This window comes from Camellia sinensis, chromosome 7 (assembly GCF_055761805.1).
Source record: "Camellia sinensis isolate YWXY chromosome 7, ASM5576180v1, whole genome shotgun sequence".
Classification (NCBI taxonomy): domain Eukaryota; kingdom Viridiplantae; phylum Streptophyta; class Magnoliopsida; order Ericales; family Theaceae; genus Camellia; species Camellia sinensis.
This window is the reverse complement of record NC_138967.1, coordinates 33,812,264-33,884,352: the sequence shown is the minus strand read 5'-3', so window position 1 is coordinate 33,884,352 and position 72,089 is coordinate 33,812,264. Positions and strand designations below refer to the sequence as shown.

At 40.8% G+C, this 72,089-nt stretch overlaps 2 protein-coding genes across 2 annotated transcripts; both read right to left on the bottom strand.

Moving 5' to 3' along the window:
• Positions 1-24,526: 24,526 nt before the first annotated feature.
• LOC114302442 (CRIB domain-containing protein RIC6) lies at positions 24,527-44,601 on the bottom strand. The gene is made up of 4 exons (XM_082880596.1): positions 44,463-44,601; positions 28,274-28,374; positions 26,080-26,158; positions 24,527-25,023 (listed from the first exon to the last, which is right to left on the bottom strand). The coding sequence occupies exons 1-4, from the start codon at positions 44,599-44,601 to the stop codon at positions 24,527-24,529; spliced, it is 816 nt and encodes a 271-aa protein (XP_082736722.1).
• A 9,126-nt stretch (positions 44,602-53,727) lies between these two features.
• Positions 53,728-57,306, bottom strand: LOC114303493 (glycolipid transfer protein 1). The gene is made up of 6 exons (XM_028248615.2): positions 57,189-57,306; positions 56,217-56,272; positions 55,657-55,787; positions 55,331-55,466; positions 54,641-54,772; positions 53,728-53,989 (listed from the first exon to the last, which is right to left on the bottom strand). Exons 1-6 carry the CDS (start codon positions 57,304-57,306, stop codon positions 53,954-53,956), a joined length of 609 nt encoding a protein of 202 aa, XP_028104416.2. The 3' UTR covers positions 53,728-53,953.
• Positions 57,307-72,089: the final 14,783 nt, after the last annotated feature.

The window sequence follows — 72,089 nt, the reverse complement described above, 5'->3', positions numbered from 1 at the left end:
CCGGCCACCACAGATAGGTGTCCTTCCAGGTGTCCTCAACACAACCCTGTGGTTCAAAATTGGCAACTGTAAAACAGGAGAGAGAACAAGCCATTTTTAAGAGGGGTCAAAAGGGTCAGACAAGATTAGTGGCCGGCCACCAACTTTTAGGGTCCTCCCATGTGTTTACATCACAAATATGTGGTTAAAAGTTCAAGAAAATGGTCCAAGGGTGTTCAACATTGGCCTGGAAGTTAGAAAAACAGGCGTCGGAGGGCGCCGGAGGATCATAACTGGTTTGCTGAAACAATTTCTGGCCTCCTACCCTTCTATGGCCTTCCTGGTGATGAAACAAAGGTACCTGCCAAAAATGAACGAAAACCGATGCAAAACGAATGCTCGGGGACCAAAACACGTAGTTCGGGGTCCCGAAAATGGGCTGTTAAGCACCGAAAGTGGCATTTGACACCGAAGTGGGTTTTTCAGACCTCAGTGTCCCTCAAAAGGGATTAAATAAGAAGTATGCCAAAAATCAGAGCAAACGGAGATGGTTAAGCGGTCCCGAACTGAGGCACACGGCCAACGGTTCCGAAAAATCGGGAACCGGGCTCCGAAATGGGCAAAATGGCCTACGGCCACCAAATGTAGCCCACGGCCACTGAGAGATGGTCTACGGGACCTCTCCCTCCCCTCAGGAAGAGAAAACAGAGAAAACAAAGCCTGGTTCGCAAACCGAGGCAAAGCACAAAAGAGTCCAGAAGTCCGGAGGCAAGGCTCGCAGCCGAGACTCTAAAACTTCTGAACGAGCACAATATGCAATATCACCGAGCGCTCAATCGGTGACGTCTGAGTCTTAAGGTCGGTCAAAAATGGGGTGTCTACAGTTGCCCCTCTTTGACAGAACTCGAAAGTCATACATGTCGGGAGTGAATGTCAAAGCCTAGAGACGACCTATTTTTGACAAGGCCGAAGACTTAGACAAACAGGTAAGATAACAAAGATGTGCCCGCAGGCAGGGGGGCAAGATGCAAAATGATATGCAGGAAGATTTTGATAGTTGGACTTATACGTTACGCGAAGCCGGTTTGAAAATTGGACTTATACGCTACGCGAAGCCGGTTTGATAATTGGACTTATACGCTACGCGAAGCCGGTTTGATAATTGGACTTATACGCTACGCGAAGCCGGTTTGATAATTGGACTTATACGCTACGCGAAGCCGGTTTGATAATTGAGGATTCATGCAATGCACTGTAATGTAGTGGCTAAAATGCAATGTAATAGCTAAGAGGTAAAGGTACCTTACAGGGGCAATTGGCAATGACTTACCTCATGCTGCTGGGGATCTTTCGCTTCTTCTTGGTTGAACTGCAGGTACTACTTTTCTCCCTGACTATGGTCGTAGCTTTCCCTATTCTCCAACAGGGTGACAGACTAGGTTGGATCAGTATCCAGAATTGAGGTGCATACAGATGCTATCTCAATCTATGGGGCTGCCATACAAATTTCAAGCCGAGGATATACCCCTGGGTATTTAAACCAGACTTTAGTCTCGGAAATCCCGAACCTTTGCGTTCTAGGCATAAGCCATTCGAATTCTAGTTTCCACCGTCTCAGTTGGTCTCCTAGGAACTCACCGTAAACACAGGCAGGTGGCTATACCAGACCACTGGAAGTCATTCGGGCACGACAAACACCAAAGGAATTGCACCTTTAGAGGATTTAAGGTCTCCTAGACCGGACAGTAAAATAGATACGACGTAATAGATGTGGTGCAATAGATGCAAAGGGTGAACACACGCCAACCACGCCGGACTCGTGAGTGAAGGAAGAATAAAGAAGATTAATCAAGAGCGCGCTCTATGCATCCTAAGATAAATTCCAGACACGCTGAAAATCGTGTGAGGAAGGGGACAAAGAGAGAAACATAGGGACTTATCCCAGTGTTTCGGAATGGTATAAGCATTGGAACGTATTCCGAACGCTTTTAACCGAAGGGGGAGAAACATAGGGATGTATCCCGGTGTTTCAGAATGGTGTGAGCATTGGAACGTATTCCAAACACTTTTAACCGAAGAGGGAGAAACCTAGGGACGTATCCCGGTGTTTCGGAATGGTGTGAGCATTGGAACGTATTCCGAACACTTTTAACCGAAGAGGGATAAACATAGGGACGTATCCCGGTGTTTCAAAATGGGAGAGAAACATAGGGACGTATCCCGGTGTTTCTGAATGGTGTAAGTATTGGAATGTATTCCGAACACTTTTAACCGAGGAGGGAGAAACATAGGGACGTATCCCGGTGTTTCAGAATGGTGTAGAAACATAGGGACGTATCCCAGTGTTTCAGAATGGTGTAAGTATTGGAACGTATTCCGAACACTTTTAACCGAGGAGGGAGAAACATAGGGACGTATCCCGGTGTTTTAGAATGGTGTAGAAACACAGGGACGTATCCCGGTTTTTCAGAATGGTGTAAGTATTGGAACGTATTCCGAACACTTTTAACCGAGGAGGGAGAAACATAGGGACGTATCCCGGTGTTTCAGAATGGTGTAAGTATTGGAACGTATTCCGAACACTTTTAACCGAGGAGGGAGAAACATAGGGACGTATCCTGGTGTTTCAGAATGGTGTAAGTATTGGAACGTATTCTGAACACTTTTAACCGAAGAGGGAGAAACATAGGGACGTATCCCGGTGTTTCAGAATGGGAGAGAAACATAGGGACGTATCCTGGTGTTTCAGAATGGGAGAGAAACATAGGGACGTATCCCGGTGTTTCAGAAAAGGAGGTGTGAAACGTAGGGACGTATCCCGATGTTTCAAAAGAGAGAAACGTAGGGACGTATCCTGGTGTTTCAGAATGAGAGAGAAACGTAGGGACGTATCCCGGTGTTTCAAAATGGTGTAAGTATTGGAACGTATTCCGAACACTTTTAACCGAAGAGGGAGAAACATAGGGACGTATCCCGGTGTTTCAGAATGGTGTGAGTATTGAAATGTATTCCAAATGCTCTTAACCAGAGAAGGTCTAACTCATCGCACGCGCGAGGAGAAAGAATGATAATTGCAAGTGAAAAGGCGTATAACAATGCTAGTGAAGTGGGTACATAACAATGCAATGAATGAGCATAACAATGCTAGTGAAGTGGGTGCATAACAATGCAATTGGAACGTGCATCACAATGCAAGTGGAACGGGCGTGACAACGCAAATTTGGAACAAAATGCCGAATAAAGGAATACAAGCCTTAACAAGACCAATTCAAACACAACCTCCGATTCACCTCTCAGAAGGGTCACAATATATATTTCAAAAGGATATACTTCGTGCATGCCGACTGACGATGAGCTACGCATCGAAGACATGAATTGAAAATTCCGCAGAAACAATTTGAGCTGAAAGTGGGTTACTCTTGCTTATACTTCCAAAACACAGTTACTACCTTTCTTTCCTGGCAAGGACTGGTTTTCTGAGGGAGCACTTTGATTGCCATTCTGGCTTGAAGCAGACCTGATCTTGAGCTTGAGGTAGGGGCACACCCATACTTCGGAGTAGTGACAAGGCCTGAAGAGGTACATCCGGAGTACGATCACGGAATTTGCTGAAGGTGAAACACACTCAGATGCTTCGATTTTCCCTCTTTTCTTTTGCTTTACAGTCCGGAACCCATGTAGCTTCAGATAGGTCCTGGTTTTACTGTTCTCACATGACCTGGGTTGAACCCTGAGATTTTATGAAAGAATGAATCTTGTTTTGCACAAACATGAAGAATGGCACAGCACTCTAAGCACAAAACAATTTTATTTTTGAAATTAAGAAAAGAGTTCATAACCGGGTATTGAGCCTACGACTGAACACAGTGAAAAAGACTCAACAACGAAAAACAAAAGGTAAACAACCTAAACACATCGAGACACGCTCGGAACGACTCAGGACAAGAATCGAGACAAAACAAAAGACACGACACACAGACGTGCACAGGGAGCCTGTTTCACCGGGTATTGTTTCCCACCCTTTCTCATTTGTGGTTCTCACATCACTCGGCCCTCAAGCTCTGTTTTTTCTGAAAAAGCCATTTTCTCACTTTTCCTCTCATCGCACATCTCTCTATTCTTCGATCTCTCATTTTTCATCCCTCCCCTGGGTGGTTGATGGATAAACAGTAAATTGTGGGCTCCTACCCCTAGCATTCTGCTAGATTCTCTTTCTTCCGCTCACAGCTAGTGAATTCCTCCCACGGAAAGGTTGCGCTACAACTGGGTGTGTAGCAAATCTGCAGCTAACATCAGTTGATGATGCTTTGGTGGGGAGTTTGGACGTGATAAGATCTGTCCAGATGATGGATTGGAATATCCTGCCCCATTCTAGTTCGTGCTTCGCACTTTGCTTGATACTTCGTTGCTTGGAGGATGTGAGAGCTTTCTGCCCTTTGTTGTGCCCTTTTCTGGCGAATACGGTGCCCTTTCCGACAAGTAGAGTGCCCTTTCTGGCAAGTATTTTGATAAAGGGGAAAAGACAGAACGCCTGACTCAACTGTGCCCCTAGTTCATCATTTTGACCATTTTTTGTTTTTGACGTTCTGTTAAAACAATTTTGACCAACATGAGAGTTAGATTAACACACTTGTTCGATTTTTGATTTGAAATCATGCAAGTCAGGTTATGAGCACTTAAAATTTTCCTTTTTTGGGTCCAAGAAATGGTCTAGTTTGGGAAAATGAAATAATTTTCGAGAAATTAGTCAACCTCAGTAAAAATTTTCAAAAATTATTTTTGCAAACGGCCACTGCTGAACGAGCACGGAACCTACTCTTGAGATGCACAACCTCGGATCCATGGCAATGAAAAATTGCTCCTTGTCTGAAGGACACTGCATGGCAACGGAAAGTTGCCCCTTGTTTGAAATGACACTATGGCGTTTTGAATGGCAACAGAAAGTTGCCCCTTGTTTGGATAGCACTGCAACGCATTGTAGTCAGTCCTCAGAGCGACGGACACAACCAGACGCTCAGATGCAGAGAAGACAAAGATGACCAGAACCATCGCATGGACACAGTCGATTTGGAAGTGTTTATGGCTGGACTTCAGAATGAAGTTGCCTACGTATCCCAAACATGGGAATCAAGCCTTACGTAGTTCGGGGTTAAGGTATACTCGGGTATTAACCTCTCATTTTTAGGCTCTAACTTTTGCCAAGGCGCCCGTCGCGGGTTTTCGACCTTGCGAGCTTTGTTCTTCTTTCTTTTTCATTTTTTTTTCTCTTTTTTTTTCTTTTCTTCTTTTTTGCTTTTCTTCTTTTTTCTTTTTTCTTCTTTTTTTTTTTTTATTTTCTTTTTGCTTTTTGTATATAACTTTTCTTGCTCTAACTTTTGCCTGGGTCGCCCTTCCGGGTTTTCGGCCCAGCGAGCCTCTCAAAGGGTAAAAGTGTAACTTTGTCCATGTCAAATGGTTTTGAGATCCTGAAGTCATCTGAATCCAGGAGAATGGCTGCTGTTTTGCAAGAGGACTCATCTTCAGCTCTTCGAGCATGTCTGATATCTTTGCCCCTAGTTCGAGGGGTACTTCTGTTCTAGCTTTGCAAGCTTCTTCTGATCTTTTGATCTGACTTTCCTGGCCTCTTGTTCGAGGGTTGCTTCAAATCTGGCCACACAGGCCTCACATCATAGCTGACCGTTGAACCTTCTGAATTCAAGTTCAAGGTTTGGAAGCGAAGGGGTTGAGTCTCGAGGCTGAGAGCGATCCTAGGCTGCACAATCCCAGGAGCGATTCCACACAGGTTTTCGCAGGACCGCGCAAAACATTTTGTTTTTGAAAGTTTTTAAGAAAGCGACAAATCGCTCGCGCTGAAGATAGTGTGAAACCAGTCTGGATCAAGCCAGGGTCCTTCTCAGTACTCACGCTAACAAGCATGATTTCATTCATTAAGGGCTTGGCACGCCTCTCTTTCTCTCAAATGATCAAAGTTTTGCAAATCCCGAGGAATTCCTTCCTCTTCGTTTTCACCGCAGTGTTTAAAAAAAGTTTTGAACAATTTAGGTCGATACAATGATTTTGGGGTGCAGAAGAGTAGGCGAAAAGTACTGCCGTTTCACTCAAACTTTTTGGCACGACTGGCGCAAGGCAGAAGCAAACACAAGAGTGTGAAAATCATTGCTGTTTCATTCAAATCTTTTGGTGTCATTGGCTCCTCGGTAGAAACAGACTCACAAGGAAGCGAAAAGACAGACGAAAAACAAAAAAATGATATCCGAGGTAACACCCCCGGAATCACCCGACTTCTGTACAACAGGACTGACTCGATACAACAAGACAGACCCTACTGACTCAGTAAGGAAAGACTGACTCTGTACAAAACAACAAGACTGACCCAATACCGAAGTCAGACAGTACAAAAACCAGCATTCACAAATGCTCAAAACAGTGCATGCCATATACCATATCTGAAATAAACTGAACGCCGCCCGCAGGTGGTTCATCCCTCGATCACATCACATTATCCCCTACAAGTTCACTGATCAAGTGCCGATAGACTTTGCAGGACCTGGTGCGAGGATGACCCCATTGTCAAATAGATCCTGTACTTCATGGCGAAGACGGAAGCAGTCGTCAGTAGTATGGCCAGTTTGTTGATGGTACGCGCAGTACTGGGTAGCATCATGTGTAGCCGAAAGAGGGTTCGGGAGAGGCTGAGGCTCAAGGGGTTTGAGATGGCCTTGTCCAACAAGGATTTGGAAAGCTTTGGACAAAGGCATATAGAGGGCATAGAAGACCCTCCGACCTCGGGGTTGGTACTTCAAGGCTTGTGGATTTTTACTGGGCGCACCAGCAAAGGGATTGGCAGGTGCTGGCCTGGTTTGCCGATCTCTTCCGAGTGTAGGATTAGAGATAACAGGATCGTCTCTGGTATGACAGCCCTTCTCCCGATGTTCCCTTTGATTCAGACTGCCTCCAACTTGAGTAGCGAAAGTGTCATCCACAGCTTTTGCAACAACTGCGAGGACTTGCTCTTTGTTCAGTCTCTCGCCTTTCAAAGCCTTAACAGCGAACAGGAGATGTTCATGGGGATCCATGTCCGCCCCTATCTTGTTCCTTCCACTCGTCTCCACCTTGCCAAGGGATTGGCATTCCTTAAATACAGTCTGGTCCGAAATTGGGGAGCCTTTTGACATGAAGTTCCCGGTATGCGGTGTGGTCGATGATGGAACCAATGTCCCGGAGGCCAGATCTGTCACAGTTCTCTGAAGATCTTCGATCATTCTCTTCAGCTCAGAAGTAGTGGGCTCACGGGTTTGAGATGATTGAGGTTCGAGTGCATCCATCGTGCTTAAGCCCATGCTTTCCGGGATAAACATATCGGGTTTGAGTATATGGGTCGGGGTGTATATACTGGGGTTGTAGGTGGGTGACAATGTATGGCTGAGGTTAAGATGTGGATGAGGTACTTGGTCCTTGGGGTTTTGAGGTGGAACTATTGTCCGGTTGTCAATGAGATTCTGGATCTCATGACGACGGCGGTAGCAACCATCGGTGCCATGGCCGCGCTGTTGATGATATACACAGTATTGGCTGGGGTTATGTCTGGCAGGGAGTGGATTTGGCAAAGGTTGAGGATTAAGGGGTTTGAGATGCCCTCTTTCCATCAGAACTTTGAATGCGCTGGTTAGGCTCATATGGAGGGGGGTGAAAAATCTACCCTGAGCTCGGGCTGGGTTGGCTATTTGTAGGCTGGCCTTGGCAAAAGGGTCGGCTGTGGCGACTGTGTTGATTTTAGCAGGTTTGGAAATAGTGCTACCGCCAGCATTGGTACTCTCGACTGGGAGCCTTACAACAACCTCGGTGGACCAATCCTCAATGTCGTGAATGGAGTTAAGGTCCTGTGCCCTTTTGAATTGCTTCTCAAGGTTCACAATTTTCACTACAGTCGGATCGAGCTCATTAACATCGGAGAGACGAAGCCTCTCAGTAGGCTGCACTAGGGTTGTGGAAACTCGAGCTTGAGCTAACCCTTCTCGAGGATCTGGACCCTGCAAATCTTTAGCTGGCGAAAGTGAGTCAAAGTTTGGCTGGGGTCCCGAAGCTGGATGTGAGGCAGATGCCCCAGATGGGCGCTGCGTCTCAATACTGGTCTCTGCCTGCATGACAGTTCCCTGATTTAGCGCTGCTATCACGGCCACAAATTCTTCCAAACCCTGTGCCATCACGAGTCTACTGATGATGTGACTGGTGACTGTCGGATCAGATGAACCAATGAGCCCTGTCTGGCCTTTCTTTGCCTTGCCTCAGCGAAAGAACACTGGTTGCCCTTGAATTGAATCTCTGACCTAACAAAGTCTATCAGCACTAGTCCAATGTACCCGAGGGATATCGGAGCCTTCTGAAGCTATGGTTCCCAGACTACCTAGCAAAAGAGAGAACATGCAGCATCTCAGTCTGATTTCACCTGAACAGATATGAGCATAGTTGAATGAGTGTGCTCTCTACTGAATTCTGCCCAAAATTCTGCCAGTGAACTGATACCCTCAGGTAAAACTGATTCCCAAATACTGATGCCCGCAGGCCTAATGCCCAAACTTGTAGACTGATACATGCATTCCTATAGAGACGCACTCTAAAAGCACATAACAGATAAGTGAGAGCCAAAACACCCCTATGTTGGGGTAGGGTTTCCCTGTCCTATTTTGTCAGGAGCTAGGGTTTCACTACACACGTAGCGGTTTCAAACAACCTATAAACGGGTAAGCAACCTGTCCTAGTTTGGAATGGTCACTATGGATCCGAATATGCACTAGGTCGAATGGTCAAAAAGGGTGCCCCGGTAAAACCGGGGTTTGTGTTCCCATACTGGCAGAGCCCACAACCGGTCAGCCTTATGGTCATGCCTTGACAAGACAAGCCTCCGGCAAACCGTTCAGGAATAGCAGATGGCAAACACGGTGTCCTAGGCGCACCAATGCAAATGCAATGCAAAGAAACACACAAGTGTAGTCAAAACAAGATATCATGAGTTCGAGTCAAGTTCTCTAAATCCCCAGCAGAGTCGCCAGAAACTGTAACAAGCCCGCGGGGGACCTCGCTACAGCTCGGACTTGATTTGTGTCACGGTTCTTAATCTGAACCAAAGAGTCCAAATCCGGCAAATCGTTTTGAGAAAACAAATTTTTGAAAGAAGTGCCAAACATGGACTGCTTTGCCAGATACAGAGTCGCCACCTAAATATTTTATTTTGGGAAATTTAGGAAACCCTGACTCGTTGCCTAAGGCCACGTGTCCGTCATCACCAAAGTTGCCTCGGCTCGGGAACTTAGGTACGATTGGGGAAGGTCACTTCGTGAGCACCCTCGCTCGCCCGATCAAAGATCGGCCTCTACTAACCATGATATCTATTTTTGAAAACATTGTATGTTCTTATTCCGGTTATTAGCCTATGTTACTATGTGATGCGCACAGCATACAAGTATAGACTGAGTCGCCTAAATTGGAACAAAACATTTCATGTTTGTTTGTTTGAAAATGGTTTGATGGTGCTACCCGCAGGTAGGCTAAGACGTGGATTTGCCACCCTCGGGCGGGCTTAGAAAAACTGGTTTTGCCACTATCTAGTGGGCTTAAAACACACATTTGATGAATTGTTCCAATCCAAATAACCCAACCTTCACCCACAGGCATTCAGGCAGTTATATCACATAAGCACATAGCCTCGTAGTAAGCATGCTATTCATGGCAGTCACTCACACGCATGTGAAGATGCTAAAGCATAAAACTTACCGAGTACTCCAAGCTAAAACAGAAGCTACATTAGAAATCATGCATGATCCTAAGTATACAGAGATGCCTAATGCAACACATGCAAAAATGCAAACTATAGCAGGCTCGGCTATTCTAAACATGGTATATGGAATGCTACAGCTAACATGTATTCGATTTGGAATTGAAAATACAATGCAGTTAGTATGGTGCGCCGAGCCCGGTGCATGTAATACAGATGAATGAATGCAAACATGCTGTCATACTGTATGCTAATTGAAATATGCCCTAATCTAACCATCATAAGCGGATAAATAAAAGGGAGAAAGACGTGGGGTTGGAAGACATACAACACACACACGCACACTTATTACAGTTGTGCCCTCGCGCAGAGGGTCCGAATAAATATACAGTCCCCAAATAAAAGAATATTACAGTCCCAAATGAAAGAATGTTACAGTCCAAATATTACAGTCCAAATATTACAGATTCCTAATTAATGTACAGATTCCTAATTAATTAACAAATTAACTAAGAAAATAAATAAAACTGGCATGCAAGCCAGGGACTGCCTTGCTTCTGATGAATGATGTATATTCAGGCTGCCTTGCGCGGAAATCCACCGGGATGCCCCAATTAACCTCTATTTAGCAGTTATTCTTGGAAAGCGTGCCAAGCTCCGAAAAGTTGCCGCTTCTTTATTTTGCTGCAACAGAGAGCAGGAAAGGGGCATAGCAATGTATTTTCATAAATATACGCATGCCTTGATCCTCGTGCCACCAATCACGCATATCGAGGTATGATGGCCGAGGAGTCGAATTGCACAATTCAATATAGGATGAATGCACATGAAAACATAACTAAAACCTAACTCCATCATGGATAATCCGGAGTGTTGGTGACTTGGGAATTGAGACACGTTCCGTCACTCGGAGTACGAAACGCACCTCGTTTCCCGTGCCCGGGCTAACTCCTATCCCGAACACGATGCAATATGCATGATATGCATGAAATGCGACTAAGATACGATCCTAACAAACACAATGTTATGGAATGGCATACACGCTACACGAGGTAATATACAACCGAGCATACACAATGCTATGGATGAAATGGCATACGCAATGCAATAATGGGCTTACACCAACATGAGAGAGCCTCAGCCACACTCACATAAGAGGCCATCAGATGAAAACAAGATGACTCGAAATGCGTGCACGCGTGCACGCAAACCGAGGACCGACCCTCAGGCACCGAAATGCCACTCTAATGAGACATGGCAAAGACATGGAATATGATATGCAAACATGCAAAAATAAGTAGCAAAATGAGGGGGAAAACAGCCTCGAAACGAGGCGAAAAGACACTCGATGCATGAAATTCCTCCCGAAATGCAAAACTATGTACATGAAATGGCTTACAGCTATACAAAGCATGCATAATTGGCACATGGAATGAAAATACAGAAGCAAGGCAGCCCCAAAATAAGCACTTTTACAGTTCAAAGCATGGCCAAACAGCAAGCACAAGTAGGGCAAAACTAGCATGCAAAAATGGGAATTAAAAGAGAGATAAAGAAGCAACTCACAGTTTCTGTCCCCAAACAGATTAGGGCCCTTCAACAAAGTTTAAGAGGGGCCCAAAAAATGATCTTTTCCAGTTCTGAAAATAGCCCAAAAACAAACACAGGTATAGCTACACTCTTATGCAAGAAAAGGGCCAAAAGATGGCTAAAGAAGGGAGTGGTAGATGCAAAGCCTAAACAGAAAAAGACTCTTCTAAAATACTGAAGAGGGACAAAAAATAATTCATTTTACAGTTGATGGCCGGACCCAAAACAGTATGCATGCAAGCCAAAAATATCATGTAAAATATGGCCAAAAAGAGGGATATAACACAAAGTATATAAAACATTCATCAAACAGCCAAAGACCCTCAATTAAACATGACAAGGGGGTCAAAATAAGACTGTATTCAGTTCTGAAAATCGCCCAAAAACAGAAGCACAATAGGCTAATAAATCATGCAAAAATGGGAATTAAAAGAGGGATATAACACAAAGTATATGAAGGGTGCCTCAAACAGTGAAATACCCTCAATTAAACATGAAGAGGATGCCAAAATAAGACTATTTTCAGTTCTGAAAAACACCCAAAAACAGGCACAGGTATGGCTGCACTCTTATGCAAGAAATGGGGACCAAATAGGGGTATAATGACAAGTGGCACATGGAGGTCCAAAACAGTGATGAGCCCTTCTTCAATGTTGAAGAGGGGATCAAAATAATCCTACTTACAGTTTACATCATGCTCCAAAACAGATCACACATAAGCTAAAAATATCATGCAAGAAAATGACATTCAAGGAGGATATTGAAGCAAGTGCAAGATGGGGGGCTCAAACAGGGTTGAGCCCTTAAGAAAAAGTGAAAAAGAGCTCAAAAGAAGGCCACTTTCAGTTAGGGCCGGAGCTCAAAACAGTAAGCATATATGGCTAAGAAATGATACCAGAAATGGACCAAAAAGGGGGAAATGAAACTCACCCTTGAAGACAAGTCTTTAGCAACTCTTGGCTTGAGTTTGCAGCACCCTTAGGCCTTGGAGAACACCTTCAAACTTCTGGAATGGAGGATGGAAGGGTGGGGGTGTAGAAGAAATGGTGGTAGAAGACTTGGAGGTTTTTGCTTGAAAGAGAGTGATAGGGGGGGATTTGTGTATCAAGGCTTGAAGACCAATTTTTCTAACCCCTAAAACCAGTGCTGCCTGCTGGTTATATGGACCAAAGAGGGAGAGACAAGGAGGGGAAAAGGTGGGGGAGAAAAGACCAAGTTCTCCCCTAACAGTTGTCCCCCGGATTGAGATATTTTCTGGGGGAAACAGCTATACAGCTGTAAAGTGCATTTTGCAAGGATCATGGCCGGCTAGCTTTTGGAGCTCCAGGTGGCCGGCCGGCTACCTCCCATGGCCGGCCAGCCAAGGGTCAAAACGGTCAAGTTGAATTTCTGGTCGGCCACCAGAGATAGGTGTCCTCCCAGGTGTCCTCAACACAACTCTGTGGTTCAAAATTGGCAACTGTAAAATAGGAGAGAGAACAAGCCATTTTTAAGAGGGGGTCAAAAGGGTCAGACAACATTAGTGGCCGGCCACCAACTTTTAGGGTCCTTCCATGTGTTTACATCACAAATATGTGGTTAAAAGTTCAAGAAAATGGTCCAAGGGTGTTCAACATTGGCCCGGAAGTTAGAAAAACGGGCGTCGGAGGGCGCCGGAGGAACATAACTGGTTTGCTGAAACAATTGCTGGCCTCCCGCCCTTCTATAGCCTTCCTGGTGATGAAACAGAGGTACCTGCCAAAAATGAACGAAAATCGATGCAAAACGAATGCTCGGGGACCAAAACACGCAGTTTGGGGTCCCGAAAATGGGCTGTTAAGCACCGAAAGTGGCATTCGACACCAAAGTGGGTTTCTCAGACGTCAGTGTCCCTCAAAAGGGAGTAAATAAGAAGTATGCCAAAAATCAGAGCAAACGGAGATGGTTAAGCGGTCCCGAACCGAGGCACACGGCCAACGGTTCCGAAAAACCAGGAACCGGGCTCCGAAATGGGCAAAATGGCCTACGGCCACCAAATGTAGCCCACGGCCACTGAGAGATGGTCTACGGGACCTCTCCCTCCCCTCAGGAAGAGAAAATAGAGAAAACCAAGCCTGGTTCGCAAACCGAGGCAAATCACAAAAGAGTCCGGAAGTCCGGAGGCAAGGCTCGCAGCCGAGACTCTGAAACTTCTGAACGAGCACAATATGCAACATCACCAAGCGCTCAATCGGTGACGTCTGAGTTTTAAGGTCGGTCAAAAATAGGGTGTCTACAACTGCGAAATTTCCCTCACGTCGAACATGGGATAGCTTATGCTGACAAAAGTGGCTTAGTTCAAGCTATTTCTAAAATCAAGTGCCCATATGGTGATAAAGGAGCAGACCCCATATGCCAGCACAATGAGCATAAGGACTTCAAAATGAGGTTGATTTCTGGGCTAAACTGGTGCTCTCTGGTGTGCCCTGCATCAGATGCTGTCTGTTGCTATGCTGTGGTGATAGCATTGGTTAGTTGGCTGGTCTGCTATGCTTAGATGATAGCTGGGGTGTTGTTGCTGTTCTGCTGTGATGGTCTCTACCTGTGCTTGGTCTGCTGGTATGTGCTTCTGTTGTTGTGTTGGTTGTGTTGTGCTTATGTGCTAGATGAATGGTCTGCTCTAGATGAATGGCTGAATGCCTGCTGCTGTGATGAATTTGGCTGTTTTGATTGTTGCTGCTGTGATGTTATTTGGTATGGGTTAGGTGTTTTGTCTCTGGTATGTGTTAGTCTAATTTGTTGGTCTGTCTTGCTCAGCTCTGTTGACTGGTTCATCTAACAACAGAGTTGGTATGCTCAGCTCTATGGTGTTTTGGTCCTTTTTTTTCTTTTCTTGTTAGTTTCTCACCAACTCTGGGGTGCTAGCAAATGATAGAATGGGCTTCTTGGTGCCAACCTAGTTGGGATCATTTAGCTCATTGTGATGCTCTTGCATTTTCATTTTCTTTATTGGTGTAATATGTTTCGTACCTTGTACTTGATCCTTACATCAATAAAGTCCTTTTTTGCCGATCACAAAAAAAAAAAGGAGCAGACCCCAATTGTAGCGCCTTGATAATCAAACTGCAATCCCCTTCTAGTTGAAAAGCTGACCGACACAACTCCCTCACAAATTGCACTGCCGATAAAGCTGCATAAGCCTCCGCTACATCAGCATATACCCAGCTTGGAGCACGCTTCGAACAAGCAGTAATGACCTTCCCGCGGTCATCTCGGACGATCACGCCAACCCCGAGACATTGGAGCTATTGAAACCGCGCCCTATCGAAATTAACTTTGTACCATCCCAAACAAGGAGGCTGCCATAAACCTGCAGCAGGCCTCTGTCTAACACCACGAACCAAGCCCTGTGACGTCCCAAACTCTGCCACTAGCTCCGATAAAAAATCAACTGTATCCACTGCATTAGGAACTTTGTGGGCAAATAATGTTTGATTCCGGCATGTCCAGATACCCCAACATAGTGCAACAAACAAACAAAACGCTTCCTCATCACCATAAGCCCACGGCAGTTCGGACCCTTCAGCTGTTGGGGGGGTTTTGTGATATCAATTTCAACACATATTCGGAGCGCTTGACCCCAGGCCATTCCTCCCTCCTCAAAATCCATATCTACGAACTGTCCAAGTCTATTCCCCAGAAGTTGTCCAACCGCTCTCGTCATACTAATAAGCGGTAAATCATACACTTGCACCCAGAACGCCGCTGTTGAAAAAGTAATATGCGACGGTTGCCACGAATCCATAACTTCTTTGAGTAAAAGAAGATGCTTGTCAAAACTCCAAGGACCATTATGTAGCACCCTCCGTTTGTCAATAATATGATTAAATTGAAAAAGGAACAGGTTCTTATTAATAACCTTCGTCCTCATACCTTTCGACGGATTCCAGACCGATTCCATAGTAGCACGCAAAGCATTCGAGTTAAACGGTCTCATAGAAAGGACTTTTCCTACCAAACACAGCCAAGATTTCTCTTCGGCTAGTTTAAGATGATCATCTCCCACCACGACCGCCTCCTCCACCTCCTCCTCCACCTCCTCCTCCTCCTCAGTCAAAGCAATCTTGGTAAGTAGTGTTGGAGGTCACCCCATGTGAAAGGGGTGATCCTCATGTGAAAGCTGCAAGCTTGAAGTCAAGAAGTAGAAGGAAGGTGGGAAGATGGCTGTTGGTAGTTGGCAGCTCAATAACTTTGCTTCAATGACTTCATTTTCTTCTTTTTCTGTATAAATAGAGATGAGAAGGAAGGGAAACCAATAGACACAAAATAGAGGCAAGTAGTGAGTGTGTGAAGCGTTCTGTTTGTGTTATCAGAGTGAGAGAGAGAGAGTAAGCTATGTAGAGAGAGAGTGTGAATTGAGTGTGTAATCTCCTCTTCTAAATATATAGTGTTATCGTTCCCGTGGACGTAGGCCGGATTGCCGAACCACGTTAAAACTCTGGTGTTATTGCTTGGTTGTGTTCCTGGTGTGCCACGATTCCCAACAAGTGGTATCAAAGCCCGGGTGGTGAAAAATCGAGGTTTTTTCCGAAAGTGCCCAGATTTCGAAGTGACTGAAATGCACTTTCGACCATACCAGGAGGAAGCCCAAGAGGAGAGGAGTCCAGAACTGGAAACTACAGTCCCATATGTAACAAGTCCGCGGGGGACCTCGTTACAGCTTGGACTCGATTTGTGTCACGGTTCTAAGTCTGAACCAAAGAGTCCAAATCCGGCAAATCGTTTTGAGAAAACAGATTTTTGAAAGAAGTGCCAAACATGGACTGCTTTGCCAGATACAGAGTCGCCACCTAAATATTTTATTTTGGGGGAAATTTAGGAAACCCTGACTCGTTGCCAAAGGCCACGTATCCGTCATCACCAAAGTTGCCTCGGCTCGGGAACTTGGGTACGATTGGGGAAGGTCAGCTATGAGCACCCCCGCTCGCCCGATCAAAGATCGGCCTCTACTAACCATGATATCAAGTTTTGAAAACATTGTGTGTTCTTATTCCGATTATTAGCCTAGGTTACTATGTGATGCGCACAACATACAAGTATAGACTGGATCGCCTGAATTTGGAACGAAACATTTCATGTTTGTTTTTTGAAAGATGGTTTGCTACTCGCAAGTAGGCTTAAAATGCAGATTTTGCCACTCTCGGGTGGGCTTAGAAAAAAATGGTTTTGCCACTATCTAGTGGGCTTAAAACTCACAATGGAATGAATTGTTCCAATCCAAATAACCCAACCTTCACCCACAGGCATTCAGGCAGTTATATCATATAAGCACATAGCCTCATGGTAAGCATGCTATTCATGGCAGTCACTCACACGCATGCAAGGATGCTAAAGCATAAAACTTACCGAGTTCTCCAAGCCAAAATAGAAACTACATTAGAAATCATGTATGATCCTAAGTATACAGAAATGCCTAATGCAACACATGCAAAAAATGCAAACTATAGCAGGCTCGGCTATTCTAAACATGGCATATGGAATGCTACAGCTAACATGTATTCAATTTGGAATTGAAAGCACAATGCAGTGAGTACGATGCGCCGAGCCCGGTGCATGCAATACAGATGAATGATGCAAACATGCTGTCATACTGTATGCTAATTGAAACATGCCCTAATCTAACCATCATAAGCTGGTAAATAAAAGGGAGAAAGACGTGGGGTTGGAAGACATACATCACACACACGCACACTTATTATAGTTGTTGCCCTCGCGCAGAGGGTCCGAATAAATATACAGTCCCGAATAAAAGAATATTACAGTCCAAATAATACAGTCCAAATAATGTACAAATTCCTAATTAATTTACAAATTAACTAAGAAAGCTGTAAAACTGGCGTGCAAGCCAAGGACTGCCTTGATTCTGATGAATGATGCATGTTTAGGCTGCCCTGCGCGGAAATCTACTGGGATGCCCCAATTAGCCTCTGTTTGCACCTGTTCTTGAAATGCGTGCCAAGCCCCGGAAGACTGCTGATTCTTGATTTGCTGCAACAGAGAGCAGGAAAGGGGCATAGCAATGTATTTTCAAAAATGTATGCATGCCTCGATCCTCGTGCCACCAATCACGCATATCAATGCATGATGGCCGATGAGTCGAATTGCACAATTCAATATAAGATGAATGCACATGAAAACATAACTAAAACCTAACTCCATCATGGGTGATCCGGAGTGTCGGTGACTGGGGAATTGAGACACATTCCGTCACTCTGAGTACGAAATGCGCCTCGTTTTCCGTGCCCGGGCTAACTCCTATTTCGAACACGATGCAATATGCATGATATGCATGAAATGCAACTAAGATACAATCCTAACATACACAATGTCATGGAATGGCATACACGCTGCACGAGGTAATACACAACCGAGCATACACAATGCTATGGATGAAATGGCATACGCAATGCAATAATGGGCTTACACTAACATGAGAGAGCCTCAGCCACACTCACATAAGAGGCCATCAGATGAAAACAAGACAACTCGAAATGCGTGCACGCGTGCACGTAAACCGAGGACCGACCCTCAGGCACCGAAATGCCACTCTAATGAGACATGGCAAAGACATGGAGTATGATATGCAAACATGCAAAAATCAGTAGCAAAATGAGGGGGAAAACAGCCCCGAAACAAGGCGAAATGACACCCGATGCATGGCATGCGACTCGAAATGCAAAATTAGGCACATGAAATGGCTTACAGCTATACAAAGCATGCATAATTGGTACATGGAATGAAAAGACAGAAGAAAGGCAGCCCCAAAATAAGCATTTTTCCAGTTTATATCAAAACCAAACAGTGATCACAAATAGGGCAAAACTAGCATGCAAAAATGGCCCTAAATGTGAGATTAAGAAGCAACTCACAGCTTCTGGCCCCAAACAGATGAGGGTCCTTCAACAATGTTGGAGAGGGACCCAAAACATGATCTTTTACAGTTTATGGCAAACCACAAAAACCAGCACAGGTATGGCTAAACTCTCATGCAAGAAATGGGCCGAAAGATGGCCAAAGAAGCAAGTGGTGGTTTCTGGCCTTAAACACAAAGGGGCCCTTCAACAACATTGAAGAGGGGCCAAAAATAATGCAATTTACAGTTGATGGGCGGACCCAAAACAGTACGCATACAAGCCAAAAATATCATGCAAAATATGGCCAAAAAGAGAGATATAACACAAAGTATATTAAGGATGCCTCAAACAGTGAAAAACCCTCAATGAAACATGAAGAGGAGGCCAAAATAAGGCTGTTTTCAGTTCTGAAAATCACCAAAAAATAGAAGCATCCAAGGCTAACAAATCATGCAAAAATGGGGATTAAAAGAGAGATATAACACAAAGTATAGGAAGGGTGCCTCAAACAGTGAAGGACCCTCAATGAAACATGAAGAGGAGACCAAAATAAGACTTTTTTCAGTTCTGAAAATTTCCCAAAAACAGAATCATCCAAGGCTAACAAATCATGCAAAAATGGGGATCAAAGAGGGGTATAATGACAAGTGACACATGGAGGTCCCAAACAGTGATGAGCCTTTCTTTAATGTTGAAGAAGGGCTCAAAATAAGCCTATCCACAGTTTAAATCAAGCTCCAAAATAGATCACACACAAGCTAAAAATACCATGCAAGAAAATGGCATTCAAGAGGGATAATGAAGAAAGTGCATCAAGAGGGCCTCAAACAGTGAAAGGCCCTTAAGCAAAAGTGAAAAAGAGCTCAAAAGAAGGCCACTTTCAGTTAGGGCCGGAGCTCAAAACAGTAAGCATGTATGGCTAAGAAATGATACCAAAATAAGCTCAAAAAAGGAGAAATACTACTCACCCTTGAAGACAAGTCTTTGGTTGCTTCTTGGCTTGAGAAGTGGTGCCTCTTAGTTGCTGGAAAGCTCCCCAAACTGCTGGAAATGGAGTAGTGGTGGTGGTGATGAAGAAATGAGGTGTAGGACTTAGGAATTTTTAAGAAAATGAGAGAGATAGGGGGAGATATGTGTGTGCAAGCTTGAAGCCAATTTTTTCAACCCTTAAGACCAACCTTGGAGGCTGGTTATATAGACCAAGGAGAGGGAGACAAGGGAGGGAAAGAGTGGGGGAAAAAAGACCAAGTTCTCCCCCAAAAGCTATCCCCGGATACAGATATTTTTGGGGGAAAACAGCTATACAGCTGTAAAGCACACACTGCCAGGGTTATGGCCGGCCAGTTTTTGGAGCTTCAGGTGGCCGGCCGGCTACCTCCCATGGCCGGCCGGCCAAGGGTCAAAAGGGTCAAGAAGATTTTCTGGCCGGCCACCACAGATAGGTGTCCTCCCAGGTGTCCTCAACACAACCCTGTGGTTCAAAATTGGCAACTGTAAAACAGGAGAGAGAACAGGCCATTTTTAAGAAGGGGTCAAAAGGGTCAGGTAGAATTACTGGCCGGCCACCAACTTTTAGTGTCCTCCCATGTGTGTACAACACAAATATGTGGTTAAAAGTTCAAGAAAATGGCCCAAGGTTGTTCAACATTGGCTCGGAAGTGAGAAAAAACGGGCGTCGGAGGGCGCCGGAGGAATATAACTGGTTGCTGAGACAATTGCTGGCCTCCCACCCTTCTATGGCCTTCCTGGTGATGAAACAGAGGTACTTGCCAAGAATGAACGAAAACCGATGCAAAACGAATGTTCGGGGGCCAAAACGCGCAGTTCGGGATCCCGAAAATGGGCTGTTAAGCACCGAAAGTGGCATTCGACCACGAAGTGGGTTTCTCAGACCCCAGTGTCCCTCAAAAGGGAGAAAATAAGAAGTATGCCAAAAAAACAGAGGAAACGAAGATGGTTAAGCGGTCCCGAACCGAGGCACACGGCCAACGGTTCCGAAAAACCGAAAACCGGGCTCCGAAATGGGCAAAATGGCCTACGGCCACAAAATGTAGCCCACGGCCACCGAGAGATGGTCTATGGGACCTCTCCCTCCCCTCAGGAAAAGAAACAGAGAAAACCGAGTCTGGTTCGCAAACCGAGGCAAGGCACAGAAGAGGGTTCGGAAGTCCGGAGGTAGGGCTCGTAGCCGCAACTCTGAGGCTTCTGAACAAGCACAACATGCAATATCACCGAGTGCTCAATTGGTGACGTCTGAGTCTCAAGGTCGGTCAAAAATGGGGTGTCTACACCATACAACCAAACACGCGCCCTTACGCACCAGTGGAAGAAAGCGCGTTAAGACCACGCTCAACACGCACCCCACGCGCCGTCGAGAAGAAGAAGGCGAGTGGAGGCGCGCGTGTTTATGAGGTCAGCATGACGTCACCCTAAGCCAAGCTGAGCCGAGAAGTTAGCCAAGCCGTCAGCTGAGCCGCGCCATTGAGCCAAGCCGTGAGCCGAGTTGTCTAAGCCATGTTAACCAAGCCGAGCCCAAGCCATTGACTGGAGCTGCGTGGCTGACTAAGCTGCGTTGACCAGAGCCGCTGACCAAGCCGTGCCCTCAGCAGCTGAGCCGTAGATGTCAGCCCTTCTAGAGGATTGATTCGGTGCTTCTCATCAGTCCGGATTTTTCAGATCTGAACCGTACAGACTTGTTTTGGCTTGATCTGAGCCATTTGAGGTTCGATCTTGGTGATCCAATAGTGGTTTCCAATTATTTGGAGTGCTCCGGACACATCTGTACCATCATATTTGTGTTTTGAAGCCTCTATAAAAGAGAGATATGTCGATGGAGGAATCCACATCAGTTCCAGGGCCGATGATTCGGTTGAACGCTTCCAATTATGCGATATGGAAGCTGCGGATGGAGGACATCCTATATTGTAGAGACTTGTTTGACCCTATAGCGCTAAAGGGGGTTAAACCAGATGGAGACAAGGATGATGACTGGATAAAAACCAACCGGAAGACTGTCGGCCAAATCAGACAGTGGATTGATCACAGTGTGTTCCACTATGTTGCCCAAGAGACAGATGCTTATGCCCTATGGATGAAATTGGAAGGCATGTACCAGTCCAAGACCGCACGGAACAAAGCCTTGATAATGAGAAGGCTTATAAACCTGAAACTGAAGAGTGGTGTGTCTGTTGCTGAACACACTAGTGAATTCCACAGCTTTGTGAACCAGCTTGCATCAGTCAAAATGGAGTTAGAGGATGAGATGCAAGCATTATTATTACTCAGTTCCTTACCAGACAGCTGGGAGACATTGGTGGTTTCTCTCAGTAATTCTGCACCCAAAGGGAAGCTAACCATGAGGATGGTCATAGATGCCTTATTCAACGAGGAGGCAAGGAAGAGAGAGATGAGAGGAGAGCAGTCCCAGGCCCTTGCCATAGAAAGTAGAGGCAGAGATAGAGAAAGAGACAGAGGTAGAAGAAGAAGTAAAAGCAGAGGGCATTCACAATCCAGATAAGGCAACACGAGAAGGTGCTTTTATTGTGATCAAGAGGATTACGTAATAAGAGATTGCCCAGAGAAAAAGGCGAACAAACAAGCCAAAGAGAAGGCCAAGGGACACGGAGGTCCCTCAACTACAGCAGTTGCAGTGAATTCCTCTGACGATGAAGATGTGATGCTTACAGTCTCGTCAGAGTTGGAGACAACCAGCTGGATTTTGGATTCAGGGTGTACGTTCCACATATGTACGGATATGAAGCTTTTTTCCACTTAGCGAAGAGTCAGCAGTAGCATTATCCGGATGGCCAACAACACAGTGAACAGAGTTGTCCGCATTGGTACAGTGCAGTTCCTTACTAAGGATGGAAGAAAAGTGGTTTTATCTGAGGTCCGACATGTGCCAAGAGTACGGAGGAATCTAATCTCCCTGAGTATGCTAGATCTAAAAGGAAATTGTTTCTTATCTAGTGGCGGGGTTCTTCATGTACACAAAAACGATAGAGAAATGTTGCAAGGCAAGTTGTGCAACAAACTGTACAGACTGGAAGGAGAAGTTTTGACAAAGATGAGTGTTGTCAAACACCAGTTGAAGGGTACAAAGAGAGATCATACGCAACCAAAGCGTATGACTAAGCAAGGCTTTCATCAAGAATGGAAAAAAAGGTGCATGGGAACGCAAGGAGGCAGTTCGAAGGTGCACAGATCTGAGCTAGTGAAGCCAATCTTGAAGGAAGTTCAGAGTAAAGAAACCGAGTCGATAGAGACTATGCCAGTGAAGAAGAGAGTTTCTTTTGCTCCTGTGTTAGAGACATTTTGCAACCTCTCAAAAGATGCGTGGAAGGGAGGGATGCAATCTCGAGTCGCAAAGTGAGTTTTGCACGGCACCCCAGTAAGGGAGTGTGAGCACTATGCACGGAGTTGCATAGTGGTAGCTTGTACAGACTGGTGGAAGCTGTCTTGGCAGAAGGGCTAACTGTCAAACATCAGTACGGACGTACAAGTGAGACAGAACCAAACATCAGGGATTGCAACACAGACAACGGGCGTATGAGATCACTGGGAAGTTATTCTGAAGTGCAGAAAGCAAAGGCTGGTTGTTCAGAAATAAGCTCCGAGCAAGGAAAATTGAGGATGTTGATGTGTCAAACTCTGAAGTTTTCTAGTTGCTCCCGTGTTTATCGTGCAAGGAGTTGCATGGCAATGCAGGGCATCCAATCAAGGGGTGCCAGATATCTTAGCAGCAGGTTTTGTTGCGGATCGCCTCAAATGGGATGAGGGGGTGATTGTTGGAGGTCACTCCATGTGAAAGGGGTGATCCTCATGTGAAAGCTGCATGCTTGAAGTCAAGAAGTAGAAGGAAGGTGGGAAGATGGCTGTTGGTAGTTGGCAGCTCAATAACTTTGCTTCATTGACTTCGTTTTCTTCTTTTTCTGTATAAATAGAGATGAGAGGAAAGGGAAACCAATAGACACAAAACAGAGGCAAGCAGTGAGTGTGTGAAGCGTTCTGTTTGTGTTATCAGAGTGAGAGAGAGAGTAAGCTATATATAGAGACAGTGTGAGTTGAGTGTGTAATCTCCTCTTCTAAATATATAGTGTTACCCGTGGATGTAGGCCGGATTGCCGAACCACGTCAAAACTCTGGTGTTATTACTTGGTTGTGTTCCTAGTGTGCCCACGATCCCCAACAAGCAGATCATCCACCAATGCCTCCATATCAGTGCGACACTGAAGAAGATTCACCACACCGCATACAACTCACAGACTTCCACTCGAAAACAGAAAGAAACTTGCACGGGACAAGAGAGACCATGGCTTAATTTAATTAGCCAAAAACTTACTGCGGTGTAGATGAATTTAAAAGGAGAAATTGCAAATGTGTGCAAAAGACTAAAATAAAATTAGAAATTAATGATAAAATTTATCAACTTTAATAAAGTGATAATTTTTTTCGTGATTTTATAATTTTTTTGGGATCTTTTCACTAATTTGTAATTTTTCAATTCAAAAAGTTAATTTTTAAAAAAAAAATCCTAAAAAATTAACTTTTTTTTTTTTTCAGTGATTTCAATAGTTCACATGTTATTTGGATACAACCAATTTTCATATTAAATTTTGACTGTTGGATCTACTACTCAAAATCCTTTGCGATCAAATTTGATATAAAATTTGACTTTATTATTTTTTGACAAGGCATTTGACTCACCATTAGAGAAGAGTTTTTGAGATTTCTGAAAGAAAAAAAAAAAGTTTTGGCAACCCTTATGACTTTGCCTATTGGAAACACTCTTACAGTGTTTTGTTATGAATGATTGTGGTGATGAGTATAGCAAATTATCAAATTAAAGTTGGTTGTATGTGTTTAGTTATGTTCTAAAATGGTTTTGTTTACGATCAATTGTGATGCTTTTAGTTACGATCAAAAGGATATTCAGTTAATGCCACTATCAGTGATTCAAATTCATTTTGTAAAATAAACAATGGTTTACTTTCTCTTAGGTTGCATAAAATAGAATTTAACATACAAGCTTTTGGCATATTTGTTGTACACATTAGCCCCCTTCAATGCTTGTTGGATTGCCTAGAAAATCATAATTCTGGAATCATTCAAAGTAACACATCCATTTGCAAGATTTTCAACTTTTCACTAGTTTTTTTTGAAGCATAAAGCCATAATCCTAGTAGTAGCTAACCAAGCTAGAGGAGCATATGACAATGAAAAACTAAAATGAAGAAAAAAAAAAATAAAAAATCGTTAAGAAATACAACAAACTTTACATGCATAAATAAATTATGTATAAAATCTCTATAATTTACAAGGCTCGAATTCCTCTTGATTTCGCATCACATTCTTTCCCATCTTCATACATTTCCAAAACTGAATTTGGGCACGTCCCATTGTTATTTACCCCTTGCCCAGATCCAGGATCCGAGTATTGATTATTTCCGGTCAATGAGCTAGGACCTTTAGATTTAGATGATCTATTCGACACAACACTTGATGTGCCCTTGGATGTCTTTCCACGAGATTTTTTTGGCATCTTGGGTGGGTGCGGATCTTGAGAAGTTGAGTCCAGCCCGAGGTTGGAATTTTGGAGTCGGATAGCCCGTTTAGACGATTCTCGGGTCGGGGAATCGAAACTACCTGAATTCTTGTGTCGTCGAGGCTTATTTGGATCTCGGGTCGGGGAATCCATTGAATTGCTTCCCCGCCTAGATTGCTTTGGTTTGTTAGAACTATGTCGGGGCAGGCAGTCCAACGGGTCACCCGATGGCTTTGACATTTCCGTAATATCTTGGAGCAATGAATCTTGAATTCCCAAAATTTGTTCATTACACATACATGATAATTACAAAGGCTTTATTATATTACCAAATTTTCAGGAAAAAAAAACATAAGCAATTTTCTCTCCATTTTGGTCAGCAACAAAATAAATATATATGAGGAAATAAAAACAATATTAATATTCCAAGTCCCATTATTCATGTTTTTATTTTTTCAAGAAATTAGTAATATTACATACTCAGAAAATCATCCAAAAAATATATATTTACAGACCCACAATCATTTTGAGCATTTACACTGCATACCTCACTTTCGGAATAATTTTCAAGAAAAAAATTCATTATAAATAGCATTTTCTTTAAGAAATATCTCAACTCCACCGAGCTAAAACTTCGTATTGAAGCCATTTGTGGAGGTTCTAATTTTTTCTACTATTGTCTTTGGATTTTGAATTTGTAGATGAATTTTTTTTTTTTTTTTTTTTTGAAAAGATAGGCAAACAAATTTAAGCAAAAGAAGTTCATTTTTATTATTTTTTTTGGTTTTGGTTTTGTTGTTGGGTTAGGAAAATGAGAAGAAAATAAATAGATACTTGTACTACAAAAATTGATTTTTTGTTTAGCTATTCATAAAAATTGTTAATATTATAAGTAATTTCATTTATCTTGTAGTTTACTTTTCTTTCGATAAATTTAAGATAAAAATATAGCTTTAAAATGTAAATACTTAAAAAATAATGGTACAATACTTCCTTTTCTTACCTACAAAACTCTTCTTTTAGCTAGATTAATAAATAAATGTAGGATTCATTTGTTGTAAGAAAATGTGGTTATAACTATCCTTTTTTATAATTGAAATGTAATATATTTAAAATTCACTTTTTTTGCTAATTACATATTCTCACCTTACCAAATAGAGGAACCTTTTTTTCTTTTTTATTTCTTTAATAGATTGGAGAGGACAATGCATTAGAATAGAGATTTAGAACATGTACCTTTGGTCGATAAAGAATAAAAATGTCCTTCTAGAAAGAAGCAAATGAAAAGAAAAAAAAAATGGAAAAGCAAAAGAAAATAATACCTTTGTTTGGTGATTGCGCCTTAACTTCACCATTTGAAGACATTGAGGACACTTCTGGAGTACCTTTAAACTCATTCATCTGTAAAAGTTCAAAACTATTAAATTCTAATTATTAATACATAACACAAGAATAATGAGATCAATATTTGAGACTATTTGGTGCAATTTATCTGAATTGTTTATATATATATATATATATATTGAGAGTACGTATCAAACTATTTGATATAACTTTTTCTTGTAACTTATTAAATATAAATAACTTAAATAAGTTGAAAAAATTGATTATCTGAATGTTGGAAAAGAAATTCTTTTGACTTTTGGTTTCTAATTATTAATTTTTAGCTTATAATAAATTATACCAACGGCTACTTATAATGTTTAGATTGCTCCATCTGCCCCCAATCCTAAACCTGTGTATTTTATGGGTTGCTTATATTATTTTATTTTGAGAATTTTGTATCATATTGTGTGGTACAATTTCTACTTACATTTTATAATACAAAATTAGTTAAAGCTATGTCTGGTTTTGGCTTTTTGGCTAAAAAAGCACAAAAGATAAAATTGGCTACATAAGTCAATAAGACAAAATGTCACATTCAAACTATAATCATTACACATTTTTTCTCACAAAAATCAAAAAAGCAAAAAAAAAAAAAAAAAAACCAACGAGGCTAAAAAAGTCAAGCTAAAATAGCCAAAAAACTAGGCCATTTTAGCTCTTCCCAAACGAAGACTAAATTAGTTTAAAAAACTAAACTAATTATTGAAAAGTTAAGAGCGATATGTTTTTAGTTTCGGTTTTCTAATTATTCACTTTTTATTCACTTCAATTATTGTTAGGTTTTTGTGATTGGCAATTCTATTTGACAAAACTCCTTTCAGTTGTAAATTTATTCACTTTTTTGTTTCAGCAAGAATGTGAGTGTTTAGATGCGAATCTAATCCGAATTGTGCATATACAGAGGAGTTTGTGATCTTGAGGCTTACAAGCTTGCCAATTCGCTGATAATGTTATGAGATTGAGTTGTCATTAGTGCGTTCTAGCGGTCTGCGCGATCTTGTTTTCTATAAAGTGTGTTGTTCGCTGTTTTAGGTTTTGTGCCATCCATATTTTCAAAGAGGAATAAAATACAATGTGTTTTATATTGAAGAGTGTTTTATGAGTATTTTCTTGATGATTTAAGAGTGATCAATGGATCCATGAATTTTATAGAAACATCATCAAGGGATTTGTTTATTTTCTTTTATTCAAAAAAAAGAGAGTTGTTTTTCGGTGGATTCCGGGGAACTGAGGGTTGAAGCTTTGGTGGATTTCGAAGTGGTTCATCGTCGTGGATTCAACATCAGCGTTGTGGATTCAATGTTGGACAAGACAATTCCGAAGTGAAGACGGTAGTAGAAGAGACACATTGAGATCGGTTCAATTCGGACGTGGATTCGTTAGATAATTGAGAGTAAAGTTGTGTAATTTGTTTTTGTCTTCTTAGTGGATTATTTTGTGACTTTAACTTGTGATTTTTTTTTAATCACAATTGGAGGCGCTTCAATTGTGATTTTTTCACGTTAAATTGTTGTGCCAATTTGTCTTTAATTGGTTTGACTGAGATTATTATTTATTGTTTAAAAATTGAAATATAATCATAAATCAATATCTCTCGAATTTTTAGATTTTTCAAATTTTGTAAAAGGCTACACCAAAACAAACTATAAACCCCTTCACTACTTACAGAAATTAATCATGTGATAAAGAGAGAATATGAAACTGGGATATAAGAAGAGAGGGATAGAGATCTGGTCGGACTGAGAAGAAAATAACACTCAAAAGGGTAACTCCTGCCTTTGGGATGTTTTCTTGAAGTAAATACTTGTTTTCCTAGTCTTTTTTTCATCTATTTATCAATATTTAATAAAACTTATTTTTTATATAGACGGCATTCATCACAAGGTTTATGAGATGAGCAGTTCAAATTATCATTGTAAGTCTCGAGTGCGGCTAGAAAATGAAACATAGAAGAACATGAAAGATAGTGTTACGGAAGAATTTTAATAAACACCATTATGCATGGTTCTTATATGTTTGTCTTTCATTTTGATAAATTGTGGGTGGTAATTACTTATAAGGGAAGTGCTAAAAAACAAATAAAGAATAATAGTAATAATAATAAATAGATAAATAAATAAAAAGACATACCCAACTTGGTGTATTTGCAGATGGGCCATCCCATCCAATGTGTGCAACATGTTTTACATCTGTGGGGTTGCCAATCACTATTTCTTGTTCCTTCTCATTCTCTGCAAAGTTATCACAAATTGTAAATAGAAATGATAGGAACACAGAAAATATGTTAAGAAATTTATTGCAAAAAGTGATGTGTTTAAATTTTATTTTGAATATGGATTCACATTGAAATGAATTTCAACAAAATAATATTGTTTTGAGTATTTTTCTGAATAAAATTTTGAAATTTTTAGCGTTGTTGGTTTGTAAAATATGTACTCGAAAATTTGTATTATCTCTCAATAGAAATTGCATGGTAATTGAAAGAAAGATATTTTTAATTTTAATTTTATAGATATATGAATATAGAGGAAATGAAAAGAAATGAGGAAGTCATGAAACACAAACCCTAGTTATGTGTTTCTACCATTTTCTCAGAAATCAAATGGAAAATTTCAACAAAAAATTACATTGAGAAAAAGGAAATGATACGTACCAAATATTTGCGTGATGTATTTGAAACCCTTAAAAATGCCCTTCATCGCCATTAGAGCAAGAAACCTTCCACCTTTGAGTTGCTTTTGTCGGACCCTATGGTGCTTATGATCCTCTAATTAAAAACAATAAAATAGAGAATATTTGATTCAAAAGGCTTGGATATATAGAGACATGATGAATATAAAACAAAATAAATCATTTTTGTATGAAGATATTTTAATCGAAACATATATGACCCTTAGCAAAAGCAAAAATACAAACAAAAACAAAATAATAATAACAATAAAAAGGATAAACGAAAAATCGCGCCTTCACCTTCAGAAAAAAATGGGAGACAATGCCATGGAGAACCCGATTTTCGCAGCAACAAAATTACACCAAATTCTCCCACCAGTCCCGCATAATTCCATGAAACAAACATGGTGTCATCTCTTCAAATGATTGTAACGATCAGTAAATTTTTTAATCCAAAAAACTATAAATTTTACAAAAAATTATTGAAAATACTTGATTGATCTTTGCATGCAAGAGGGAGAGAGGGAGTGTATGAATTGAAGTTTAAAATTTTTATTTAAACACAAGATTTTGTTCAATTTTTTTTGGGTGGCAACGCGTATTTTCTTTCAGTTCCCAGTTAATCAAAGCCATTAACAGCCAGATTTTTAGGGGAGAGTAAAAAAATGGAAGAGCTAATAAAGCTCTAAATGGCTATTTTTAGGTTGATTTTTAAGTTTTTAACTGTTCGTATTTTGGAGACATAAACATCATTTGCTTGTCTTTGTCTTGAAAGTAATAAAAATGTTCAAAAGATTTATTTAAGCCTCCGTTTGGGAAGTGGATTGGCTTTTTGGCTTTTTTAGTTATTTTAGCCTGAACTAAAAAGCTTGGTTTGAGAAGGGCTTTTTGACTTTTTGACTTTTTTGACTTTTTTTTGTGAGAGAAGAGTGTAATGATTATGGGTTGGATGTGATGTGTTGTTTTTTGTGGCTAAAATAGCCTATTTTGTCTTTTGTGACTAAAATAGCCAAAAAAGCCCCAAACTCTTCTTGCCAAACGAACCCTAAAGAACATTGCTAAGTTTTAATTTATGTGGGATCCACAAAAAAAATTTAAAAATCATTCTGCATAACTTTTTTTTCTTATTAAATGATGGCCATTTTGATCTTGTTATAATTTTTTGTAGAGTAATAATTGGGGGGTGTTTTTTCTTATTAAATGATGGCCATTTTGATCTTTTTATAATTTTTTGTAGAGTAATAATTGGGGGGTGTTTGGCAACAAAAATTTTAGTCTTTTTTAGGTTAAAATTTACAAAAAAACAAGATAAAATGTCACATCAAATTTATAATCATTTTATTTTTTTCTCACAAACATTACATTTAACTACAAAAAAATTCAATCATTTTTCTAAACACAAAAATTTTAACTTACTAAAATAACTAAAAACTAAAATAATCTATTAAAATAACAACTTCTCAAACACTCACAATGTATTAATTAAGCAATTGGTCCAGTCATTTCAAAGAGCACACCTCTCAAGCTAAATTTAAATTTCAAAAATGCAATCTGATATCATTCTAGATGTGTTTTTTTTTTTTTTTTTTTTTTAAAGAAAGTTTACAAAATTAGATGAATGGTGCAACATAACAGTGATTTCGTGGTGCAATTTATGGAATTGCAATCTTATATTGGTTCAGTTTATGAAATTGTTCGTAATTTCTTTCTTTTTTATTTAAAAAAAATTAAAATTGCATCAGAGTGTTTAGTTTAGCTTTTGTTCACAGTTTATGAAGCTAAATAACTTAAAGAAGCTGAAATAAATTGATTATTGAAAAGTGGACAGAGAGATGCTTTTTCTTCTTAATTATCAACTTTTAACTCAAAAAAAAAGAAAAAAAAATACACCAAACAAACTCTGCGGCCCTTTCTAATGACTGCGTCAATCAAACTTTTAAATATCAACCTGCATGCATCGATTTTCAATCATAATAAAATAGTTATAAACAGTGTGGGGACATATTTTTAAGTAGTCCACGTAGTCGAGGTTGTTAGTCGAGGTGTCACGTGGACGGACCACAGTGCTGAGATATGGTGCGATAATAGCGGAATTCGAGATATTTGCATAGAGGATTAGAGTCCTAAATGACATCAAGCTATTTGCATAGAGGACTAAAGTCCTAGATGACATAAAACTACTTATTTGGATAGAGATGAGACTCTTGAGGGAGTTCATCTTAATCTGAATAGTGTGAGTTGTGATAAATGTTATCTTGTAAAGGATAAAGTCCCATGAAGTAAGACTTCTAGGGTAAGTGGGACACTGATCATAAGTAAGGCATCTCGTGGGTCTAAGGTATGCTTTATTTGAGATGTTTTTATGGTTTCATTGTTGAAGTTTAAGTACTTGTATTGATATCTGTGAGAGATAAGATTACTTACTTGATCGTCAGAGTGCCTTCGGGTGAACAAACCACTGCGATATTCTCATATTCTTGTTGGCAGGTACTCGGGCTTAATATATTTTGTCGGTGCTCTCTAGCTGAGTTTCCTGTTTGGTTGTGTGGTTGGAAATCAACATGCACAATTTGGCGCCGTCTGTGAGAACTTAGTTAGAATAGATGGCCATCATCGTGCAAGATCAACATGTCGGCAACGACTAGTGTAGCGAAAATGGAGAATGTGTTGACATTAACGGAATGAAGACCCTTCCAGAAGGAATGCAAAGACAAGGGGCATGAGCGCTCTCAAGGAGATGACTTTCAAGTATAAAAGGATCAGCCTAAGTGAGCAGATCCCGGATTCCAGATCCCAGATCCCAGAAGACAAGATCTCGGCTTAGATGAGTAAGTCTGAGAAGACAAGAGCTCAGCTTAAGTGAGCAAATCCCAGATCCCAGTTCCTAGAAGACAAGATCTCAGCCTAGATGATTAGGTCCGAGAAGACAAGAGCTCAGCCTAAGCGAGCAGATCCCGGATTCCAGATCCAGAATCCCAGATCCTAGAATACAAGATCTTGAACTAGATAATTAGGTCCGAGAAGACAAGAGCTCAGCCTAAGTGAGCAGATCCCGAATTCTAGATCCCAGATCCCGGATCCCGAATCCTAGATCTTAGATCCCAGAAGACAAGATCTTGGCCTAGATGAGTAGCTTCAAAAAGACAAGAGCTCAGCCTAAGTGAGCAGATCCCAGATTCCGAATCCCAGTTCCTAGAAGACAAGATCTCAGCCTAGATGATTAGGTCCGAAAAGACAAGAGCTTAGCCTAAGTGAGCAGATCCCAGATTCCAGATCTCGAATCCCGAATCCCAGATCCTAGAAGACAAGATCTCGGGCTAGATGATTAGGTCCGAGAAGACAAGAGCTCAGCCTACGTGAGCAGATCCCGGATTCCAGATCCTGGATTCTAGAAGACAAGATCTCGACCTAGATGAATAGGTTCGAGAAGATAAAAGCTCAGCCTAAGTGAGCAGATCCCAGATTCTAAATCCCAAATCACAGATCCTAGAAGACAAGATCTCAGCCTAGATGATTAGGTCCGAGAAGACAAGAGCTCAGCCTAAGTGAGCAGATTCCAGATTCTGGATTCCAGATCTCGAATCCCGAATCCCAGATCCTAGAAGATAAGATATCGGGCTAGATGATTAGGTCTGAGAAGACAAGAGCTCAGCCTAAGTGAGTAGATCCCAGATTCTAAATCCCAGATCCCAAAAGATAAGATCTCGGCCTAGATGAGTAAATCCGAGAAGACAAGAGCTCAACCTAAGTGAGCAGATCCCGGATTTCAGATCCTGGATCCCAGGTCCTAGAAGACAAGATCTCGGCTTAGATGATTAGGTTCGAGAAGACAAGAGCTCAACTTAAGTGAGCAAATCCCAGATTCCAGATCCTGGATCCCAGATCCTAGAAGATAAGATCTTAGCCTAGATGATTAGGTCTGAGAAGACAAGAGCTCATCCTAAGTGAGCAGATCCCAGATTCTAGATCTCGAATCCTGGATCCCAGATCCTAGAAGACAAGATCTGCGCCTAGATGATTAGGTCCGAGAAGACAAGAGCTTAGCCTAAGTGAGTAGATTCCAAATTCCAGATCTCGGACCCCAAGTCCTAGAAGACAAGATCTCCGCCTAGATGAGTAAGTCCGAGAAGACAAGATCTCAGCCTAAATGAGTAGATCCCAGATCCTAGAAGACAAAAAAGAAGCATGCAAGATCAAATTGAAGTTGGCCAGGTTCTGCCTGTCGGTAGAAGGCCATCTGTATAGAAGGACTTTTACTGGACCTCTATTGCGATGTGTACATCCTTCCCAGGTTGAAGTCTTTTTACACGAGATCCACGCAAGGGGCAGATCCCTTGCCCACTGAGCTATATCATAGGGATTCTGGTGACCCTACATGCAAAAGGATGTCAAAGCCTATGTAAAGAAAGCATAAAAATGTTGTTGGAATCCATGATTGTGCGATAAGACCAAAATGTCTTGTGGCGATGTTCCTATGGTGAACATGACGAGTAACTTAGACTTATCATATAGTAGAGTTGAATTATACTTGCATATGATAGAGTTGAACTAAGTTGGCGATATTTCTGAATGAAACATGATGAGTAACTTAGACTTATTATATGACAACGTTGAATTATACTTGTATATGATAAAATTGAACTAAGTTGGCGATGTTTCTGAATGAAACATGACGAATAACTTAGACTTATTATATGGCAGAGTCGAATTATACTTGCATATGATAGAGTTGAACTAAGTTGGCGATATTTTTGAATGAAACATGACGAAGACTTATTATATGGCATTGTTAAATTATACTTGCATATAATAGAGTTGAAGTAAGTTGGTAATATTTTTGAATGAAACATGACGAATAACTTAGACTTATTATATGGCAGAGTTCAATTATACTTGCATATAATAGAGTTGAACTAAGTTGGCGATACGTTTGAATCAAACATGACGAATAATTTAGACTTATTATATGGCAGAGTTGAATTATACTTGCATATAATAGAGTTGAACTAAGTTGGTGATGTTTCTGAATGAAACATGACGAATAACTTAGACTTATTATATGGCAGAGTTGAATTATACTTGCATATAATAGAGTTGAACTAAGTTGGCAATATTTCTGAATGGAACATGACGAATAACTTAGACTTATTATATGGCATAGTTGAATTATACTTGCATATAATAGAGTTAAACTAAGTTGGCGATATTTCTGAATGAAACATGACGAATAACTTAGATTTGTTATATGGCAGAATCGAATTATACTTGCATATAGGCCCTGTTTGATAGGGTTTATTTTCAGCTTATTTCAGCTTTTAGCTTAATTTAAACTATTTTGATGTGTTTAGTTTAGCTTAACAATACAGCTTATAGCTTTTTGTAAGTAAAAAATCAACTTATTCTTTGAGTGGGGGAGGAGAAGCTTAAGTTATAAGTAAAAAATCAGCTTATGTTCACAATTGTAAGGTATAAGCTGTTAAACTATAAGCTATAATCACTTTCCCACCGCTCTACCAAACAGGGCCATAATAAAGTTGAACGAAGTTGGCGATGTTTCTGAATGAAACATGATGAATAACTTAGACTCATTACATGACAGAGTTGAATTATATTTGCATATAATGTAGTTGAATTAACCTGGACTTGCCATATCGGCAGAGTCAAACTCAGAATGGAACTAAGTTCATTAATAGAGAAACTAAGGTTGAAACACCTCGAGCAGCCTTTGTTTGAATATGACTTCGGCAAAAGACTATAGTCACATGCTTAATGTGAACTTAAATGGATCTTAGGTTCACATTAAGGGGCAGGGAGCTGGAGTGATGAACAAACTTAAGAGTTTGACACTTGTTGAAATTTTCAGAAATGGGCTTAAAACTTGTTGAAATTTTGGAGAAATTTACGTTGGAGTTAGCCGATGCAATGATGAATAAAGTATCTGAGGTACATGTTATCCGAGGTGACCAACCAGGTTGTCAAAACTTGGAAAGGGGGAAGTCTTAATAGAAGATAGCGTATGGAGGTAAAAAAACAATAACACTTGTAAAAATATTTTTGTTTTTAAAGTGTTAGCCGAGGTATGAAAATGGTTTGCTGAGGCAAACAGTCAAGGTTTATCCGAGATATTGTATCCCGGAGTTATTATACAGTTAAGGTACACTTTGAAGAAATGCAAAAATATTCTAAGTTTGGAAGCATGAAAAGCATGAAAGAAAGCAGCAAACATGCATAGAAGAAAAGAAGGCATGCATTCAACACTTGGAAGAAAATATAAGACTTGCATTTAGAAAAGAAACTTGTTCAGAGACAAAAGGGGTACATCGGCCAAATATAAAGCTAACATTTTTCAAACAAAAGATTACAGCTGCCCAAAAGTAAGAAGGAAAAGTACAAAAAGGAGGAAAAACCAAAGTTCATGCATTTTCCACAGTCTGCCCTGCCTTGGCAATTGGCGTTGTGTCAGCCTCGGCAGACAGCTGGGCAGATTTTTATAAAGAAACTGATTTTTATAAAGAAGTGCCAAACATGGACTGCTTTGCCAGATACAGAGTCGCCACCTAAATATTTTATTTTGGGGGAATTTAGGAAACCCTGACTCGTGCCTAAGGCCACGTGTCCGTCATCACCAAAGTTGTCTCAGCTCGGGAACTTGGGTACGATTGGAGAAGGTCATTTAATGAGTACCCCCGCTCGCCCGATCAAAGATCGGCCTGTACTAAACATGATATCTTGTTTTTGAAAACACATGTGTTCTTATTCCAGTTAATTAGCTAATCTTATTATGTGATGCGCACAGCAAACAAGTATAGACTAGATCGCCTAATTTGGAACAAAACATTGCATATTCATTTGAAAACGGTTTGAAGTTTGCTACTCGCAAGTATGCTAAAATGCGGATTTCAATGAATTGTTCCAATTCAAGTAATCCAACCTTCACCCACAGGCATTTAGGCAGTTAATCAACTAAGCAGTTAGCCTCATGGCAAGCATGCTTTCATGGCAACATTAACACACATGCAGTATGCTAAAGCGTAAATACTCACAGTGTACTCCGAGCCAAAACAAAGAACTAGTTAGAAATCATGCATGATCTTAGTACATGTTAAGATGACTAATGCAACACATGTGAGAATGCAACTAAAATAGGTTCGGCTATTCTAGAATGTCATGTGAAATGCAACTTGGTACATGTATTCAAATTGGAATTGAAATACAATGCAGTTAGTATGATGCGTCGAGCCTGGTGCATGCAAGACAGATGAATGGATGCACGCATGCGAACATAAGGTATGCTAAATGAAATATGCCCTAAAACTAACCATCGTAAGCGGTTAAGTAAAAGGGAGAAAGAAATGGAGGTTGGAAGACATGCATCACACACACGCACGCTTATTACAATAATGCGCCCTCTTGAAAGAGGGACTGAATAAGAAGCTAACCAGTTAATCTAAGCTAATTAAACTAATTATTACATAACAAATTAATTAACTAATCCTAGTTAACTAATTATTACAAAACGAATTGAATAGCTAACGCATTAACTAATTAAAGTACAAACCAAAGCAAAAGCGAGCTATCTAAACATGGCAGTTAAGGAAAATAGTAAATCAAGAGCCTCAGAGGGAGAGGAATGCATGCAAGCTCGGTCGCCTCATTCGGAAATCCAATGCGATGCCTCGATTTGCCTCTGTTTTCATCTGTCCTCAGAACTCTGCACCAAGCTCCAGAAAGATGAAACTCCACCTAGGGAAACCTGTGGGAGGGTGGCCGACCACTTTTGGTCTCTCCAGACACCTGCCAACCACTTTTGGTTGTTAAAAAACCAGAAAAGTGGTCGGCTAGCTAGTTTTTCTGGCTGGCCGGCCAGTTGTTGCTGCTGAACTGCAATTTGCTACAACAGAGAGCAAGAAAGGGCATGGCAATGTATTTGCAAGATATGTGTGCACAACCACTCTCCCTATCATGTCATGAACTCAAGGGGGTGTGGTTCTCGACCCTTGGGCCACCAATCACGCATTTCAATGCATGATGGCCGAGAAGCGAAGTTGCATAATTCAATGTAAAATGAACACACAAGTAAACACATAAAGCCTAGAACTCTATTATGTATGATCAAGAGCGTCGGCGACTCAGAATTGAGGCACGTTTCATCACTTGAAGTATGAAACGTCCCTCGTTCCTCGTGTTTGGACTAACACCTATTCCAAACAACAATGCAACACATAACATAGCATACACAATGCGACTCAAGCATACAAACATGGGAGGGATAAACATGCAAACATGTAATTAACATACTAGCACACACAATGCGAATGAACTATATGGCATACACAATGCAATGACTAACATGGCATACTCAATGTAATATGATCATGGCATACACAATGCGAATCAAGAGCATGGCATGCGCAATGAAAACGACAACATAACATGCACGATGTGATGTGACATGGCATACACAATGCTCAATGGTCTTAAACCGAATGTGGGTAAACCTCAGCCATGCCAAAATAGAGGCCATAATGCTAAAACGAAGACACCGAAAACACATACAAGCATGCATGCCAATTGGCTCACCAATTAAGGCACTAAGGTGCAACTCTCAAGAACACTTAAAGAGTGAAAAACATGGAAGTGTAGCAACACTAAGTGCACTGAAATGAGGTAAGAAATAATGCCAAATCATTCAAACAACACAAGTATGGCATGCTAGGGTCCTTAAAGCATGAAGCTAGTAAAGAGGACTACAAAGGAGGCATGCAATACATGACACAAATGCATGAACTAAGCATGGACAGAGCTCAAGTAGGTTAAAATAAGGACCTAAACATGCCGAGACGAGGGCCCAAAGGCCTAGGCATGCAAGCATACAAGCCAAGGCATAAACTAGGCAACAATGCATAACACTCAAAGGCACTTAAAGCATGATTGGGGTAGGAATAGAGCAATGTTATAAGCCAAAATAGTAAATGAAAGATGTCTAATGAGCTGTGACAGTCTGTATGCAAAAAGACTTTTCATGACATATGCACATTTAGAACAAAAACAGTTTATACATACATCATTTACAGGCATTCAGGTTAGGGACCAAATCCCCACCATAACAGTACAGTACAAATATCACTCAATCTATACATAACAGAGACAGACAGGGTGAATCTGAGACACCCCAAAAGCAGCCTTAGCTTGAACAAATCTGGAACCTTGAAGTGAGGCGCAAAGGTTGGCTTGACAAAACAAAAGCTTAGCCTGACGCTCCTAGCAACGGTCCGGTGGCTATACACCTACATATATATATGAACAGTGAGCTAAAGCCCAGTAAATGACATATGCGTAAAGAGGTTAAGAATGAATGCCCTTTCAATATTGAAAACAGTCATTTATTAGTATATCAGTCGTTCAGTTTGTGGCTCATATCTCATGCCATAACAATCATTCAAAAACTATAATAGTCATATGTGGTACATCCAATAGCAAAACAGTACAGTAGGTCTTAATAGACCGAACAGTCAGTTGATGGTCATCATATCAGTAAACAGTAGTGGTTCCAAACATGGGAACCGACAGAGATCTCTGTGACAGTAGCAGTACAGTACAATAACAGTAAATTGCTATGGATGCCACGAATACAGTTCATAAATAGGACAAACATTCATTTAGTAAGAAATATCATTTCAGAAAGCAGTACAGTTGTTCATTCAGAAAATATTCATGATTGAACATATCTTTACAAAATAGTTACTCACAGAGCACTGGGCTATAAGCAACTAGAGCATCCTCGGATGCCAACCCTACACAGTTACAGAACGAATACACACTAAGCTACACAGTTGGGAAATAATAACTTAATCCCTAATTTGCCTCGGTGTGGTTCTACATCAATATCCTCATTAAGATATGTTAAACTAGGCCTAAGAATACCTAGGATGGAATGAGGATGCAAAGATGCATGTAAAAACACTTTTCAAAATTTTTAGAAAACAGGGGTCTCGCACGAGCGTGGCTTTCTACGCTCGAGTAGACATGCAGACAAAGGAGCTCCGCTCGAGCGTGACTTTCCTCGCTCGAGCGGACTGCAAAAGTACTAGATGGGTGAAATTCACGCTCAACGGGCGCTCGACCCCCGCTCGAGCGTGAGACACAAGTCCTTGCTCGAGCGTGCATTCCCTCGCTCGAGCGGACTGTAAACACATGTAAAGTACTGGATACACGCATTTCACACTCGAGCGTCACTTTACTCGCTCGAGCGGACTGCATGCACACAAAGCGTACGCTCGAGCGGGAGTTTCTCGCTCGAGCATGGGTCCAAATTCTGGAATTTCTAGATTGAACCTCCAAGCTCAAAATCAACATCTAAAGCATCAAATTCGATCCTTTTGGGCTAATTTTCTGAAAAACACTTGTAAACTCATAATATGACATGTTTCAAAGATCAATTTGAGAAATCAAAGGCCAAAGGTAGTTCAATTAAACACAATTTCAAAGAAGTTTTCATGAACATGAAGAACATATGACATGCATGAATTCTAGTGAATTCTAATGCCTCAAAACATGATCCAAAGCAAGATTAAACTCAAAACCATGATGAACTCATGGACTAGAACAAGAATGTAAACTTGCATGCAAGATTTCATGAAAATCAACTTCAAAATGCAAGAATATGTACATGCATGCATGATTCAAGCTTCAATTCAACAATTTAAGCCATAACTTGGCTCTAAACTCCAACAATCCTCTAAACCATGCAAGAACCAACCCAAAATATGAACAAGAGGGTAAATGTCCTACCTTAGGTCTTGAATTCAAGATATACAAGCTCAATTTGCAATCTACACTTCAATTCCCCTAAATTCCAAGCAATTCTTGAAGAACTCAAACTATCTCTTATCTCTCCCTCTCTCTAGTCGGTTTTGCTCTTAAATGGTTGAGGAATAACATGTACAAATCAATAAAAGGCTCATGAAAGTCCACTAAGTGACATTTAGGTAAATAACTCAAGTTGATGCATTTTAACTTCATTAATGTAATTTAATCATACCAAATCACATTTCAATTAGACATGCCATAAAATCACGTAAATTCTAACTAGCATAAAACATTACTTGATTTCAGATTAGGCCGTCGAGAAGGCCTTCAATTTACAGTTTAAAGTGCAAAACATGAACAGATCATTCAACAGTCAACAGATAGAAATGCACTTAAGCTATACACTCAATCAATCAGTTCAGGATTTTAGTCAATCAGTCATTTAACATGCTTAATCATAGATTAACACTAATCAGTGGTGAGGGTTGTCACAGTCTCCCCTCCTTATAAAGAGTTTGGTCCTCCAAACTCGAGTTACCTTCATTCTAGAAGAAAACAGGATTCAGTGGGAACAGTTCAGGATATCTCTTGATCATATCGTCTTCCCTTTCCCAAGTGGCATACACGCCACTATGGTTTTGCCAGTCAACTTTCACCAACGGAATCTCTTTATTCCTTAACTTTTTGATTCGTCTGTTCACAATCTGAATAGGTCGTTCTTCGTAAGTGTAGTCATTACTTTGCACTACACGGGTAGGCTCAATCACATGGAAGGGATCCCGTAGGTAATCCCTCAACATTGAAATGTGGAACACGTTCTGCATATGCTCCATTTCAGGAAGAAGCACTACTTGATACGCCACCGAATTAATCTTTTCAATAATCTCATACGGTCCGACATATCTCAGCGCTAACTTACCCTTGACTCCAAAAACGGGTCTACCCTTTCATTGGTGTCACTTTAACAAAAATGTGATCACCTATTTCATATTCTCTATCTCGTCTTCGGACGTCCGCATAACTTTTCTGACGGCTTTGTGCGGTTTTCAATCTCTGTTGAATCAGTTTCACATTTTCTGTGGTTTCCTGCACCATCTCGGGCCCAAGCAAAGGCCCATCTCCAACTTTTGCCCAGCAAATCGGAGATCAGCATTTTCTACCATACAAAGCCTCAAAATGCGCCATACCAATGCTCGAATGAAAACTGTTGTTGTAGGTGAATTCAGCCAACGGTAAGTGGCTTTCCTAATTTCCTTGAAAATCAAGGACACATATTCTCAGTAAATCCTCCAGAGTCTGGATGGTTCTTTCTGACTGACCAACTGTCTGAGGATGGTATGCACTACTCAGTCTCAGTTCATTACCCAATGTTGTCTGTAGACTTTGCCAGAATCTCGATGTAAACTTTGAGTCCCTATCAGAAACAATGGACACAGGCACTCCATGCAATTTAACAATTTCATCAATATAGAGTATAGCCAATTTGTCCGCATTATAAATTGTTTTGACAGGTAAGAAGTGAGCAGATTTAGTCAATCTATCAACAATAACCCAAATTGAATCCATACCTTTACTGGAGCGAGGTAAACCAACAATGAAATCTATAGTGATATGTTCCCATTTCCACTCCGGTATCGGTAAGGGTTGCAGTAAGCCTGCTGGTCGTTGATGTTCGGCTTTGACTTGTTGGCAATGAAGACATTTCGACACAAAGTCAGCAATTTCTTTCTTCATTCCCGGCCACCAGAAATTCAATTTTAAGTCTTGGTACATTTTCGTATTTCCTAGACGGATAGACAATTTTGAATTGTTGCCTTCTTGCAGAATTCTTCTTTTCAGTTCAGAATCACTCGGTACACATAATCTTCCCTGAAATTTCAGTACATTGTTTTCAAATTTGAAACCCGGCTTCGGTCTAGATTCCCGTTCATCAATGATCTTCTTCAAGAAGTCATCCTGTTGTTGTTTCTCTTTAATCTCTTCAATCAGTGCCGGTTGAGCAGAAATAACGGCTATTGTTCCACCTTGTTCACGCAAAATAATCTCAATTTCAAGTTTTTCAAGGTCACATAGCAATTCTTTCTGCCCGATGAGTAAACAGGCTAAATTTCCGATCGATTTCCGACTCAATGCATCGGCAACGGTGTTAGCTTTTCCTGGATGGTACAAAATTTGCAAACTATAATCCTTTCTCAGTTCTAATCATCTCCGCTGTCTCATGTTCAGTTCTTTCTATGTGAAGAAGTATTTCAAACTCTTGTGGTCTGTATACACCTCACATGTTGCCCCATACAGGTAGTGATGCCAAATTTTCAGTGCAAACACTACTGCAGCAAGTTCTAAATCATGGGTCAGGTAGTTCTTTTCATGCGGTCTCAGCTGTCGGGAAGCATATGCAATAACTTTACCATTCTGCATTAAAACACATCCCAAACCCTTATAATAAGCATCACTATATACAGTATAACCATCCGTACCTGAAAGTAAGGTGAGAATCAGTGCAGTCACTAGTCGAGTTTTCAACTCTTGAAAAGCTGATTCCCTCTAATCGGTCCAGTCAAACGATATCCCCTTCTGAGTCAGCTGTGTCAGTGGTAGGGCAAGTTTAGAGAAATCTTTGACAAACCTTCTGTAATACCCGGCTAAGCCTAGAAAACTTCAGACTTCGGTAACATTTGTCGGTCTAGGCCAGTTCACTACTGCTTCAATTTTCTGTGGGTCAACTGTAATACCATCCTTACTGATCACATGTCCCAAAAACATCACACTATCTAGCCAAAATTCACATTTAGTTAGTTTTGCATAAAGTTTCTGTTCTCTTAGGGTCTGTAGGGCAATGTTCAAATGGCGTTCATGTTCTTCCGTGCTTTTGGAATAAATCAAAATGTCATCTATAAAAATAACTATAAATTCATCAAGGTATGGTTTGAAAATTTTGTTCATAAGGTCCATAAATGCAGCAGGTGCATTGGTAACTCCGAAAGGCATAACAAGAAATTCGTAATGTCCGTACCTCGTTCGAAAGACAGTCTTTTCGATATCCCCTGTCTTGACTTTCAACTGGTGATATCCAGATCTAAGATCAATTTTGGAGAACACTTGGGCACCCTGTAACTGGTCAAATAAATCATCAATGCGAGGCAATGAATATTTATTTTTCACTGTTACCTTGTTCAGTTCACGGTAGTCAATGCAGAGTCTCAGTGAGCCGTCTTTCTTTTTCACAAATAAGACTGGCACGCCCTGCGGTGAAGTACTGGGCCTGATGAACTTCTTATCTAACAGTTCTTGCAGCTGAACTTTCAACTCTTTCAATTCGGTAGGTGCCATTCTGTACGGAGCTTTAGATACAGGCTGTGTACCCGGAATCACATCAATGGTGAACTCAATCTCCCTATCAATCAAATCCCTTGGCAGATCATCTGGAAAAACATCTGGGAATTCTCTGACTATAGGAATACTGTTCATATCAGTTTTAGCATCAGTAGGTACAGTCAATACACAACACAGATACCCTTTACATCCCTTTTTAATCAATTTAAAAGCTTTCATAGACGAAATCAGATATGGGGGAGGTACTACTCCAACTCCATTAAACACAAATTCAGGCAATCCAGGTGGATGGCAAACAACTTGTTTTGTTACACAGTCTATGGTAGCATGATATTTTGTTAACCAGTCCATTCCCAATATCACATCAAAATGATCAATATTCAATGGCAGTAAATCAATATACAAATGTGCATCTTCAACAATAATCTCACATGCAGGGTACATATAAGCACAAGTCATGGATCCTCCAACAGGTGAAGATACAGCTAATAGATAGTTCATAGGTTCCAATGGTCTATTTAATTTTCGCGAAAAAGCATGCGATACATATGAATGTGTAGACCCCGAATCAATAAGAACATATGCATTTTGAGCACAAATTGAGAGTATACCTGACACAATGGTTTCGGTATTCTGCACATCTCCCGGTACGAGTGCGAACACTCAGCCTTGCCTCATAGGCTCTTTTCCAATAGCTTTGGGTTTGGGTTTCGGTGGAGCAGTTAATGCTGCGGTGCTAGGTGCAACTTTGCTATTGCCTTGGGAAGTGGAAGGGCAATCTTTAACCAGGTGGCCCACCTTGCCACACCTGTAACAAGCACCAGAGATTTTATAACAAACCCCCTTACGATTCTTACCACATTCGGAGCAGCGCGGTATAGAACGGTTTCCTTGACTAGAACTGTTTGTTGACCCCGTGTTCTGCTTTTTGTTTAACGAACTGTTCCGGCCTTTCTTAAATTTAAAACCCGTCTCTTACCACGCCATTCAGACGCTGATATTTCAGTCTGTTTCAATGCCTCGATGTTCGACTCAGCCATGATTGCTCGGTCAAGAACATCCACATACTTCAGTAATTTCAAAACGTTGATTCTGTCAAGAATTTCTACATTAAGGTCGCCTTCAAACTTTCTGGCCTTTTTGTAATCAGTATCAACCATGTGCGGTGCATATCTGGCGAGTTCAGTAAACTTTGACTCATACTCAGCCACGGACATGGTACCTTGTCTCAACTGTTCAAACTCGGCTACCTTGCGGTCTCTGACACACTGTGGGAAGTATTTCTCAAAGAAGGCTCCCTTAAACTGAGCCCAAGTCATAATAGTGTCGGTGTCACGGACAAGCATCCACCACCTTCTAGCCTCTTCTTGTAAGGTGAAGGTAGCCATTAGCACTTTGTGTGCTTTAGAACACGAAAAGACTTCAAACAGTTTCTCGGTCTCTAGGACCTATGCTTCGGCCTTTAGCGGTTCAAGGCCTCCTTGGAATGACGGTGGTTTCATCTTACTGAACTTTTGTGTTAGAGCAATGATGTCATCATTAACATTCTGTTCCGGCTGTACCAGAGGAGGTGGGGGCTGTTGGTTCTGTTGTTGTAGCCTCAAGGCCTCAGTCAACATTTCAACTATTCTTTCTAATCTCGCCATTCTGGCGTCAGATGATTCAGTTTCATCAGTAGTTCTTGCATTCTCCATTTCACTATAGGCAATTATGACAATAATAAACATAGCTAGTTGCATACTTAAACACATTAACACGTATATTCATGTCATGGCCACACACACTTTCCATGCTCATGTAATGTCCTAATTACTTTTCTAGGACATCCTATAGCTCATTTGGACACGTGTGTGCGGTATAACTCGTGGTTTAATATCGCTTTGATACCACTCTGTCACGACCCAAACTCGCCCCTATGGGTTTAACACTGTAACCGGCCAGTAATCCGAGATTACCGAAGGCCTACTTAACAGTAAAACAGTAATACAAAGTATAGGGGCTGGCGGAAGCCAAAACAGTAAATGAAAGATGTCCAATGAGCTGTGACAGTCTGTATGCAAAAAGACTTTTCATAACATATGCACATTCAGAACAAAAACAGTATATCATATATCATTTACAGGCATTCAGGTTAGGGACCAAATCCCCACCATAACAGTACAGTACAAATATCACTCAGTCTATACATAACAGAGACAGATATGGTGAATCTGAGACACCCCAAAAGCAGCCTTAGCTTGAACAGATCTGGAACCTCGAAGTGAGACACAAAGGTTGGCTTGACAAAACAAAAGCTTAGCCTGACGCTCCTAGCAACAATCCGGTGCCTGTACACCTTCATATATATGAACCGTGAGCTAAAGCCCAGTGAATAACATGTGCATAAAGAGGTTAAGAATGAATGTCCTTTCAGTATTGAAAACAGTCATTTATCAGTATATCAGTCGTTCAGTTTGTGGCTCATATCTCATGTCATAACAGTCATTCAAAAACTATAATAGTCATATGTGGTACATCTAATAGCAAAATAGTACAGTAGGTCTTAACAGACCGAACAGTCAGTTGATGGTCATCATATCAGTAAACAGTAGTGGTTCCAAACATGGGAACCGACAGAGATCTCTGTGACAGTAGCAGTACAGTACAATAACAGTAAATTGCTATGGATGCCACGAATACAGTTCATAAATAGGACAAACATTCATTCAGTAAGAAATATCATTTCAGAAAGCAGTACAGTTGTTCATTCAGAAAATATTCATGATTGAACATATCTTTACAAAATAGTTACTCACAGAGCACTGGGCTATAAGCAGCTAGAGCATCCTCGGATGCCAACCCTACACAGTTACAGAACGAACACACACTAAGCTACACAGTTGGGAAATAATAACTTAATCCCTAATTTGCCTTGGTGTGGTTCTACATCAATATCCTCATTAAGATGCGTTAAACTAGGCCTAAGAATACCTAGGATGGAATGAGGATGCAAAGATGCATGTAAAAACACTTTTCAAAATTTTTAGAAAACAGGGGTCTCGCACGAGCGTGGCTTTCTACGCTCGAGCGGACATGCAGACAAAGGAGCTCCGCTCGAGCGTGACTTTCCTCGCTTGAGCGGACTGCAAAAGTACTAGATGGGTGAAATTTACGCTCGACGGGCGCTCGACCCCCGCTCGAGCATGAGACACAAGTTCTCGCTCGAGCGTGCATTCCCTCGCTCGAGCGGACTGTAAGCACATGCAAAGTACTGGATACACGCATTTCACGTTCGAGCGTCACTTTACTTGCTCGAGCGGACTGCATGCACACAAAGCGTACGCTCGAGAATGGAGTTCCTCGCTCGAGCGTGGGTCCAAATTCTGGAATTTCTAGATTGAACCTCCAAGCTCAAAATCAACATTTAAAGCATCAAATTCGATCCTTTTGGGCTAATTTTCTGAAAAACACTTGTAAACTCATAATATGACATGTTTCAAAGATCAATTTGAGAAATCAAAGGCCAAAGGTAGTTCAATTAAACACAATTTCAAAGAAGTTTTCATGAACATGAAGAACATATGACATGCATGAATTCTAGTGAATTCTAATGCCTCAAAACATGATCCAAAGCAAGATTAAACTCAAAACCATGATGAACTCATGGACTAGAACAAGAATGTAAACTTGCATGCAAGATTTCATGAAAATCAACTTCAAAATGCAAGAATATGTACATGCATGCATGATTCAAGCTTCAATTCAACAATTTAAGCCATAACTTGGCTCTAAACTCCAACAATCCTCTAAACCATGCAAGAACCAACCCAAAATATGAACAAGAGGGTAAATGTCCTACCTTAGGTCTTGAATTCAAGATATACAAGCTCAATTTGCAATCTACACTTCAATTTCCCTAAATTCCAAGCAATTCTTGAAGAACTCAAACTATCTCCTATCTCTCCCTCTCTCTAGTCAGTTTTGCTCTCAAATGGTTGAGGAATAACATGTACAAATCAATAAAAGGCTCATGAAAGTCCACTAAGTGGCATTTAGGTAAATAACTCAAGTTGATGCATTTTAACTTCATTAATGTAATTTAATCATACCAAATCACATTTCAATTAGACATGCCATAAAATCACATAAATTCTAATTTGCATAAAACATTACTCGATTTCAGTTTAGGCCGTCGAGAAGGCCTTCAATTTACAGTTTAAAGCGCAAAACATGAACAGATCATTCAACAGTCAACAGATAGAAATGCACTTAAGCTATACACTCAATCAATTAGTTCAGGGTTTCAATCAATCAGTCATTTAACATGCTTAATCATAGATTAGCACTAATCAGTGGTGAGGGTTGTCACACTTCCAGAGCAACAACTGGTCGACCATAGGTGGGAGAGGTCTAGAGCATGAGAGAAGACTAGTGGTGTGGTGGCTGTCCAGAAAATGTGGCCCAAAGGTCAAGCAAGCCAGTTATCCGACCAGAAAACTGGCTGGCAGAAGGAAAAGTGGTCTCCAAGGAGAAAAAATGGTCTCCCACCCTTGTACCACCTTCCAAACAAGGAAAACACGGTTTGTACCAAAAACGAACCAAAATGGATGCAAGACGAGAGATCGGGAGGCAAAGCACGCGGCCGAAAGCCCCGAAAACTAACTGACGAGCATCAAAAGTGGTATGCCACCACAAAAGTGGTCTCCCGGACCACAGTGTTCCTCTAGGTAGAGGCAACAAGGTGTGGTTCGAAAACCATGCCAAACGGAGAACGTTAAGCAGTCCTGAGCCAAGGCGCACGACCGAAGGCTCCAAAAATCGAAAACTAGTCTCCAAACGGGAAAAGTGGCCTACGACCACAAAAAGTGGTCTACAAGACCACTCCCTCCCTCCGAGAAGAGAAAACAAGATTTGGTCCACAAACCGAGCCGAAGCACAAAAGAGTTCAGAGGCTTGGAGGCAAGGCTCTCAGCCAAAACTCCGGAGACTCGAAACGAGCACAACATGCGCCATCACCGAGCGCTCAATAAATGATGTTTAAGTCTTAAGGTCGGTCAAAAATAGGGTGTCTACAGCAGATTTTTCAGTTTGGATCTCGGCGTCAATCTCACGCAGTGTGTCATCTAGGCTCTTGTTGGCAGTCTCAATCTCGGCCTCAGAAGTGGTTTTTTGAACCTCATCCTCCTCATCTTAAGTCAAGCCAAGGACTTGCTCATTCAGAGTTGGGGACTTGGCCCCAGCAGTAACTTCAGATTCTTTCTCAGCAACCTCAGCCTCGGCCTCTTCCTTATCTCCGGCCTCCTAGTCATCGGCCTCTTCTACTTTCTCGGCCCCATCCTCAGATTGGTTGGGAGAGGGAGGGAAAGGGACATTGAGCTGACCCATATCACGGAGGGGTGAATCCTCGGGAACAGACATCTTATTGAGGGCTGTCATCTAGTCTAGATAGTAGCCTTTGTTGCAAGCCATGTTGACTTGTTTTTTCGGCCTTAGCAATGACCTCGGCTTTGGTAGCAGTAACTTGGTCCACTTGCTTCATGTGCTTCTCTTTCGAGATATTGAGTTGTTGGAGGTATGAGCATGTTGGATTCACTATAAGGAGATAGAGTGGATTGTATAGTTATGACGTCAAGGATGTGTAGACACCCTATTTTTGACCGTCCTCAAGACTTGGACGTCATCGTTTGAACACTCGGTGATCATCCATGTTCGTGTTCGTTTTGAGTTCTCGGAGGTCTCGGCTACGCTCCTTACCTTAGGATCTCTCGACTGGCTTGTTTTGTGTTTGGTTTTGCGCCAAACACTTGTTGTTTTGCTTCTGAGAGCAGGGAATGGCTTGTTGGCCATCCCCACACCTCACCGGCCATGGCTTGAGGCCACTGGCCCTGTTTTGTTACTACCGGCCATTGGTGATAGTCGGTCGGCACTCTTTATGGTCGGCCGACCATTATTTTGGTCAATTTGTCATTTTTGGCTGGCCGACCACTGTTCATCTGCTTTTTGCAGATATTTTATGCCAGCTGTGATAGCTGGCATCCACAATGCCCCCCCTCCATACATGTGTATGGAGGGATTTCCCTCTTGCTTAGCTTGTTTTGTAAGTTTTGCAAGATTGGAATTCCTATAAAGGGAGGGCTTCTCCTCCCTCCTCAAAGGTTCCAAAAGTTCCAGAGGTCTGATATTAGGCTTAAAGAAGTCCTATATCTATCTATCTCTATATCTCCATCTCCTTTTGATTTGTTTGTGTATAAAGGTGTTTTGTTCTTAGTTTTGCACTAAGACACATAGTATTACACCATACCTTGGTTGTTGAGGTGCCAAAGGGTTGTTTTTGGAGTTTTTGAGCTGGTTTTGACCTAAGGGGGCTGCTGGAGTGGTCTTCTTGAAGAAGGTCTTCAAGGGTAAGAACCTTACCCATTTATTCTCTATTTTTGCACAAGCTTTTGACCTATCTTGCATCTATTTTTGAGCTTAGTGCATAACTAATAAAAGTTCTGATTTTGTGTGTTTTAGAACTTTGTTTAAGGTTACTTTGAGGTTTGGGGTTGTTTCCCCCCTCCAAGGCCTTGTTAGGCCTTGTTTAAGGCCATACCTTTTGGCCCTCGCTTTGAGCTTTGCATGATCTCTCTACCATTGAAATCCAGAGGATTTTCAGTGGTGGAAAGGTGGTTTTGAGGTCCTAAATGGGAAAGGGCCATCCCCTCTTCATGTTACCTTTGATACTTGCACAAATGACTTGTGTTGTAGCTTGTATGCCTAGCTTGCTTTAGCTTCATTTCAGCCAGTATTTGTGCTTGTTTTATCATGATATAGCACTGTTTTAAGTTGGTTTAGACATACCATGCATGCTTTGCATACTTGTCTTGTAATGCCATGAAATTGCCTTAACATGCATCATGATGTACCATGACTTTCTAGCATGATTTTGGCTTAGCTTTGTGAAGTTTTTATGCATGTTTTGGTATGCTTAAGGTCTGATTTTGGTTGTTTGGGTCATCCATGACTTGCTTTGTATAGCTACTATGCAACCTAGCTTGTAGGCTTTGAGTATTGGATCCTCTAGCATGCTTTACTTGCATTATTTCAGTGACTTGGAGTCACTTACCATGTCATTTCAGCCCATATGGCATGCTTGTTTACTCACAATTGATGATTCTTTAATGTTTTAAAGAGTTTGTGTTTCATGCTCCATGTTTGTGCCATTGTGTATGCCATAATGTGTAGGCATTTGGGATGCCATCTAAGTGTGTCTTTGGCCTTGTTTTGGTCTGCCTTGGGACTGTTTTGAGTCCCTTTGGCCCTTTGAGGCTTGGTTGGCATGGTCATGACTTGAGCCCCTTGGCTAGCCATGAGCCTTGGACCTTGTTGCATGCTTTGCTTGATTTGTTTAGTTGGTTTGGCACCTTTTCTAACATGATTTCAGAGCTTACAATATATGACATTTGTCCATGTTTGTTCCTTTTAAGTGTGCTTAAAAGTTGCCTCTTTATGCTTAAGTATTGGACCATGTATGCATGCATGTTTGTATGTACATTTGCCTCCATTTCCTTGGTATATTGGCCACTGTTTTGAACCTAGTAGAGAGCTGTCCATCTTGGTGTAAGTCCATCATTTGCATGTTGTTGCATGCTCGCCTTGCGTGTTGTTGCATGCTCGGCCTATCACATGTTGTTGCATGCTTGAATCACTTTGCATTTGGCATGCATTATCTTTGTTAAGTTGCTTTACATGTTTCCATGCTAAATCCCCTTTACATGTTGTTGCATGTTTGTCATTAGGATTGTTGTTACATGCCTCGTATGCTTGTTTGCTTAGGTTGTGTGCCTAGTACACATTGCTTGTTTGCATGTTCATGTTGCATACTTAGCTTGCATGCTTAGGATGCATAACATTGTGCATATCATGCATGTCTTGCCTCTTGATCAAGCATGATAGAGGTTGGGTCCTTTATGTGTTTTGTGTGCATTCTATTTGACATTAAAATTGCACACATTCGCCTCTTGGACCATCATGCATTGAAATACGTGATTGGTGGCCCGAGGGTCGAAGACCAAACTCCCTTGAGTCCATGACATGATAGGGAGGTTGGTTGTGCAAACATTTGATGTGAAATGCATTGCCATGTCTTGTCTGTCCTCTGCTGCTGTCAAAACAGGGTTCTGCAGGAAGATATGGTCGACTGACCATTTTCAGTGCCGATCGACCAATAATGGATGGCTGAGGGCATCATAGATGGTTGATGACCACTTTACCATGGCCGGTGACCATTCCTCTTGGTCGGTGACCTTCCATAGTGATCAGGGAGTGATGCTGAAGCATCCTTGGGACTTGTGCAGTCTTCAGAGATGCAGAACAGTGTAAACAGAGGCAGCTTGTACATGGTGGTGGATTTCCGAGCGAAGCCGAGCACGCATGCATTGGACCCTCTTTCCGAGGCTGTTTTACCGCTTTATTAGCTTAGTTAATTTGCTTAACTAGTTAAGTGGTCTGTAACTATTTAATTAGCTTGTTAGTTAGTTAAATTTGTATTATTCTTTTGGTCCCTCCGAGAGAGGGCAATTTGTAATAAGCGTGCGTGTGTGTGATGCATGTCTTCCAACCCCACTTCTTTCTCCCTTTTATTTAACCGCTCATGATGGTTAGTTTTAAGGCATATTTGATTTAGCATACCTTATGCAATGCATGCGTGCATCCATTCATCTGTATTGCATGCATCGGGCTCGGCGCATCATACTAACCGCACAGTATTTCAATTCCAATTTGAATACGTGCATTGAGTTGTTGCATTTCACATGCCATCCTTAGATTAGCCGAGCCTATTCTAGTGGCATTTTGTATGCGATGCATTAGCCATTTTAACATGGACTTGGATCATACATTAATTGCTAACATGTTCTTTATTTTGGCTCGGATTACACTGTGAGTGTTTATGCTTTAGCATATTGCATATATGTGAGTGTTAACATGAAAGCATGCTTGCCATGAGGCTAATTGCTTAGTCGATTTACTGCCTGAATGCCTGTGGGTGAAGGTTGGGTTGCTTGAATTGGAATAATTCGTTGAAACCCGTGTTTTAGCCTACTTGCGAGTAGCAAACCTCAAACCATTTTCCAAACAAAACAGATATGCGATGCTTTGTTCCAAATTAGGCGATCTAGTCTATACTTTTATGTTGTGCGCATCACAGAGTAAGATTAGCTAAATAACTGGAATAAGAATGCATAATGTTTTCAAAACTAGATATCATGGTTAGTAGAGGCCAATCTTTAATCGGGCGAGCGGGGGTGCTCATAGCTGACCTTCCCCAATCGTACCCAAGTTCCCGAGCCGAGGCAACTTTGGTGATGACGGACACGTGGCCTTAGGCAAACGAGTCAGGGTTTCCTAAATTCTCCCATAAAAAATATTTAGGTGGCGACTCTGTATCTGGCAAAGCAGTCTATGTTTGACACTTCTTTCTAAAAATCTGTTTTTCAAAACGATTTGTCGGATTTGGACTCTTTGGTGATTTATCAATCTCACATTGCATATTGTGAGATCAGATTAAGAACCGTGACAATTTGAGTTCGAACTGTAGTGAGCCCAAATGAACAGAACGGGATTCCCTCCCGGGACGTTCCAGGACGTTCGGGGACGTCTACAGGATGTCAACAAGAACGTCTTCTACTACAAGAGTTCGGCGAGACATGTTGTCATTGGTTACAGCGATGGTTACTCACAGATAAGGCAATTGGAAAATTAGCAAGGTCTAAGGCTGGAAGCTTAGGACCTCGGTGTTTCCTGTTCCTGGTTCTAGCTGTAAGATTGTCTCTATGTCAGTGTTTTCACTGCCATTGAGATGGTGGGTTGATGTGTGGAGCAGCTGATAAATTGCTTGGCTATTAGTCTGGTTCAGCTGGTAAAGTTTGAACCTTGGGCATAAAGGGAGTTTTCATAGTAATGAATGCTTCAAGAACAGCAATGATGGTTTGCAGAGGCCAAGAGAAAGAGAATCTAAGGACACAGATAGAGATGAAATAGGAAGATGAAATGGTTTTGCAGGAATTAGAAAAATATGGCAAAAAGTTATGATTTCGAGAGGGAGAACTGATGTGATTTGTCACGTTGTTCATAATACAACTATATTGATTTGTAACTTTCACTTTAGGATTGTACACCATGGATTTAATTATTTGTAATTTTTACCACAGAATGGCGTAACTTTTACTCGAGTGAGTGATGAAAGGGGAATTTTCTTTTTTCCATGTAGGATTCATTTTTTATTTTTATGAATTAGATTTTTTGAGAACTCTAAGAAACTAGATTCTAAAAATGAATTGAGAGATTTTCTTTTCTTTTTTTTTTCAAACATAATTTTTAGAAATAGTTTTGCCAAAGGATTTGTTTGATCATTATCAAGTTGTGCTACATTTCTCTAATTTTGCACCCCTAATTCCATCCCTAATAACGTGGCTCACTGCTATGTGAAGTGGTCCTACATTTTTGAAGAGAGTTGATTGCTTATTATTGTTTGCCACCTCATTAGAGGTGTAATTGGGGGTAATGAAATGAGAGATAGGGCATTTCTCTTAAAGTTCACTTGGAAGGGTAGGTTTTACAGTCCTTTTCATATTTTCTTAACAAATCTAATAATCTTTTTAATGAAATTCGTATGCATATAAAAATGATATTGGCTGTACCAGGCCAAGATAGCACAAGTGAATATCCGAAATATTTTCAGCAATGCGACGCACTCAAAAAAGACCTATAATTTGACAAAGAGAAGAGCAAAAGGAAAATATTTTCTCTCGTACAATGTCGGGTGTATATAATAGCCAAGTACAAGTAAATTAAATCAAAAGAATGTATGAAGGAAAAAGTTTGATAGAGCAGTGTTAATTAGCAATTGAAATGGAAATTATTGAGAATACACTTTGTCCAAAGATCCAAAAAAATGAAAAATAATCTTAAAGAGGACTAGAAAGAAGAGTGAGAAGGGTTGAACAAAATCAAGAACCACTTGTAAGAACACCGTTTCCATCATGAAGCTTTCAAGCTATCCAAGCCAACTTTGGCCTGCACCAAGAGAGTATAGATTTTAAAATTATTGATTTTTCTTATTTGGGGGAAAAGAAAATCACTTTTTTTCCAGTCAAATATATTACATATATATATATATATATACTCAAACTTTTGCACCTTTGGACATAGATCCTCTCTCCTCAAAATCCTATGCCCTGTCTCAATGCACTATCAGTTGCACAATCGTATCTCGATATTCCCAATACATTGTGTGGATAGGAGTGCATTGGGAACAAGGGTATAGAGATTTGAAGACATAGGATAATTGGCTCTATCTTTCTCCTTTTGATGGAGGATCACGTCCCTTGGCTATGTTTGGATCATGAATTTGTAGAATGATTTGTAAGAGAAAATAGAAAAGTTGCAAAGAAACTGAAGTGATAGAAGCTAAATTTGTCATTCTACCTTGTCATCATATAATATCCTCATTAGCATCTTGAATCTACTTTGTCATTCTTTCCCTTTCGTTGTGTTTAGATCATGGATTTGTTGTGAAAAAAAAAAAAAGTAATAGAAAAGGAAATGTACGTAGGAGAAGTAATTTTCTACACATTTTCCTTCTTAGTTTTTTCACCTCTACAAATCCATAATCCAAACACAAGATTAAGCAAGAGTCAGCTTAACAACAAGCCAAGAAGTCCTTACCAGAAACTTGTGGATCTCTTGAAGAATTGGTGTAAAGGTTGTGCAAAAATTTTCCATATCAGCATGGATATCCCCTGAGCCACCTATCACCTCCATGAACTTCTTCCTATCAGGAGCAAGCTTGATAGCAACCTGTGATTCAATTTTAAATGTCAAAATCTCTACAAAGGAAAAGAAATGCTCTAAGAATTAAAGAATAGAACTAATGCTTTTTGACAGAACAAGAGATGGAAAGAAAGGACAGAAGAGAGTGGATATTAAAAAGTTGGCCAACTGTTTTTGAAAACTGTTTTCGAAATCTTTTTTGAATCCAACCCACTTTCTAGGGAAACATTAAAAAGTTGTTTTCGAATTTTTGAAAACTGTTTTCTCACAAAAATAAAAATGATGAGCATTTTCAAACTTTTCAAAAACATGAAAAAAGAGAAACAAAAACACAACTAAACATGCCTAAATTCTGTGAAAAAGGGTGGGTAGAACAGTAGAATGCATCAAGGAGTGACAAATATGAGAACAATGAATAAGATTTCAGAAAGCACTTAAAAGGAGGCATTTAAATCCTATTGATTATCGGTTCAAAAAATCAAGTGTCATATTATGAGAAATATGACTATAAGGCTAATAGGAAGTCTGATCTTATTTCTATCAAGGAAATGCACAATCTGATTGAGTAGGAATCAGAAACATTACAGTGAAACTTGAACTAGCTAGCCAGCCATGCCATTTCTTCAATGTCTTGCTATAGGAATCGGTACAAGCTTGTGTCATTGTCCAATCTTGATGGTCATGTAGGTTCCGAAATAGCTCCACCAAGAAATCCATTGCTCTGCAGAATCACCATGACAACATCATACATCTAGAAGCATCTAATATTTTGGAAAGAAAAAAAAAATTTGTTTGGCAAATAACAACATTCCGTTGTTATTAAAGTTCATTTACCCTAGAAATCATCAAAAACGAATTTACAGATGACATTAATTTTTTTAACACGACAAGCAAATAGCATAATCATATACCTTGTCAACCAAAGAAGACCATTTGAACAACTTGATGATGATTTTGTCGTTTTTGTTTCAACTTCTGCTTGTACGAAATTGAACAAGTAGTTGTATTTAGTTGTATTGGAATTGTATCTAGATTCCAGCCTCTGCAAGTAATACCAGTATTGAACAATTAACTGAATTCAGGATTGAAAGCATAATATGAGGATGCAGAAATTTCATTATACTTTATTTAACTAGAGAAATGTATATAATGTAGGTTAGCATTTATGTTTTCCAGTTAGACTTCGTCAAACAAAATATATAGAAACCCAAATCCAAAATCTTTCAAATTGAGCTCGACAAATTTCTAGCCAGTACAAGACTTCGAGACCATGTTTTAAACTAACATTATTAGGACAACAAAGAACAAATTCAATATTTACCCAATAGTGCCTTTACAATCTTTTGCCAATCATAAATTGGCATAGTGTGACATGTTAACTTTTATTTATGTATTTTTTTATTGAAGAGGATTATAATTAATTGAATGTAAACGAGCATATAAGTGAAAATTAAGAAGAAAAGTATCTTACCGATATATTACCGCCAATATCGGATTTCACAACCGTCATTGCCGCTCCAAATTTGTCTGACATCAGAAATTTAAAAAAAGTTCAATGGATTGCCAAGCCAAAGGCCCAAAAAAGGACTTAAGAGCAAGTTTGTAGACAAATATAACTCCGAAAGCAATGCATAACGGTATAGGAAATTACAAAAGAGAAGAACAATGTTTTGACACTGACAAATGTTAGCATTTGGAAATGCAAGATCATGCTTTATTCAAAACTTCTTTTTATTTTGTTTTGTTTTGTTTTGTTTTTTTTTTTTTTTTTTGGTTTTAGTTTTTCCTTTTTCTTGTCCAATAAAAAAAATCTGTCTAAACCATAGAAAAAGAATAGTTACACTGTTTGGGACAACTTCTCCATAAAGCAAGGGCTTTTGTAGAATGGACTTTAAAGGAAGTCATTCAAGAAAAGTTCTTTTGATATAAAATTATGTTTGGTAAGTGCACTTTTTAAAAGTGCTATATGAAAATTTCATTTTTGAATATTTTAGTAATTTTCCCAAAAAGTCCAAAGAAATGAAAATTCATGACAATGAAGGTCATGTAGGTCAGTATTATAGAGACAACACCGTCATATAAAAGTTTTATTTAAACGAGTATTAGACTTCATGAGAAGTCAATCACAAAGCCACCGAATGGAGCTTCCACAAAACGGCCTTTTAGAAGCATGCACTTTTTAGAAAAGCTCGTGTACATAAACTCACCAAGCAACCATTAAATCTTTGGAAGGACTTTTAAAGCCCGGAAGTCCGTTTTGCATTTCCGCCAAACACCCATACAACTATGAAAATAACTTCCAAGTGCACAGAAAATCTAAAAAATTCTAATTAAAAACTAAATGGTTTGAGCAACAATAAAACAAACTATGAAAACTCATGAAAACTCTTCTTGATTGAAGCTATTCTCTAGCTAAATTACCAAAAGGCAAAGAAAAGCACACCTAGAATAGGCAATATGTGTTTGCAAACATCTAAGAAAGGCTCTGTCAACAGTTCTCCTCTGTCAGACTTGACATTCTTCATTCCCTCCAAAGCAAGGCTAAACACAGTCCCCTCCATTTTCAAGGTTTACTGCATAATTTAGATATTTAGATAAGCAAACATGTTATTTAGTAATTAACTACACAAGTTCACATAAAATTTCTTTATCTCTGTGATAAAAACTGCATCACCCACTAACCCAAATCTAATGGAGGATTTTTATATGTTTGGCCCTTTTCTCATTTTAGTCCTTAAAGTCTTTTTTTTCTTTTTTTCTTTTTTCACTTTGATTATTCATGTTTCAAATTTTTTCTAAATTAATTAACTTCTGTCTAAAATTAGACAGAAAATGATACATTAACAGTCAAATAGCATAAAAATATTTTATTATATATAACTCACACTTATATTATAAACTTAAATCTCAATATAATAATATATTTTTTGTGTCATGTGATATTTAAGGTGGCATTTTTTGTCTATTTTGAACAAAAGTTATTTTAGGAGTAAATTATAAAATAAAATAAAAAAACTTAAAACACGAACTGTCAGAGTGGGAAAAAAAATGACCAAATATAAAGAAGAGTAAAAGAAGGTTGGCTGATTTTTTATTACAAGTTGGTGGATTCTAATTGTGATTTTTCCACGTAAAAAATCTTTTGTGTCGTTGATGATTTTCTCTTACTGTTTCTTATCAACACTGATAATGGTTGCTTCATTTTTAATTAGGCTACCTAAATCAATAATCACGTTAAATGGGACACATTTAGATTTCCAAAAGAGTTTGAATTTTTATATTTAGAAACAATATGAAGGGAATAGCAAAGGGAGTAGCAAAGGGAGTAATGACATATGGGTTCAAGCTTTTACACACAATTTAGATATAGATTATATATTTATCTTTCTAGTATCGAACTTTTATGATCGATCTCTACTTTGCAGTATGAATGTTATGTCTAGATCTATACATAACTTATCTTTGGTACTTTATTTGGAGACTTTCCTTTGTTTTACACCAGGTTTTCCCTTAGTTTGGTGTAAACTTGTTGATGATCTCCTTATAAGTGCCGTTTAGCCATATTTACTTTAATGGAAATTTGTGTACATATATGGGTTCGAATCTCATAAAAAAATGGATATATATTGATAAAAAAAAAATGGATATATGGGTTTGAATCTCATAAACATCCTAAAAAAATATTGATTAAAATTGTGTACATCTTATCATCTTCAGATTCCATCGATGGGATCATAATTTGATCATATTTACATAATTCAAGAGCCAAACAGATATTGAAACACATTGGTTCAAATCCAAAGCAAAATGTACTAATCATGAGACGTGAAATGAAACTGCATATATATATACACATATACATATCTCCATATACATCAATTAGATCAGATCAGTTTAACATTAATACATTGCAGAGATAAATCACAGAAAATGAAATTAACATAAGAAAATGTAGAGAGAGATAGGGATTAAGATATGAATGAGGATAACCTGAGATTGTGAAATGCAGAGAGAGAGAGAGAGAGAGAGAGAGAGAGAGAGAGAATTGGATTTGATTAAAAAGTGCCTATATATATGCAGATTATGTGTATATATATATATACACACATTAAATTAAGATTTCGTTGTCAAATTAAATTAAATTAAATATTGAGTGAATGAAGCTGAATGAGTCGTTGTCACGTCTAACGGTTTTGAAAGTAATACCCGCTACTTCTGCGATATGCTCCCCATGTAGGCTCTGTTTGGTAGACATATGCTCCCCATGTAGGCTCTGTTTGGTAGAGAGTGTCGTTTTTATATTATTTTTTTATTTAGTTTGTGTCAAAACATAATTTCGGTTTACCATATTTATGACATAAAAAATATCTTAAATAATTTTTTAAAATTTAATTATTTAAGAGTTGAAAAGGAATACTTTTTTTTTTTTTTTTGGCGTAAGTAAAAATTTTTGGGTAAGTGAAAAGGAAAGGAATACTTATACATTCTATTTATCATTTTTCCCCCCTTAAAATTAGACCAAACAAGCGCATAGACAAAAAAAAATAATTCTCATAGCTTATGGGCTGGCCCAGCCCTAAAATATATGAGTTGGGCTTGTGGCGAAGAGTAGAACTGGTGGCCCAAACTGAAGGACTGTGAATGCAGTTATGTATTTCAATAAATAAATAAAGTTAATTTTTATTTTTTATTTTTTCATATTTTAATATTCAATTCTAATTATTGTAATGCACATCAAAATTTAATTTTTTAATTTTCTTAATTTAATAAAAAAAACTTAATTAAAATTATATTAAGGCATAGAAATGGAAAGAAAAATAAAAAGAAGCAGAAATGAGGGAGAGGGTGAGAGATGATGAATTAGTCTATCAAAGAGAGAGAGAGAAAGTGGGTGAGGGAGAGAGTCGAAAGGGGAGAGAGAGAGAGAGAGAGATGAAATGTTTGAGAAGTTGAAAGGATTGAGGAGAGAGAGAGAGAATCACAAGAGTAAACGAAGTTGTCAAATCTCTGTGAGAGAGAAAAAAATAGAGGAATACATTTTTCTTGAGAAAATAGATATGGCCTTGGAAAACATATATGGAGTGTGGGGATATATTTTCTGTATACCAACACGTGGCATGGTGACGCCGACGTGTCAGCCGAGGTGCCACGTGCCCTGGTAGTTAAGCCGAGGTAATCTCGGAGAAGCCGAGGTCATCTCCGAAGATATCGGAATCCGAGATATGGGGCAAGAGTCCTAAGGCACAAAGAGGATTGAACCAAGATAAAGATAAAACTCTCAAGGAGTTTATCTATATCATTTAAAAGAGTCCAGAGTAAACAGTGAACTAGAATCCATAGAAGTCATACTTCTAGTGGGACTTGGATTGAGTATATTATAAAAGAGAGGCACCCCCATGGGTCTAAGGTATGTAACTTATACTTTGAATATTCAATTTAGTACTTGATTATCTTTGAGAGATATACTGACTTGATCGTCGGAGTGCCCCGGGGTGGAAGAACCACCGCCGGAGCTTTTTCTTTCTGTTTCAGGTTACTTTAGCCATCTATTCTGCTTGTGCTCTCCAGCTGATCACTAAACGGGCAGTGTGGTCAGATTTTCACCCACACAATTTGGCGCCGTCTGTGGGAATCGAAGGAAGAATAGATGGCCAGTAACGGACAGCAGGAAAATATTGGGAAGGACGCTCCCACTGGGAGGGACAGCCCAATTGATCTCGATATCGAAGGAGATAACCGCAATGCAGAAGCCCGTGACCAGGGTCACAGAGAGAACGACGTCATCCCAGAAGGCGACACGTCAAAAAGAGCTAACCAAGGAAAATACTACAATGAAGATAACCTCCAGGTATGGAGGGACAGGTGCCTACGGAGGGATGAGGAAGTAAAGGAACTAGCAAACAAGTTGGCGGACCTCCAGTCAGTCGTCAACTTCATGATGCAGAATAATGTTATGCAGCCACCATACCCGCTGCAAGATACGCCGATGCCAGCGAACAACACTCAGAAGGAGGTAAGAAAAACAATCCCCGAGGTCCCTTAGCGTACCAGAAGCGGAAGGCATTCACACCGACCTTCCAGGGAAGTCGGACGGGAAAAGCCGAGGCAAGAGGAGTCCCGACGGACACACCACATGAAGAATCCAGACCCCAAAGAACATCGACATGTTCAGGGGCAAGTACTCCATTTTGACACATCCCACGAAGAAAGATCCAAACGACCCCACCACGAGGCCGAAAGCAGTGTACCAAAAAGACTAAAATCCAAAGACAGCCAAGCTCCAGGGAGGAGCAAAGAAGACTTGAGGGACTACCTCAAGAGGAGGCAACAGAATGGAGAAGCCGAGGTAAACTCCCCAGTGAAACCAAAGACAGCCTTCTCGGCGGAACTGGACAAATTCGAACCACCCAAAAGATTCAGTATGCCGAGGTTTCAAATCTATGACGGTAAATCAGATCCGAACTTTCATGTTGGGTTGTACCTAAATTCAATGGCGCTATATAGCGGAAACGAGCCGTTGCTCTGCAAAGTATTCCCCTCGTCCTTTGGGGAAATTGCATCTGATTGGTTCCACAAGTTACCAAAAGGAAGTATAAAGACATGGGAAGGCTTGGCCGAGATGTTTGTGGCCAGATTCGTGACCAACAAGCTGCAACCCCTGAGGGTTGATGCTTTGATGGCTCTACGAATCACCAAAGAAGAAGGCCTCAGGGCCTATGCGAAGAGGTACTACGAGGTGTTCAACCGAATACCTGAATGCAACCAGGAAGTAGCAGTCGTATCCTTCAAGAACGGCCTGAAAGATGACTGCCCACTACGGAAATCTTTGGCAAAAACATTGCCAAAAAGCATGGAAGAACTCATGGCAAGGATTGAGAAATACGCCAGGGCCGAGGAAGATACATCGGGAAACAAGGAGGTGAAACAAGAAAAGGGAAACGGCTCGCCAAAGCGAGGCCGAAACAACAATGGACCGACCAAACAAGAAATAGAATTGAGAAATAAACAGGCGGTAACAACGGTATTCCGGATCCCAATCCATAAAATCTTAGATCGGATTCGAAATCAACCTTATTTCAGGGCTCCAGCAAGAGCACCAGGGGAATTCATGGGAAGGAACGTTGGTAGACGTTGCGCCTACCACAATGAAGAAGGGCATCCAACTCAAGGTTGCAAAGCCTTAAAAGCACACTTGGAAGACCTAGTAAGACAAGGCCTTCTGAGGGACCTGGTCGACAAGGCCAGAACGAGGGAAGAACAGGCAAGGTTGCCTCAAGCACCAGCGGCACCCCCTCCCCCAGCACAACTACCACAAGCAGGGGAACCGAGGGTGGTTAATGTGATCCATTCAAGGGTCAACGAAAACGAAGTTAGAGGAGAAACCCAGAGGGTAAGACATTTACAGCATATCTACCAAGTCGGGGAAAAGAGACATCGGCCAGAAGAATGCCAAGGGCCAATGATAGCCTTTACTGAAGCCGACCTAGACCTGGTCCAACATCCGCATAATGATGCCTTGGTAGTATCCCTCCAGGTTGGGGAGTGCCAAGTAAAACGCATCCTAATAGACCAAGGCAGCTCCTGTGACATCATGTACGTCAGATGTTACAAAGAGCTAGGCCTTCACCCCGATGACCTAGAACAATCCAGCGGCCCGATGGTCGGCTTTAATGGAACGCCGACATGGCCACTGGGCGCAACAAGCTTGGAGGTACAAGCCGGCACTAAGAAGATCAGGACGGAATTCCTGGTAATTGACACACCTTCACCATACAACATCATCCTGGGAAGACCGTGGTTGCATGCAATGGGGGCAGTTCCCTCGACGTTGCATCAACTACTCCGGTTCCCAACAGAGCATGGGATTGAAGAAGTCAGAGGGGATCAACTACAAGCCAAAAATTGCTCCATGGCAGCAATAAAATCCACCTGTAGTATACGAGAGCCCAAGAAAGCAGAAGTTGAAGACGAGGACATGGAAGTCCTAGAAGACGTCGGGAAAGAACCAGCCGAGAAAAGCGAAGAGGCGCTAAAGAAAATCCTCGTCCAGGAGGGCGACGAAGAACGGTTTTTTCTTCTCGGCTCCGGCTTAGCTAGAGAAGAAGAAAAAGAAATGGAAGATTTTTTAAGGGCAAACATAGAGGCGTTCGCCTGGACACCTTATGAAATGCCTGGCATTGACCCCGAGGTCACTTGCCACAGTCTGAATGTCGACAGATCGGCAAAACCTGTGATTCAACGAGCCAGAAGGCCGACGTTAATGCACGTCAAAGTAGTCGAGGAAGAGGTAGACAGACTCCTTGAAGCCAGGGCCATCCGAGAAGTCCAGTACCCAACGTGGCTGTCCAACACAGTAGTAGTAAAAAAGAAGAATGGCAAGTGGAGAGTTTGTGTAGACTTCACCAGCCTCAACAAAGCTTGCCCAAAAGACAGCTTTCCTCTGCCCAAAATCGACCAACTGGTAGACGCCACCTCGGGACATGAAAGGATGAGTTTTTTAGATGCATACAGAGGGTACCACCAGATTGCTATGTACCCTCCAGATGAGGAGAAGACCGCGTTCATCACCCCGAAAGGCCTGTACTGTTACAGGGTAATGCCTTTTGGGCTGAAAAACGCAGGAGCAACCTATCAGAGGTTAGTGACAAAGATGTTTAGACACCTGATTAGCAAAACGGTAGAAGTTTACATCGATGATATGGTCGTAAAGACCAAGGAATCAAACGGTCATCTTGCCGACCTAAAAGAGGTCTTTGACATACTCAAAACATATCGGCTCTGACTCAACGCCTCAAAGTGCGCATTCGGAGTTGGGTCAGGTAAATTCCTAGGATATCTGGTAACAAGAAAGGGCATTGAAGCCAGCCCAGACCAAATCAAGGCCATCCTGGAACTACAGAGCCCAACATCGGCAAAGCAAGTTCAAGTGCTCACTGGAAGGGCCGCAGCCCTAAATCGATTCATCAGCAGAAGCTCAGACAAGTGCAGACCCTTCTTTAACCTGGTGAAAAAAGCCACAGACTTCCTGTGGACAGAAGAATGTGAAGCTGCCTTAGCCGACCTAAAAAAGTACTTGACCACAACCCCGGTCCTTTCTAACCCAATCCCAGGGGAGGAATTGTTTTTGTACTTAGCAGTCTCTGAACACGCAGTCAGTGCAGTGCTAGTCCGAGAGGAAAAAGGGGAGCAAAAGGCTGTCTATTACGTAAGCAAAACTCTGGCTAACGCGGAAACAAGGTACCTACCACTGGAAAAATTGATGCTAGCCTTGGTAATGGCCTCAAAGAAATTGAGCCATTACTTTCAGGCACACAAGATTGTGGTTCTAACAGAGCACCCACTGAAGTCCTTATTACATCAAGGAGACTTAACAGGAAGAATAGCAAAATGGGCAGTAACACTAGGCCAGTTTGACCTAGAATTTAGGCCAAGAACAGCAATAAAGGGCCAAGTTTTGGCCGACTTCGTCGCAGAACTCACACCTGAAGCCATCACACCTCGGGCTCCGTCGAGCCAAGAGGAACATTGCCCCGACAAGCAAAAAGAATCCCAGTCAAAGACAAAAAAGCAAGAGAAAGAAAAGCTCAGACCATGCAGCATCTACATCGGCGATTCATTCAGACTATTCGTCGATGGAAGTTCAAACCGCCAGGGAGCAGGAGCAGGAGTACTGCTGATATCTCCAGATAGAGAAATTGTAGAACAGTCCATCCGTCTGGGGTTCAAAGCCTCCAATAATGAAGCAGAATATGAAGCATTAATTGCAGGGCTAAAGCTAGCAGCAGCAGCAGAGGCAGACGAGGTAATTGTTTTTTGTGATTCACAATTGATTGTTAACCAGTCAACAGGGGAATTTGCAGCCAGAGACGAAAGAATGTCGGCATATGCAAAGGAAGTCATCCGACTGGCAGCCCTATTCCAGAACTGCAGATTACTCCAAGTAAGCCGAGATGACAACACCCACGCCGACGCGTTAGCCAACTTGGCCAGCTCAATTCAAACTGGAAAAACAAGGACAATTATGATCGACTACATGTCGGCCCCGAGCATAGATAAACAAAGCATCGAACAAGAAGCAATGTGCGTGGGCCTTGGACCAAGTTGGATGGATGCAATCATTGCATTCCTAAAAGAGGGGAAGCTGCCAGAAGACCATAAAGAAGCACATAAAATTAGGCTGAAATCGGCTAGATTCAGTCTAACAGCGGAAGGCCAACTCTACAGGAGATCCTTCACTGGACCACTTTTAAGGTGCGTACACCCTTTGCAGGTTGAAGATTTCCTTTACGAAATTCATGAAGGAATTTGCGGAAGCCATGCAGGGGGCAGATCGTTAGCCCACAGGGCCATTACCCAGGGGTATTGGTGGCCCTACATGCAAAAGGACGCCGAAGCCTATGTAAAGAAGTGCGAACAATGTCAAAGGTTTGCACCTTTGATACATCAACCAGCTGCCGACCTAAACCCAGTATCCAGCCCTTGGCCGTTTGCCCAATGGGGCATGGATCTGGTTGGACAACTTCCCCAAGCAACTGGGCAAAGAAAATACTTGCTGGTAGCAACAGACTACTTCACAAAATGGATAGAGGCAGAACCTCTTGCCAAAATCCGAGATGTGGATGTCAAAAATTTTATTTGGAAAAACATAATCACCAGATTTGGGATTCCTAGAGCAATTGTTGCCGACAACGGGACACAGTTCGACAGCAAACTCATCAAAAACTTTTGTGCAAAATTCAAGATCAAGAATTATTTCTCAACACCAAGTTTTCCTCAAAGCAATGGGCAAGCAGAAGCATCCAACAAAGTAATCCTGGATGGAATAAAGAAGAGGCTCCAGGCAGCAAAGGGAAAGTGGGTGGACGAATTGCCCAACGTACTTTGGGCATATCGGACTACGCCGAGAAGATCAACAGGAGAATCCCCATTCGCCATGGCATATGGCACAGAAGCAGTCATCCCATTGGAGATCGGCATCCCAGGGATCAGAACCCAGGGAGTAGAGAATGGCACCAATGACATACTCTTAGCCCGAGACCTGGATTTATTGGAAGAACGAAGAGAGAAGGCTGCAATTCAGCTCGCAGTATACCAACAACAGCTTGCCAGAGCTTACAACAAGAGAGTCAATCCAAGAGATTTTCAAGTTGGCGACTTAGTCCTAAGAAAAGTCGTCGGGAACAAGAGGGATCCCAGGGAGGGCAAGCTTGGCCCAAACTGGGAAGGACCCTACAGAGTTACTTCGGTACTTGGGAATGGAGCATATCGGCTTGAAGACAATGAGGGCAAAGCATTGCCCAGACCTTGGAATACTTGTAATTTGAAATTTTTCTATCATTAGAAAAACATCATTGTTTAGCCGATGTAATCAATAAAGTCTTTTCAGAATCCTTTCAACATGATCGATTGATAAAGTTATGCACGGATGTTTTTGAAGACATATCAAACTCAAAGCTAAGCTGATTCCTTAATCCACTTGTTGAAATTTGTAGCAATTTACAAGTTGGAATTAAGCTGATTCCTTATCTTCACTTGTTGAAATTTGTAGCAATTTACAAGTTGAAGTTAAGCCGATGTTATTCCTTAATCCACTTGTTGAGATTTGTAGCAATTTACAAGTTGGAATTAAGCTGATTCCTTATCTTCACTTGTTGAAATTTGTAGCAATTTACAAGTTGAAGTTAAGCCGATGTTATTCCTTAATCCACTTGTTGAAATTTGCAGCAATTTACAAGTTGGAATTAAGCTGATTCCTTATCTTCACTTGTTGAAATTTGTAGCAATTTACAAGTTGAAGTTAAGCCGATGTTATTCCTTAATCCACTTGTTGAAATTTGTAGCAATTTACAAGTTGGAATTAAGCTGATTCCTTATCTTCACTTGTTGAAATTTGTAGCAATTTACAAGTTGAAGATAGGCCGAGGTTATTGCTTAAAGTTCTCATAGCAATATGTGGGTTGTTTAAACCTAAGGGAAGATGCTTAATACTTGTTGAAATTTGTAGCCATTTACAAGTTTATGTTAAGCCGACATATGATCACCCGCCGAGGTATACAGTAAGTTACAGGTTAAAATAAAGACATAGTATATTGTTCATTACTTGTTAAAATTTGTAGCAATTTACAAGTAGGTAGGACTAAGATTGCCATTTAAATACTTGTTGAAATCTATGAAAAGATTGCAGGACAGTATCTTGCCGAAGTAAAAGTCTCATGGTTATACCCGAGGTATATAACCCCGAGAAGATTGCACAAAGGAAGCAACATGCAAAAGATTAAGCAGTCAACAGAATAGCGCAAGATCAAAACATCCAAAAGAAAGAACTGTTACAGTTACATGTTGAAGAAACCACGTCGGCCAAAAGAAAGAGTTTTGCATTACCCAGAAAGTACAAAGTGCAAAGTACAGAAAAAAGAAGGAAAAAAGTACAAAAAACATTTTCAAGATTCTTCAGTATCAGCCACTGCAGGAACGAGGACCTCGGATGATTCAGGTGGAATCTCCTCAGCCACTTTCTCCGCTTGTATTTCGGCATCTATCTCTGCCAATGTTGTGTCAAGACTTCTTTCAGTCAGAAGGAGGTCAGATGATAGATACCCTTGAACAGACTCCCTGGGCACTTCCTCAGCATCATCAACCCCCTCATCTTGAGTTAAGTCCATAACCAGCTCAGCGGGAGAAGGGGACTTGACTTCGGCAGCATTCTTGGGTTTTCTCACCAAGGCCTCACCATCATCTTTTTCTTCATCTTCCTCCTTGGCCTCGGACTCTGATTCACCTTCAGGAGGAGGTGGAGGAAATGGTAACGGAATAGCGTCGGCCTGACGCAATGGCGAGTCAGCAGGAAGGTCAAGCTTCTTTATCAAGGACATCCAACCAAGGGAAAATCCCCTGTTGCATGCCTGCCTGACTTGAAGCTTGTAGTCTTCTGCAACGTCGGCCATACCTTGAGCATAGGCCTTTTCATCGGCCTCTTTGATTTCGGCCTCTTTGGTGGCCAAAGCTTGCTGTAGTTCTTTCTCCGCTTGGGCCTTCTGAACCTCGGCCTCTCTTTTCTCGGCCTCAGCAACCTTTTTAACGGCCTCAGCAGCCTCGGCCTTCTCAAGAGCTAGAGTTTGAACCTTAGTTGCAGCCTCGGCTTGATCCTCCAATTTTTTCATTTTTGCTTCAAGAGACCTGATCTCTCTCTTCATAGAAGATGCTTCTCTCTTCATATCAACCAACCTTTGACGATTTTCAAAGGCTTGCATGGAAAAAGAGTGGGCATGCTGAATGGCCTGCAAAAAGAACAGAAATATGAGACAGTACTCTCAGTGAAGAACGGAAGAAAGAATCACAAGTACAGACAGAAATACTTACTTGAGCAGAGTGTTGGAGCATCAGAGCGTAATTTTCATACTCACTAAACTTGGCATTTCGCTCCAAGTCATTTGGTAGAAGAAGAGCAGTGCTAAGGGCGACAGCAACGTTGATATCATCAGCACTTTCACTAGCCATGATAGGCCTGTCCTCCAGGGATAGATCAGGGGCCCAGGGGACGTCGGGCTTCTTCGAAGCCGAGGTCTCCGCAGACGATGACCTTGGCCTCTTTGTTTGTGTAGACCCTGAGGGTTGGCCCTCAGCAGACCTTTTGGTTGAAGTAGAGGCTGATTTTTTGCTTTCAGCTAGCTTCGAAATCGGCAGAGCATCCTCAGCCTCGGCATCTGTAGCCTTGGCCTTAGGCTGAGCCTTTTTTACCCTCTTCGGTTTGGGTGGAAGCATTGTTTGCGTTGGTGCGGCTTCGGCGTCAGTTGGAATGTCGGCGAGAAGATCTTGGACGACAGGCCTTGGACGAACCATTTCGGCTGTTTTTACAAGCTTTCTTCGGCGTTTACGTTCAGGAATTGGTACTAAGTAGGGGGCCGAAGTTGAGGGAAGATCGGCTGGGTCAGATGTGGATTCTTGATCTGTTCGGGATGTAGAGGCAGTTAAGGTTGTGGCTGTAGGTGGAGAAAGGCTCTTTTTCCTTTTTCTTGGGACGTCGGGTAAGGTGGATTTGTATGTAGGGATGAAGTTTAGTAATACTGGGGCTTTTCGTTTATGGATTGGGAGGCCAAGAAGTGTTTTCAGATCTGTTCCTGGGAAGAAGGATTGGCGAAAATTTTTCGGTGGCTGATGAAGATCTGCAAAGAAACGGGCGTCAGAAATAAAATATTAAAATCTTAAATAAAAACAACTAAGTGTTGACTCAGGGCTCTTATTCTTGCCCTCTGTAAGTGTTCGAGGAAGAGGGTAGAGGTGGACATCTTCATCTGGGCCAAATTCCCAATTTCCAGAAGCAATGAGAAAATCATCTCCAGCCCCCTTGTTGGAGTCTGGGAGGTCGGCTATAATTTTGTACTGAGTGGATCTCGGCTTAAGGTAATAGACAAAACCCCTATCCTTCAGATCGAGAGGGCACATGGTATAACAATATTGAAGGTCGGCTAGGGTGATTCTAAGGTTTTCTTGCCTAGCTAAGGCAATAATACCGTTAATTACCCTATAGGAATTGATAGTAAGTTGCATAGGGTTCAGCTTATAGAAATGGAGAACTTGACGAAAAAGGGGATCGAGTGGAAGCCGAAGTCCACATTCGGTAAAAGCAACTATTGGAAAGGGCATTGAATGATCTGTGGGCACGATGGTATCATTATCCCCAGCCAATTTAAGATGAACGTCGGCTGGGATCGAGAATTCTTGCCTAAAGTATTCAAGTTTTGTCGGGGTATTTACCCTATGCCTCCACATACCCATTATGTTGGATTAAACTAAGAGGAATATGTTTCAGGAGATGGGCGTTTTTCAGGTTTCCCTAAAGATTAAGGGTTCTATAGACAAATCCCAAATCTATAAGGTATGAAGATAAAAATCGAGGGCACAGATCTGGGGCAGATACAAAAAAGAGAAAACAAAGATGAAGTTTTAGATTCAAGAACAGAGGTATAGTTCTCAGAAACAATAGAAATACAGAAAAAATCAAGGACAGCGGCAAAGAGAATGATGAAACAGCATAGAAGTTCAAGGTAAAAGCCACAAATTCAAGATACAAATAAATCCAAGACCTCGAACAAGATCGGTAATGGCAACAGACAGACAAAAGCACATAAAGAGAATGGAAAAATTAAAGAAGAAGATCTTACCAGGACAAATGAAGCCAAGGCTGTGCTCACCGAACTCAGAACTTGATTGCAACAGCAAAGAGGGCTTTTGTAAGAATTAAGAGCGGTTCCAGAAGAAAGAATGAGGCAATGGCAGATTCAAAGACGAATGAGCTTTTCAGAGAGAGAGGGAGCGAGAAGATGGAATGCAAAAGTGAAGAAAAGATAGAGGCAAAAGAAAAGTTTTGTCAAAAATATGAAACGACGGCAAAATTAGGGCAATCATTACGCCTAGGGTAACGCACGCGTCAGACGGCGCAGACGAAATGAACAGACAGCTTCAGGCGCGTCACTAACACGCTCCAATAAAGACGAAACACGTAAGAGAAACAGTTAGAGATGCATGACAGCTCATGCGCATGGGAGAATACGATCAAAGCCTTGTTCTCCGAAGAGAACACGTCGGCTGAAAGTAGATAAACTTGGCAAAATAGTTTTTGAGCCATTACTCAGGAAAGAAGCGATAAAATTTCGGAATAGGTTCCATCACCTCAGAATGCCGAGGTAATAGAACCTAGGGGGCAGTTGTGGGGATATATTTTCTGTATACCAACACGTGGCATGGTGACGCCGACGTGTCAGCCGAGGTGCCACGTGCCCTGGTAGTTAAGCCGAGGTAATCTCGGAGAAGCCGAGGTCATCTCCGAAGATATCGGAATCCGAGATATGGGGCAAGAGTCCTAAGGCACAAAGAGGATTGAACCAAGATAAAGATAAAACTCTCAAGGAGTTTATCTATATCATTTAAAAGAGTCCAAAGTAAACAGTGAACTAGAATCCATAGAAGTCATACTTCTAGTGGGACTTGGATTGAGTATATTATAAAAGAGAGGCACCCCCATGGGTCTAAGGTATGTAACTTATACTTTGAATATTCAATTTAGTACTTGATTATCTTTGAGAGATATACTGACTTGATCGTCGGAGTGCCCCCGGGTGGAAGAACCACCGCCGGAGCTTTTTCTTTCTGTTTCAGGTTACTTTAGCCATCTATTCTGCTTGTGCTCTCCAGCTGATCACTAAACGGGCAGTGTGGTCAGATTTTCTTGAAAGGATTGAGGAGAGAGAGAGAGAGAGAATCACAAGAGTAAACGAAGTTGTCAAATCTCTGTGAGAGAGAAAAAAATAGAGGAATACATTTTTCTTGAGAAAATAGATATGGCCTTGGAAAACATATATGGAGCATTATATATCTCTCAGATTTATTTGAGATGGTATATATCTCATGTCAAACTCAAAAAATGTGAAGAAATTATTGATAAAGGGATTAGGTGAGTTGTCATACAACTTTGACTTGGAAAGGACAAGTTATCTTGGAAGTTTAACTCATTTAGCTTATCAAGGTAACTTAAAAAAATTGAACAACTAAAATAATATTTATTTATTTTTTATATATATATGGGTTAGATTGGGTTTGACCGATATTTTTTAATTAAATCCGATATCCGACTGTAAATTAACATTTTTTCATGAAATCTATCCATTGTTGACCGAATGGTCTTGCAAAACCGTCTGTGGCATGCACAGGTCGGGCGGGTCCACGGATGGTTTGATTTTTTGCATACCCCTACTTGGGAGGATAAAAAAAGGACAAAATTAAAATTTGATGTTAGGACAAAATTGTAATAAAATAAAATAAAATAATAGAAGGTCCAAAGTAAAAAAAGTAAAGGCATTTAGTAGTCCTCTTAGAAATATAAAACATGCGCCCGGTCTGTTGATCGGTTAGAGCCATGGGCCTCTGAGCTTGGGCCCCAAACTTTACGGCTAGCCAAGCCTGTCTTATTGCTGAGGCTTAGACATAAATATGCAAGTTAGATGTATTTGATGGTACAGATTTAATTTTAAAAACTCAATGAATTTTGACACATATTTAAATTTGATCTATTTAATTTTTACCCGATTTAATTGAGCAGATCAATAGTCCAAACTCAAGTAGCTTCATTTTTTTTATTATTTAGTTTTAGAGTGAAAATAAATTTACCAAGCAGATCTCAAAATTTAACAAATTTTAAATGTGTTTACATATTAAATTTGATTTGTTTACGTATGAAATTCAACTTAAATAAGCTTAAAACATGAGAGTCTAACACAAATAATTTAGTTCATTTTATAGTGCCTACGCATAGAGCAAGGAAGATTTTTATTTTCTTTTTAAATTTGTG

What these genes read in the sequence shown, in the direction of transcription:
- LOC114302442 (XM_082880596.1), bottom strand. Translation starts at nt 44,601, where the DNA reads ATGGCGAGATTAGAAAGAATAGTTGAAATGTTGACTGAGGCCTTGAGG. An exon ending in CTGCAAATACACCAAGTTGG is followed by an intron (nt 26,159 to 28,273) that starts GTATGTCTTTTT and finishes GAACTTTTACAG; the next exon opens with ATGAATGAGTTTAAAGGTAC. An exon ending in GGCGCAATCACCAAACAAAG is followed by an intron (nt 25,024 to 26,079) that starts GTATTATTTTCT and finishes TGGGAATTCAAG; the next exon opens with ATTCATTGCTCCAAGATATT.
- LOC114303493 (XM_028248615.2), bottom strand. Translation starts at nt 57,306, where the DNA reads ATGGAGGGGACTGTGTTTAGCCTTGCTTTGGAGGGAATGAAGAATGTC. An exon ending in ATATTGGCGGTAATATATCG is followed by an intron (nt 55,788 to 56,216) that starts GTAAGATACTTT and finishes TATTACTTGCAG; the next exon opens with AGGCTGGAATCTAGATACAA. An exon ending in AAGAGATCCACAAGTTTCTG is followed by an intron (nt 53,990 to 54,640) that starts GTAAGGACTTCT and finishes CTCTTGGTGCAG; the next exon opens with GCCAAAGTTGGCTTGGATAG.